Below are 59,410 nucleotides of genomic sequence, written 5' to 3' on the forward strand. Positions count from 1 at the left end.
CAAAATTAATTTGCTTCTGCAACACAATAACTGCCTGTTAAAAGTTTTTGAAAACTCAAACTCCAGGTTGAGTGCATGATTTCCAGCTTTTGTTTATTGTCTCATTGATTGTCAAGGAGAAAACAATCATCTTTTCTGTGATGGTTATGGCCAGATTAGAGTGAATCTCTTGGTAATGGTTTACGGTACAATGATTTGTTTGACAGGAAAATCTTGCACCCTTCACAGCATGTCGCTTCCATTTTACACTTGACTTAATTTCGACGCACACAACAAAAGTACAAAATTTATTGCTGTAAAAAAGAAAAGAAAGGCGTTTTCAAGGGTAACTAATACTCTTTATCCTGCACTCTCCTTCACATTGACCAGCATTCAAAAGCAAACACGCTATTAGTTCATCATCGGAAAGACAAGTCATATGAGTTGACAACCGGTAGATAGGGCAGCAGAAATTCACCAAACCGGTGACCCGGCGTACTAATTTAAACTGTAATTACGACTTGGGGAACCACTCGAAGGCTTTTGAGTGTTGACAAATAATGTTTAGGAATATTACCAGTCCATCAACGTGGCATTAAACGTCCCTTTTAAGGATCAGAATAGTCCAGTCAAGTGATGCAGTGCAGTCCTACGTCGCAGAGGGCACTGTTCTCAATTCACGGCAGCTAAATGTCTCTGGTTTCCTCTTTGCCTCTACGAACTTCCTGTCCTTCATACGATCTTTACAAAATTGGGGAGGTTTCACGTGTACAGAATGAAAACAATATTTTGATGTCAGAAGACAAATAAAAGGGAGACATTTAAACAGACTACAGATTTTAAGAGATGGCACGGAGAGTTCTGTAAGTCAGAGATATATTTGCCACATATACCCTACATATGAGAATCCGTTGTGTACAGGTTATTTCATAGCTAGCCACCTAGCTAGCTACCCAATGAAAATCCTACTGGAATCGCGGCGAGTGGCTATCTTGCAAATGAGTATAATTTCGAAGTATAGTTGCTAAACAGGTTGATAGTTACTGTACAACTACCTCGCTCTAAATGGGCAAACTGTGGCAGTATTGATGTTACGAATGCAATATAGCGAGAGAGTACTGTAGCCGGGTGAGCTACTTTTAGCCATCTGGGAAACATTATTATTATTACTTAACTGTCGTTATTAATTTCTAGCAAATGTTTATCCAGAGCATCTCAAAAGACTGCGATGGTGTCTGAAACGGCATTTCTGCTAAAGCAGCCACTTCGCTAGCTGAATACTCACTAATAGTTGTAGAAGCTTAGAGCACAGCTGTTATTAATACCTGAAGTTATAGTGTCTATATGGTGTCAGGCATCCATAAGAGAATATTAAAGTGCCTAGCGTTGGCTAGCATTTACGCTGAATGAATTACAATGAATGCTGAATTACGCTGAACTGAGAAACTGTACCTGTTAGGTAGCTACATTATATGAGACACGATCACATACTTCATTACACACTTCCAACACTAGTTTTCCTAGCAAGAATGTACTCCTCCTCTTGCATATGATGAAGTTTTCTGTTCTCTTGCGTCCCCTAGATTCATCTAGTGCACGCTGTGTTTGTCTTATTAGCTGGATAACTAGCCTAATTGTTAGAATTCTTCTTTTGTTGAAGAAGCTAAGTTTTCCAGCAAGAAAGCGTTTTTGACCTGCAGTCATGTCTTCAGATAAATAATCGATTGTAGTTAGGGGTACAGCTTCTAAATATGTATGGTAGTAGTTCAATATTTGGAATAATAGAGTTTTTTTTTTTTTTTTTTACAAAATGTAAAACATTTATTGGAAAATGCACAGCCATGGCATTTTTATATTTAGGAGTAAATAAATGTCAAGAATTTATTAAAAAAAAAAAAATATATATATATATATATATATATATATATATATATATATATATATACGTACATGAAACCAGACCACACTCCTTGTAAACTGTACTTTTTATGCATTATGTTTGCCCTGTTTCAGATATCCTCTCTATCAGTTGGGTAACCCCCAGCTGAGAATATTCCGTCCAAACTTCTTCATGACCCTAGTGCGACCTGGCAGAGAACTGCAGCCAGACACAGTGCAGTTTCGCATCCCCCTGGAGTAAGTACCTGAATACCCTTGTGTTCTGGGCTAGCTGTGTCCTGACCCACTGTTTCTGGCAGTGGCCTGGCTTGCTTGCAGTCCTCCATTGGCAGCTGTTCAGTTGCAATTGATATGCATCCAGTGCACTTTTAAACAAGCATATTTTGTTTTCGGTTTAGTTTTTCTTAGAAAATGCAGTGGAACATGAATTCATTTCAAGGTGAACTCAAGGTTGTTTGTTCTGTCCACTTGCTGCTACACGCTGACCAAAATTGTTTTGGTTTTACATGGCAACTTTGCAGTTGCCTTGAATCCCCCTTCCATTTGCATAATCTCACATTTCCAGTAGGGATCCACCGATTGTAAAATTCTGGGCCAATACCGATACTGATGTTTAAAATAACAATTTGGCCGATAGCCGATGCCGATACCAATGTTTTTTTTTTTTGTTATTTATTCCCCCTTTTGTACCAGGGAAACAAAGAAGTCTTCATTATATAAAAATAACTGAACTGTTTTAAAGTCTTTCAGCTATTCATCATGCTATCTTTGAATGAGCACAAATTCAATCATACAAATTTATGAAACAACCTTTAATATATGAGGCTTTATTAGTGTGATAGCTAGCTAGCTCTTAGTAATATGAGAGCTGAGCAAAGTGAGTGAAAGCCAAATTAGCTAGCAAGCTATCTAGCTTTCAGTGTTATTTTTATTATAGCTAGCTAGCTATGTGTTTGTTTGGAGAGTGATATTTGTATTTGTCAGTGGAATGTGATAGTAAATAGCTAGTAATGTTTATTGTTTTGTTTGTATTGTAGCTAGCTAGATTTTCTTCTGTAATGTGGTATTTGTACTTTTCAGCTGAATGTGCAAGTAACTAGCTAGCTAGCTAATTTGGCTTTCACACACTAGCTATCAAGCCAATACAGCTTCATCATGTCTCTTATGAAAACATAGTTAATTTTAACATTTGTACTGCAAGCCAAGGTATTGACTTCTGATCTTAAGTACCGTTTGCTAGCTAGCTAGCAACTTAATGTTAGTTAGCTAACTAGCTAGCCAGGTCATTCATTCATTACGTTTACATTTATTCATTTAGCAGACGCTTTTATCCAAAGCGACTTACATAGGTTACAGTTCTTTACAATGTTATCCATTTATACAGCTGGATATTTACTGAGGCAATTGTGGGTTAAGTACCTTGCCCAAGGGTACAGCAGCAGTGTCCCAGCGGGGATCGAACCAGCAACCTTTTCAGTTACGAGTCCTGCTCCTTAACCACTATGCTACACTGCCGCCCGCCCATTAGTGGATATAACTTTAAATCCAGCAACTGTATCTCTTTTGAATTCTTTTAGGGGTCTTTGCTAAATCTGGCCATTTTTGTTTTATTTCTTCAAAAGGTAGTTACAGACACACGTAAAGCTTTTGGTCCACTTTGCCATAGATGCTAACTGAAGAGTTACCCTGCTCCCACCCTGAGCGTGACGAAAGAGCAAAATGGCCGCCATATGAATAAAGCTAATTATAGTACCACCTATTGGATCTTCTCTGAATCTGCAGCTAGGTAGGCTACTGTTGTCTGAGTCAGACCGCAAATAACCAACACAACATTTAGCCAGCGCAAAATTAATGCGACACAACAGATAAACATCGGCCACTGCCATCGGTGAATGTCATCTTATTTGCCGATAGGCCGATGGCAGTCAACAAGACGGCCGATACTGATGTACAGCCGATACATTGATGCATTCCTAATTTCCAGTGTGCCGTGTGGCACATTCACTAATGAAATGCTGTAGAAGTGGAATATAGTGGAAAAAAATTGTATCTGTGGAAAAACACTATCATTTTACAAACACTTAATGAGAGAGATAACACATGAGCTGTGCTTGTTAGTCTTTTAGCATTTTGTTTCAAGCACAACATGAATGTTCCAATTAGAGTGTTTTTTAAGTTTGTAAAATTAACATCATTTCATTCTTTCCCAGTAAAACAAATCCAGCATTATTCCAAGTTAAGATGGAATAAATAATGGTCATTAAAATCACTTAAGTTTGCTATTCTGCAAAGGCCACGTTTGCTTTTCATATTTTTGTCCTGCAGTATTCTGTAGGTCTACTTCTTGACCACTAGGTGGGAGGCAAAGTCCAAAAAACATAATATGTCAGGCACAAAGGGAGTGTATTTGCACGGTGTGCTTCTGTCAGTTGATAAAATATAAAAAGTATAGTATGTCTGGCTTTGCTCAATTATTACTTAAAACAAAGGGTTAAATGTATTGAAAAAACTATAAATTATTTTATGACATGGCCCTCAGTGTTTCATGATGCGCAATTTGGGTTTTTATTGATTTCCTAAACCAACTACCTGTGTCTTAAGATCAAGAACTACTTTGGAGTTAAACTGTCTTGGAAAAACAAGCAAACATTCACCTGTGTCTGCCAGTCTGTATGGGGCTGATTTCATAATCTACTCATTCAAGATCTTTTCTCCTCGCCTTGGCTTCCTCCACCCCCTGCTCTTGCCAGGAGCCTAGCCTGATTGTGCTAGTGTGCTTTTCCCAGTGGCTTTGATGGCCATGGGTGGTTCGAGTTCCAGCACCGGTTCTGCAGTGGCCCCCTGGACTGCATAAGGGTGTTTACACCTTCCTCTTTGGCTCCTTTCCTACTCCTTTCCTCACATTTTTTTGACTGTCTTGACACTCGTCACTTGTCAGAAAAAAAATGAAGCCAGAATTGTTGTAGTGACGCAAATGTTTGAAACGAAACAGGCTGTTGAGCTTTTAATGAGGGCTTTAATTGATAAAAATTTTCACATGGGAAGTGTACCAGGTTGGCTGTTTTTCAAAGCACACCCTTTCAGCATTCCTCAGAAAAGTCATCGGTTGAGCTCGGTATCTTTTACCAAGTGCTTTAAACTGCACAGGTCAATATTCTTGCTGTCTTATTGGCATAACTGTTGAGAGTATGTTTTCATCTATGGTAGTTATTAATTTGTGCAGCTGATCCTTTGTGGTCTTAAGCACCCCCTTTTACTCCACACCGTCATCAGGTTTCATGATTTAGACTTGCCTTCCAATTTCACATACTCTAGGTGCCATAGTTGTTTGTAAAAGTGTTCTGGAGGTGTTTTCCTGCTGATATTTCACTGTGTCAGGATGGATTCATGCTTGGCCCTCGCACGCATCAATGAATCCAGTTAATTACACGCACCCCCCTGGAATCCTGTCCTGGAATTCCTTCAGTCCGGCACTGTTCGAAATCTGCTTGGCTCTATATGTTAGCGCAGTCAAAGGAAGGACTCGCTGTACTTTTTAAGGTTGGGGGGGATTTGTAAAATGTCACAGGTCTTAACTCTCAAAGGGCCGTCCGGGGTCTGCGGGCCCCAGCGTTCTGAGTTTTGCATGAAAGAGAAATTGTATTTGAGCAAGGCGACCCCGTCAGCCGAAAGCGAATAGTTTTCCAGAACACAGAGTCGCGCTTCCGCTGCTCGCCGTTTCCACGCTCGTCACGCGGCTCGCTTAATTGTGGCTGTATGAAAGCAGCTGTTCTTATAGCGAGGGATCATGTTGGGGGCATTTCCAAACCCTCTTCATTGCAGATGTTCCTTCCACTGGGTGCTGTGCATGTATCTGAGCTGGGGGTAGGGGGGTCTTCTAAGCCCACGGCCTGTGATTGATTCTTAGTTTATTTTGTCTTCTCATTATGGTATTTTGTCCGGCAAAATTCACTAGGAACCGGAGTGGGACGGGCAGTGGAGCAAAATGCCTTCCGTATCATTAGAGTGGAAAAACTGACTGTGATGACAGACTTTAACAATTTCACCTCCCTTACTTTCCCTCTGTTTTTCCCCTCTTTCCAAGAATGGCGCTTTTGTTTGGGCCAGTGTAATCCTCCATCATGACACCCCCCCACCAGCTCCTTTACCCCAGTAAATGAATTTTCAGATAGATGGGCCCGCAAGAAAAACTAATCACAGCTGTGTCCTGTGTTCTTGCCTCAGTAATTCTTATGGGGCGCCTCTCTGATCTGTTAGCTGTTGTTTTTCTTTGGCTGAAGTGGCTCAGCGCAGTCTGTGTATGTTTCCTCTTGTTCTGATCGAAGAGGTGTTGTGAATGGGTCACACACCAAACGCTGTGATGCACAGACATGCCTTTGGCCTTTTTTCACCTTCCATCTGAAATAAGAATCTTCTCCCTTTTCAAGTTCCAGGGCCTGTGAATCTCATTGCTTCAGTGGGCAAGCACTGAAGCTTTTCATCTGTGTGTGTGTGTGTGTGTGTGTGTGTGCATGCATACACATAGGTTTGTGTTGTCTCTATGTCTGTGTGTGTGCGTATGTTGTGCATTTGTGTGATGTCTGTCTGTGTGCATGCACACGTGGGTTTGTGGTGTGTGTGTGTGTGTGTGTGTGTGTGTGTGTGTGTGTGTGTGTGTGGTATGTATCTGCATAGGTGCGCGGGGTGAGAGCGATGGGGATTAGAACTGAAAGACCAGAGAACAAGAGAGCAGGGTTTTGGCATTAAAAGGCAGAAAGAGAAGAATAGGTGAGCGCTGCTGTGTGTCAGGCCAGCACAGTACACGCCTGGGGCTGTACAGCCTGATCCTGTCCTCTGGGGCGGACGCTTTCTGTACCTGTTACTTTCAGGCTCGGGGGGGGGGGTGAAAGGGTGTCCTCAAAGGCCCCCCCCCCAGCAGTTGTGCGGGGAAAATGTGCCAGTGCAGGTGCAGCTGTGTTGCTCAATCCACTTTTCACTTGCACGGGCGAGGATGGGCCACGAAGGACTGAATCCCTCGGGACCTGGCAGGGTATCACAGCCTCTCTCCAGCAAGAATAACGCGAAGGCGTGTCCACCAGAATCTAAAACCCTCCCTGTCGGCGATGGCTCGGCAACGCCCTTGTGGCCCAATCATGATTTGCGTTATTTTTCAACAAATAACTCCCAAGATGTGTGAGCAAGAAGAAAAATGCTATGCAATACATTCTAATTGGTATGAAGTTTTCATTGATTTCAGTTGTCTTCACCACACAAAAAAGTTTTGTATTGTATCATTTTCAGTTAATTTAGAATTTCAGATTTATTTTTATTTGTTTCTTGATTTTTTAAAATGTTTTTTTCCCTTTTATACTACCCTGTTTTGGAATTGCTAACTGACTATAGTGCTATAGTCAGCTCCTTTCACCACAACTACCTTTACACTCACACAAGAGGTGGTGATGGAAGATAAATGCAAACCTCTGATACATCCACAACCAACAGCGAACTGCATGGAGAGGGCACACATTGGGTGATATGTGCTACTGCACTGACATCATCCCAGCAGCTCACATGGCCCATATGAATGCTTGAACTATAAACTTCAATGCCTCAAATGCTTGAGTTGCAAACTCAACCACGGTGTGTCTGTAGTGAGGAGCATACGCTTGAGTGAAGAGAGGCCCTGTGTGCTAGAGGTAGTTTCTCAGTGCCGTGTGCTGAGAACATTTCTGCTACTTGGCACTCAAGTCCTCTCCGCTAGCAGATTATCTGTATCAAAGGAGACTGTGAAATCTACATAGCTGGACTTGACATGCGTTCCTCCCTGTTTTTCACACATTGACAGCATATTTGCGCAAGTCAGACAAGTGGTTGTTTTCAAGGCTTGTCGTCTTTTCTGCACAGTCCCATGCCTCACTGTGAACCATTGCTTTAAGTCATACACAGAAAGAGTATTATTTCACTTGAGGATGAGCGTGATTATGGCTTCCTGCTGTTTTATGAGTTAAAAACTGGATTTGAGCTCTAGATTTGCGCCCTGGCTGTTGGTGTGTCGAGGGATCGGCTAGTTGAAGCCAACTGGTATGAGCCAGTCTCTTTGTAGTAAGATACCAGGCGTTGCAGAACTAAACCTCAACGTTGCATGATTGATCAATTATAATTCTGAGCAGGGGGTTTCTAGGGTGGGGTTATCGAGTCAGCCAAAACAAAGAGCTTTTCTTGGATAGAAAGGCGAAAAATGGAAGGGAAAGCGCAGAAGGCAGAATTGGTTTTGGTCTCCAGAGTCAGCGTTTCCACTCCAATGACACCGAAGGCATTTCTCTCTGTGGCCCGTCCTTCTCGAATTTGCGCTTTCTAGGAATCGTTCATTGGACTTTCTCCCTCACTAAACAAAAATGCAGACATGTGCGGTGGCCAGGGCCCGCTCCGCTCCATCTGAGAGTAGGCCTCTGCTTCAGGCAAAGGGGGATGTTGATGACATGGAGTGTGGAGCAACGTCTGTTTAGTCTCTAAGGAGACAGATTTAAAAAAAAAAAAAAAAAAGAACCCCGAGCTTTTGATGAATTTTGTTCCCCGAATTAAGTGAATCCAGGAAATTTTGCCATTTTTAAATTCCTCGCCGTTCTTTCCAGGAAATTTTTCTCTCGGTTCGTTCTCTGTTTCCACTCATCGGAAAGTGTCTGTTGCATGTTAAGGCACCTACAGTCTCTGAATTGGAAAAGGTTGCTTTGCTGAAATGTCAGTGCTGTACAACTGATGTGCTGTTTAACACTGTTTTTGTGCAGAAGGTCAGCTGGTGCACAAGTGACCAGTGTAGGCCTCTATGTTCACTTCTGTGTATGTTCAGGATACTGTATATTCACTCCACTGAGCTCCAGTTCTAACATGCCACTTAACCTCTACTGGAACCGCCTCCTCAGAATATGCTGGAAAGCTAGAGAGTGCGCTTTTTGCTGAAATTTCTGTGACCTTTACCCAGCATTGCAGATCTGTAGATTTCATGCCTGCACGGCCCGATGCAGATGATGCAAAACGATATTTGTAGTCTTGCATAACTGCCCTCTACAGGGGGCGGCTATAGAAAGGCTTTTTCCAGATTAAGAACGACCATACCTTTTTGACAGTTCTCTCAATTTTCTCCCCGTGCCCCCCCCCCCTTTTATTCTACACAGAATGACGAAATGCGATGTGAAGAACTACCTTGAGAAGATCTACAGTGTACCAGTAGCTACAGTAAGGACAAGAATTCAGTATGGTAAGTACTATTTTTTGCCCTTTGGTAACAACCAATGTCAGGGAACAGTAGGGCTTTCCGAATAAATGAATGAGTATGAATAAATACTTTATTAAAATGTCTTGTGTCCATCACGCCCTACTTATTTTGTCTTATAATTTGTGCATATTAATAGAGAAACTGCATGTTCTCCTAAGTGAGTGTTCTTAGTAATGACTCCCCACCAATGCCGCAGAAGGAGTTTAGTTTCTTAATAAGCAAAAACTGAAAATAGTGTGAGTGGGTGAGTGCTGTTCGACCAGCGTATGCTCACACTCTCTGTATCCTGACAAAGGCAAAGGCTTCTACATAAGACCATGTTGCAAGTCCGAGGCCTTGTGGTAATTGATAAAAAACAGAAGTGAGACTTGGTTTCCTCACTACAAGCCATTATCTGCAAACTTGCTGCGTTTGCGCTCCTAACCATGAGCTGTCCCGGGATGCCCTTTCCTGAAGGATCTCTCATCCAAAAAACATAAGTGGGCCAAACAGTTTTTTACAGTCTAATTTTTACAGTCAACACAGTTTAGTTTGAGACGATAACAAGCCAGAGTGTTATATCATTAACTAAACAATGCTTATGCCTTTTATGAGGGAGGAAACATGTGAAAGGTATTTAGAGCACTCTTTAGGAGGGAACATTGCAGGCTGCAGAGCGTAGAGACCCAGCGCAGGTAGGGAGTGTGTTGGAGGGGAAGCTCTTCATGGGGCATTAACCACTGATTTGTTGAGTTTAAACCATAAGGTGTCGTGATGAATGGTGTCTGTGATGCCTGGTTTATGCTCAGAGTACTATACTGTATTCGTTAACAGCAATTACGAGTGCTGTGTTTATAAAAAAAAGAAAGAAAATGTTGGGAAGAAGCGATTCCGTGGTGCGTCAAAGTGGGTATCCCTGTGTGTCACATGCTCCACACCACTGGGAGTGGAAAGTGAGTGGAGGAATAAGCTCAAATGACACTGCCGCACAGAAGGGTCCCATTCTCGCCAACACCACCTCCCCCCCCCCCCCCCCCAACAGCAGACACAGGGGTGTTTTGGAGGAAGTTTCCATAGCTACCTCTTTGCCCTGGGATTTGTAATTCCATAGTCACTTTTCCTCAAATGCCTTCAGATTTGGAGGGCTTCGTTTCTGAGGGACAGTGGGGCCAGTGAACAAAAACAGGCTTTCACCTCCTGCTGGAGGTGCCCAGGTGTCCCTGAGCAGAGAGCGGGCACTGGCTCCTTTCCAGACCCCCCCCCCCCCCAAAACCTAGAAAGGCCAAGTCTCACTCACAGAAATAACAGCCATAAGGCATGGGGTGGGAGATACCTGCCAGCAAAGAAAGTTTTCCCTGTACCGTAACCCAGGCCCGAGGTCTCCATGGAGAAAACGAGACGTGCTTTGCTTACTTTACGACAAGAGTTTCCCCGGTTGTTCTATGGTGATGATTATTTTAGCTACGTATGTAGAGTCAAATGAGTCAATCGCCGGGAATGTTTCCGATTCGTTTTATTGTGTGCGCAGCCGAATCGAATAGGTCAACAGTTTGAAGCGGCGGATAGAAGCACTGCCAGCAACATGGTTGGTTGACGTGTTTACTTGTTTTTCCGTTGTTTGTTTGTTTGCATTTGGACACCGTTCAGATAGCTTGTTTGATTTGCACAACACCGCGCTGCGAGCCTCGAGAGGCCTCACTCTCCTGGATCTAGCGCTGTTGTTCTGCAGGCCTCCGAGCAATGATGTCATCCACAGCTGTTAAAAGGTTAACGTGCGCAGTCCAGAGAAAATTCATCTGAAAAGCAGAACCTCTTTCTCATTCCCCTTAACGAGAGGCAATGTCTTCACCAACTGTTAATTTCCTTCATAAGTTCCCTTCCTGTAGGTATTTTATTAGCTACATTAACAGCTCTGCTGAAAGTGGTACTTTCCCCCTTCCCTCTTTCACTTTATCATGTTTTCCTTTCTTTTCACTGCTTTTCCCTTTTGAACTCTACTTCTTCTTCACTGTCGATTGAAGTTGAACCTTTATTTCCTTTGTAACCATTATACAAACGTCATTTACAGATAGTCTCTTCCACAAAACTGTGTATAGTGTAGACGCCTACACAAACCTAGTCACAATTATGAAAAATGCCATTACCACTCGCAAACAAATTTAGCAAGCTCAGCTACACTAATTTAATTACAACAGTATTATTGAATAACAGTCCCATTGCCATAAAAGGCCGAATGTGCATCAGTGCAGGTTTATTGAATTTTTTTGTGTTCTGGATTCAAGCATTTCACAGAATACTCCTCTATTTCTGCTAACAGTCAGCACTATTTGTCCCTGACAGGCACCAATAAGAAGAGAAATCACCTGAACCAGCGGGTGAAGAGGCCAGATTACAAAGTGGCGTACGTTCAGATGGTAAGCACCCTGTTACCCCACGCACTGTGAAACGTTCTTATCCCCCTTCCCGCCATGCACACACACACACACACACACACACACAGACTTTCAACAGGGCAAAGAAAGCGTTTCCCACAGTGACTAAAGGCTAACAATACAAGGCGGGGGAGCAGACCGTCTGAATAACCTCTAACAATGTCTCCATTTCACATTCACACGAGGGAGGTTTTATTGAGTTTGGGTTATTAAACAAAACAAAACCCCCAAAACGATGCTGCATGGCCGTTTGAGCCCAGAGCTTTGGTCTTTAGCTCTTCCAGGGCTGGCAGCAGCTTATGTTCCTTTGAAGGGCCCCAGGGCGCAGGTAGCCTTTGATGCAAAGCCCTTACCTTATTGTCGTTTATTCCCCAGGTCCCAGCCCGGTTTGTTTATCTTCTGTCTCTCCCACACACTCTCTCTGCCCTTCTGAGAAAGCGGTCTGGTTTTCAGTGTGGGCCGGGGCAATAAGTCGTATTTAATTACCAGACTTATTACAGGAAGTATAGCATAGAGTGCGTGTGTGTGTGTGTGGGGGGGTGTATGTGTGTGTGCGGGGGGGGATGTGTGTGTGGGGTGTGTGTGTGTGGGTGGGTGGGTGTGTGTATATGGGGGTGTGTGTTTGTGTGTGTGTGTGGGGGGGGGCGCTGTGCATTGGAGTCACCTCTGCAGTGTGTGTGTGTGGGTGTGTGTGTGTGGGGGGCGCTGTGCATTGGAGTCACCTCTGCAGTGTGTGTGTGTGTGTTCACACCTGCGTATGAGGTCAGTACGCCACCATGTCTGTCACCCAGGTTTCTAAATTGGCTTTGAAATGCTTTAAAAAAAAAGCAGTGATTAAATCTTTGTTCAAACATTTGGCATCCCTTTAGATGCCATCAGCAGAGCCTGCTCGTTTCCTGATGTTTTGAAGTTTTTTGAGATAAATAAACAGCCTTTTTAGACTGTTTATACATCTTTTAAACTGTCAGCCCTGAAAAGGATGAATAATTGAAAACGTTTAAACATGACAATTTGAAATATGATACATAATTGAAAAACTTCCTTTTTTTTTCCTGAATGTCGGGGACTTCCTATGTTCCTATGTGACCTCTGCAGTCTGTCCCTGGTTGGAGAGGAGCACGCGAGGATACTCAGCACAGCATGTGGCATTTTATGTACCACAGTCCTGTATTTCCTCCCATCCACACGCATGTACAGGCAAACCACATACAAACTTACATGTAAACCACATACATATGTGCAAACACACTCGCATACAAGAATAAACACACACAAAGATCAGACGCACGCGCATATGCACATACTCGCACAGAACCACACGCCAACGACACACACATACAGCAAGCATTAACCTCTACGTTAATAGCCCATAGGAGTCATTTTAAGAAATCCAGTTATTATTTTATTAAGCATAATAGTAAATATCACTTAACACTTTCAATTTGAAAGCTTTTGAACCTTGTTCATTCCAATGTAAAGGTAAGTAAGTAAAAAAAAAAAAAAAAAAAAAAAAAAAAAACAGCATGAAGGCCAAAATGCTAGAACTCTGGTCAAATACGTTGATATGAAATCGAATTTCCGGCCTTTTCTCGGGCAGGCCTGGAGAGGGGAAAAAAAACACAACCCAGAAAAGCCCTCCTTTCTTTTCGGTGTTGGGTAAAAAACAAGATTGTTCTTAATTGACACCACATGTGGAGGAGTGTTCTGCGGTCTGATACCCCCAGTACCCCCCCCCCCCCCCAGGCTCCTTCCATCAGCTAATATTCCAGTGGTAATGTGGAGGGGTTCTCTCTGTTCTTTTTTCCCCTCTTTACAAACTCCAGGCTGGCTGTGTGGGGCAGGCTGCGCTCTTTTCACACACACGCAGGATCCCGCCGTGTGGAAGTGTGTGGAGGGGAGGGGAGGTGACTGAGGGCACTGTGGAGGCGTGCCAGAACGGGGAGGTCTGGAGATGGGGAAACCAAATAAAAGGACTTTGTCAAGAGTCTTAAACTGCTTTAACCTGGCGGCGAGCGGAGTGCCGGATTGGGCCGGCCTATTGTGCTGCTCATTTCGGCCGCTCGTCATCTGTAGCTGGTCCTTCCTACTGGCTTGGGGGCACAGCTCCGTGCCCAGTTACGGCAGGGAGGTTAGGAGAACGACCCCGTCTGAACGAGTGAGGCAGGTCTTTGCAGACCAGAGCCCTGTAGTAGGTGCTGGATTGTGTTCAGATTCACGTTGTTGATGTCAGCAGTAACAGCACAAATGGGGGGTTAAATGCTGGCTACTATTCCTCATGTCCCCTGCTGTTCATGAAAACCAATACAACACATTGCCAGTACATTCAGACCACCAACTAATGTGCATCTTCAAAATCGAAATGTAAAAACGTATTAGTGTAAAATACCTATATTTGAGGCATTATAGTGCCATCTAAGGGCTGGAGGACTGAAATGCAGGTTTATTTTGGGGAAAAAAAAACAGAGGCTTGACTAGAACTACTGTATGTTCAGAGTGTTACCATTATTGCTGTCAGTGCTCATCAGTGCTTGGCAGTTCTTGGGAATTTTTAGTTTGTTTCAGTGTTTCCAGAATCAGGCATGTTTTGGTGATGTCTGTGCCAGGCTGACTCCAAAACCAATGTTTTCTGCCTGGATTCAAGAGTGTGTTGAGCACCATTAGCAAAGACCAAAACTCAGTAAAACAAGATGGCTTTGTTATTTTTCTCTCCTAATAGTTTTCTTTCTTGTCCCCCAGTGCCCTTAGACTCTCTGGCATCTCCAGTCTGGGCAGCTGTGATTGGGGAAGCCAAGTTCCCTTTCTAGCTAACGCTAGATGGCATCATTTTGCTGTGCTGTTGGAGCTGCTGCTTGTTTCTGCTTTGGATTTCCCATGCAGAGTGTCCAGCATATTTCACAGTGTCTCTGTCCTGTCCAGACCAGGAAGAGTTTCTGCCCCTCCTTCCTCCAAACCAAAGGTGTTTACCAAATTCTTTGGAACACTGGGTGCTGAATCAGTAGATTCTGTCAAAGTGGAAATCCTGCTTATCTGCATGGAATTTTAGGATATTTTAATATTTGGATAATGGGATATTTTTCTTTTCTACATTCACTTTGTCATGCGGCCGTGACTTTTTCATGCAGTGGTCCAAGTGTTTGTTGTGTCACTCAAAATTCTGAGAAGTCATTAAGCTCTGTCTCTGTTATCTTGTCAGCGTTAAACATAGTTTAGACATTGGTCCCTCAAGTGGCCATGATATTCTTATTATATCTTATTATATTATGATATGAATTTGAAGTGATATGGAGAAAAGAAGACATTTATTCCAGTTTAAATTAAGTTGTATCTATGTGCATCATTACTACAAGGTCATTCTATAATTGCACATGCTCTTGCTGTCAAATCTAGGAAAACATTTAACTTTTTTTATTAAGGCTTTGTTGCCTTTAATATCTCAGCTGACCTTTTTTGATATTTTCATGCCTAGACATGCCCTGTTTTTCATAGAGTCTCACACCGGTTTATCTGTGGGCTCAGTTGTTGGGGTCCAATATCAACAGGAGCCAAAAAAGAGAGACGCGATCCAACATGCCCGAGCAAGCGGACAGGTCTATCTGTCGTCAGGCAGACACGCCTGGAGCAAGTGACTCAGTGTCTTAAAAAAGTGACAGGACTGATTTTTGATACAGCCTGTAATTCTAGCCACCAGCTCTCTCCCACAGGCTAGCTACTTGACTCGAAGGTTTGTCTTTAACACGTTGGGGTTTGCTGATGTCCTGCTCTCTGCAACACCACTGAAGAAGAAATAAATGTGGAAAATTGCTTGTTTTTTCCTCCTTTTGTTAGCTGAGAGACTGGCCCATGGCTGGCCCCAGTGAAGTAACATAAAACTCTTAAATTGAATTTTTTTTTTCCCCCCATGACAACACGACTTTTCCCTGGCAGGGCGGTTCATGAGAGCCATTCCGGGAACAAAGAGTCAGCCTCTCCGTTTTCTCCCTCCCCGCGCGGCTCTGATGCGAGGAGCAGCGTTTTTCAGTGGCGAGAGTGCCCTGCATGAATCATGTCTTGGATTGTTGTGGGCAGGTGGTTTTTGACTGGCGGGTCACACATTAACATACAGAGGAAATGTGGTATTGCGGCGGGCTGGCCCAGACCAAGAGGGCCAGGGAGGCACGCGGCTGGTTTGGGGTTACGGCAAGCCGGATTTTCTGTTATCTGCAGAGCTCCTCTCTGCAGGACCACTTTTGTCATGTGTGCTTTGAGAAGCCGAGGAATGTGGCAGAGAAATGAGTCCTGAATTCCCTTTTTCCCTTACAAACAGTCAGGCGGCACAGAATGGTCATGGACGGGTACGAACAGAGCTGCTGCCCACCCAAACGTTTTGAGGTGGGATATTCATTTTCTCTGCAGGCTGCAGCCTTCAAATGTTCCTCTGTCTCCCCTCGAAACTGCCTCTCCAGGCAGCCGTCAGTTTTGGAGATGCACATTTATGTGCTCAGGCACATACACGCATGCGCGCGCATACACACACACACACACACACACAGTCGTAAGCCAAGTTATTTTGCAGGTCACGGCGGTAGAAAGCTAGAACCAAGAATCGTTAATTCTAAGTTTAATAGGGATGGGAAAGGGGTCACTCAATGAGGAAAGAGAGGATGCAGTTGGCTTGCGGTCTGAAGACCACAAAAGACACAATTGTGTTATAATTTCAACTTGTGTTTTGCCTCCCTTGACAGTCTGTCAACTCAAAAGATGCATGTAATGTGCACATATGTTCTTTTTTAACAGAGTGATTTATTTTGGCCTAGAAGATCATCAATCTTAAGTCGTTAAGACTCTTGCAGAAGTCCTTATTTTTTATCCTCATTTGATTAAGTCTAATTTCTGGTATGGCGCATGTTAACGACCAAGAGATAAGAAGTGTTTGATTGTGGCCAAATATCTGTGGCTTTGGTGTATCAGCAGATAGCAGAGGCTTGGATCCTCAGGAAGAAGGGTCATGGCCCACCCAGTTCAACTGCCAGGAGGAGCTATTTACAAGTGTGTCGCCTTTTACGTCTGGCAGCGGCCTCGTTAACGGGCGGCAGTGTCACACGGACTGAGTCAGCCGTTTGGGACAGGAGAACGGGCGGGAAATGTAACCGGTTTATTCATTTTCCCCCATGCAGAATATTCACAGGGGCATTGTGTTCTGTCTGCTCCGGCTGTCAAACGTAGCATTACGGCAAAATGGAGCTAAACAGCTCTTTAAGGAAAGCCTTTGCCAGGGGCTGATCCTTCCACCCTGTGGTTTCACGGGTGAAGATTCAGTTGTCAGAGAGGAATGTGCCCTTCATCCTAATGTTTTAATCTACAGCTGCCATTTCCCTCTAATCCTTCGCCAGGCTGCCCTTAAAACTGTCAGACTCTTTCTGCTTTGCTTTGAACACGTCCCTCCCAATCTGGAGCGCTCTTCCTTTTTTTTTTTCCAATCAGAGGAGGACAGGTCATGCTGGATGGGAATTAAACAAATAAACAAAAAAGGCCTGAAGTCACTTTCTGGCAGCTGTCTGACTGGTGCACCCTCCCCGCAACACTTCAAGCAGCCCAGATAAGGAAACGAGGATGTGGCCGATGTTGTTTTTGCTCTGCAGATTATGAGTACAGCAAGCGCCCCACTGACTGTTTCGTTCAGGTCCAAAGGTCAACCTGGCGGTTTCAGTTTGAATGAAAGCGGGCTGGAGTGGTAATTCGTTTATACGTCTGGAATTTCTGTGTCAGGCGATCATAGCCAGTGGAGACGCTGCATGCTGTTTGCCGATGTCATTGTTTTTGCTGAGGTTGGAGTTTTTTGAAAGTCAGTTGTTTTGTTGATGTGGGTGTTTGATGTAAAAATTCTTTGTCAGTAACAACCTGATTTATTTTCAAACACATTACAAAGTCATAGGTGCTTATATACAGTGGCCATTTTATTCATACCTTGATAAATTGTAAGGAAAAATATAAAACCCTTGAAGAGGCCCTGGTAGAAAAACCCTGGTAGAAATCTTGCCTTTAGAAACTTTCAAGCCTGCAGGATATCCAAATTAGGATCATCATACAGGACAATAGTAATTGTTTTCCTCAATATCCTGTTCAGGAATTGGATTCAGATGAAATCCTCCTTAGAAGCGGAATACTGGTAAAGGTGAGGTTTAGGACAAAAAGGCCTTCATGCACTATGCTATTTTAGCATAATAGACCAAGTAATAATAGTACAAGATCTTTGAATATCAGGATTTTCATAAGATCCTTTAGGAACCTTGGACCTCATTTATTAGTCATGCGTAGAATGACGCTTCCAGCTGTCCTGAATTTTGTCCAGGTGTAGAGTTTCTTAGGAACCAATCAGAATACACGCTAATTGTTGATGAATCCAAATAAGTAAATAACTCTGCCCTCTATAGTATACATACTTCCGCAGCTAGCTATATTACTTACAGAGGGAAGCCGGCCTAACTTTAGCTGAACATTATGAACTGAGTAATTTGTTACGGTTGTCTGTCTGCAGGCTAGCTCTCCTTGGGTCTTTTGTCTGGCCAGCTCGTTCTGAGAAACAGTTTGTAATTCAAGGCTGAGTACACTTGTGTCCTATGTAATCGAGTAAAGCCTCAGTGCAGCTGAGGGTGGTGTTGCCCGGAGCTAGCTGACATGAGCTTACATCTCCTCTCCTCCCTCTCAACATCACTTTTGGCATTACTCAAGGTGGCTGCCAGTACCCGCACGTGCTGCGCGACAGGTTTATCCATCAGTAGCTTCTAACCAGGCTTTCTCTCCACCTTTAAGAATCAGCTGCATATAATAAGGGTCACATCTCCCTGATCAGATGTGATCCTGATATTCAGAGTGCAGTGTATTTGTTGTGCAGATGGAGCACATTATTTACTGTGTCATGCACCATTGAACCATATTTAAAACACATTTTTCATTCAGATTGGACTCAAATTCAATGCAGAATAGCCAGACCTCATATGTCATGAAGTGACTCTCAAGAAATAAAATTTCCCTTCTACTCTGCAGTGTTTTCAACCACTGGCAAATGTGTATACACAAGGGCCAGGCTGTGTTGATTTAACATTTCTATGCAGCCACTGTGTTGATAAAACTCACAATATGCATGTAAATGTATGTACATTTTGTATGTACATTGCACACAAATTTTCATACTTAACTTTGAAGAGAGCCTAGTAAAAATTCAGTAGAATCCTCAATAAGATTGAGAAATAATATTTTGCACATCAATTACAAGAAGCTTCATACAGTAATTAGTAAGTCTTGCACAATCCTTTACAAGGCATGTGTAAGAAAATGTAATTCAAAGGTGTCGTATAGGAACTCATACAAGATGGCGGCAGTGTAACATGGTGGTAAGGAGCACGATTCATAACCGAAAGGTTGCTGGTTTGATTCCCCACTGGGGCACTGGGGTAACATGTAAAAAATTGTAACCTATGTAAGTCACTGTGGATAAAAGCATCTGCTAAATGCCATTAATATAATGTAAATTAAGCTCTTACAAGATAATTTAGGAAATTGAATAAGAAAACTACGTGATACCAGCAGCACCTTAAGATCTTGTGAAGTTATAAGATATTAAAGTGATATTTCATAAAGATCCAACACAGTGAGCAAGAAATCCTTCTCAGGATTTTTACCAGAGAAGAAGTCCAAATGCTCAGTTTTTTTTTCCTCAAATAAATGGTAATATGAATTAAAATCAAATCACAAATCAACAGCATGTTTTAAAATAATTACATGCTTTTTGTAAGATGGGATGATCAAGTTCACGTCTTTATTATTCCCATCTCTGCGGTCAGTGTAGCCTCCTTTGACTGTAACACTGAGAGGACACTCTTGTGGTCTTCTTTGAGCTTCAGGGTGTTTGATGCAGGAAAAAAAAATCCATGAATAGCTTGCATGTACACCATCCAAACAGCTAATGAGTGAAAGTCCCACATCAATACATCAGTAGTAGTTTAGGAAAGCTGTTTAAGTGTAATTCAAAAAATCCACAATGGGAGAAAGTCCAATATGGCGGACCTCCGATGTTTATATCGCCAGAAATCTTCATTGAGATCTGAGAAGTGTACGTACCACATTTTATGAGCATGTCATACCGGTGGATTGGACAGTTTTGAAAGATTCCAAAAATTTGTAACAAAATATAATATGGCAGCATTAAATTTACTGTAAGCATGCATCCCATAGACCCCTGCCGTTCTGGAATTTCAGGAGTTTTGTGGTTTTGATAAACTGTATAGTTTTTATAGCCATTTTCTTGTTTCGAAAGTGGCAGAAAAAGTTATTTGAACAAAACCATAAGGTTCCAGCACCCTTGGTGCATGGCCTCTTAATTAAAAAGAACTATCATATCTGTAATGTTGGACCTACAAAATGGCATTTTTTTTTAAATGTTTACCTCTTAATAAAGTTACATGAATAATTCAAATCTGTTGTATGTATTTAGACTCATTGTAAAGTAAACACATGGGTTGTGACACTGATTCTCTGATATCAGTAGATCAGAAATGTGACATTTTGCACCAGTACATTTTAAAATTGCAAGAACATCTTATCCCCTTAAATTGCCTTAGAGGTCTGCTCTTGTTTCACTCTTAATCATTGCAAACTTATTTTTTGAAGTCAATTCTTAGAACAACAACAAGAAAAAACAGCCTCTGATATTATTCATAATTATTACTCTATAATCAGGATGAGTTAATCCAGAGTTCTCTAACAAACTGTAATATTGGCATCATACACATTCTTTGCCTGTTGGATACACATTTGTCCAAACAACATTCTTTGCTGTACAATAACATTTTTTTCCACTTCTGTTGTTTTTGAAGGGGAACTGTTTTTTCAGTGTTTGTCACAAGTATCCCAGGGGAGAGGTTCATTCCTCAACTAAACGGCTCCATATTTTTCTACTAACTCTTTCAGAAGTATGAGTCCGCCACTTGCGTAAGCTCCAACCACTGAACAGCACTTGGAACCAAGAGAGATTTTGAATTTGTATTTAATAAGCAAAAAGAGAGAGGAGGGTTGGGATTTTCCCAATAATAACATTCGCTTTCCAGAATTGCCTCTTTCCCCCCCCTCGTATTGAGAAATATCATCATGTTTAATGAGACATGCCAGTGCGTAAGAAAGTTGTCAGGCATCCCCAGGAAAAGATTGGCCATTCTCTTAGAAGTGCTCTCCTGTAATGAATGGTTATTGGCAGCCAACCTCTGTATGCTTTGTACAATCCTACAGTTAAGTTTTCAGACTTACTTAAACAAGGATGTCACCCGCTTTGAAAATGTTAACTTACTACGTCTCGGTGGGACGTTCCTTGGAATGTCATGTGTGCAGCTCAAGTAAAATGTTAATGTTCCTTTCCACCGTTCTGCCGAATTGCAGCAAGTTCCACTACAGCTTTGGACAGAGCTTGTACACATTTCATACGAATGTGTGTGCGAGCCCAGAGCCCACTGCCAACAAAGGGAGAATTGTCTAACGTGCGGGGATTTTGGGGATGCTTGCTTTTGTGAATCGTCTCATTTTCAGCCAGCGCTAATTTTCCCCTCCTTTTTCCACTGGGTGTCCAGACTCTTGTGTGTAGCTGTAGATTGTCGTGCAGAAAGGTCTCCCGCAGGTCTGAATGTTCACTTTACGGGAACTTTGTTTTTCTGGGCGCAGAGTTTATTTCGGTGAGGGCGCACGCAACGCTGGCCGTTCCCGTTCGACTTCATTACCAAAACCTGCCTTAATAATTTCAGTGCTTGGTTCAGGCACTTGGCTCATCTCTTGTCGTTAGAGTGTGGTGTTTTTCATACCTAGGACCTGGAGTAAAAGCAACCACAGCAAGCCACTGTGGGTCCGGTGTTGTTTTAGGAGCTTCTGTTGACAGTAAGGAACAGGCCCTGTGCAAGAGCCCCTGCTTTAAGAGTTCTGGGACGAGTCTGTCTGGGAAGCGCTGCTTCTCGTTAGCCCCAGCTCACTGCGATACCTATCTGTTTTGCTGTGTTTTGTCTCTCGAACAAAACTAATAAGCTCGGCGAAAGAAAAACAACGACGTGTGTGTCTGCCTGTTTGCGTGGGTATGGGTGCAGCTCAGGCCAACTTGGATCGCGTTTTGGAATGAACTCTGCCTGCCCTCTCCCCATGGGAATGAACCCTGGAGAATGCAGAGTGGGGCTCTCTGCATTTTGTGAAACCAGGCAATTACTCTCATTATGGGATGTCTGATTACGGAAGAGGGCCTGAGTCCTCAGGGGTTGGACAGCTAATGTAAGTGTCCCCATGAGGTCAGGCTGTTCTTTTGGGTGTACTCCCCAACTCTGACCACATGTTTCAGACGTCTAATTTCTTTATTCCTGCCTGCTAACTGGAATAACACCCGAATAGCTCGTGCGCAGCTCTGATGAGTTCCGATGTTGGTGACATTGTTCAGGTAAGGGTCAGGACTAGTAATGAATTGGACTTTGTGCTTCAGTGTACACGTGATCAGAAGAAAGAGCTGGAGAGGAGGTGGTGCATTGTTTGTGTGTTAGCCGATTGTAGCGACTTCATGAAGGTGATGTTAGATAGGCAGACCAATACTGTGAGTCGTGAATCAGTAGGTATTTCGGTATGTTAAAAAGGGGCATTATGGGCCATATGTAAAAGGACAGGATCCAAAGTTAGTTGTGCGGCATATAATCTAACCCTAAAATGAATTAAACAAACGGGATGACAAAGTATAATGCAAATTTGGCAATTGAGGGAAACCAGTAATGTTTGGAAAACAAATGTGGAGAAGTGCGGACAAATTTGGAGAAGATCAGTTTTTATCTTATGTTCAGTTGGAAATCTTCAGCATGCCTTCATGTCACAGTGGTTCCAAGAACTTTTTTCCCTGCAGAGTTCCATAGAAACGTCCTATCCGTACAATTGTGAATACAGTTGTTTTCTCTAGGTTTACATTTTACATGCATGAGCCAGTATTTTCATGTGTTTTAAAATTCTGCTGAGGAACATTCATGTGTGACAGAATTTATGAATTGCAGCAATGCTGTCTTGTCTGTGGGACTTGTACTTTTAAAAGAACTGCTGTATGTATAAGTAGGTGGCTTGCATCCTAGCTTGAGACCACAATGATACACACAAGCAGATGTCTTTTGTTGTTTTCTTTTCATCAACATTAAAGTCATAAAGCAAACACTTCCCACATACTGAATACAGAGTGGGGATTAAAAAAAAAAAAAAAAAACCTTTGATAGCCTCAACAAGGGTACGTTCAAATGCATCACAATACTAGTTTATTGTAAAGCATAATTGTTACCTCATATCTTGGGGATTTTAATACCGCCAACACTGCACAGAGCAGGAAGTTGTTGGATGTTTACAAAAAAGAAAGTGACAAAGTGACAACGTACTCAGACCCTCCTAATCAGTATTTTGCGCATCTGCTTTTGACCTTGATACTGAGACAGCACTCACTGTTGTCTTTCATGAGGTTCAGGCACTTTTCAGAAGGGTTTTCTTTGACTGCTCCTGGCACAATTTCTCTAGCTTCTTAAGATTTCATGGTTTTGCCTGTGAACTGCCTTCTTGAATTCTAACCACAAGTGTCCCAATGGATTGAGGTCTGGAGATTGCGATGGCCAATCCAGGACATTGATTTTATGTTTCTGTAACCATGTCTTTGTACACTTGGATGTGTGCCTTGGATCTCTTTGGAATGTCCAGTTTCACACAGCTTCTTATTTTTATTTATCTGTGTATTTTTTTGGAAAAAAATGTCATGGTTTATGTTTGAATCAATCTTTGAATTGATTCTAAGAAGGGCACCAGGATTCACTGTAAAACAATCCCAACTCAAAACTGGGATTGTTTTACAGTGAAAAAACTGTACAGATGATGGTAATCTTCTCAGCGTGAGTTTTTTTTTTTTTTTTATTGTTTTGGCACCACATATACCGCTGATGAGTATATCTTATGAGCTTAATATTTTTTTTTTAGTCTGACTTGGTCCCGAGCATTGTTGGAGTTTGACGAATATGTGCTGTTTCTTGTAGTTTTGTAGCTTCTGAAGAGGCTTACACCTTTCAGCTCCACCGTGAACGTCAGATTCATACAACTTACATGGAATGGCAGGTTTTGAGACCCATAGCGATTTACTGTTGGGTTTCAGTCTTTCCTCACAACACGTTTTCATTAAATCTTCAGATGTACTCTTCCTGGCAAGGTGGCGATCATCCCAGTAACATTGACCTTTTTGACAGTGGACACTAGAGTGGAAACTTGAAGGTTCAGCTTACTGTGATTTTATTTTTGTATCCATTGCTTGTGGAGGTCAATGGTGACCTTTTGCCTGAAAAGTTTAGTCTCCCCTCTGACTTTAACCTTGATTATGTTGAATGCTGGTGATGGGTTGCTTCTATGCCTGTCCACATTTAATAACCAGCAATAGCGCAGGTTTTAGATGTGTATGTTTACATTGAGACAGCTGAAATGTGGTGCAGGATATCATATATGGAATTTTAAGTTTGGATTGTTTTAAAGAATTGTTAATAATTAGTGTACTTGATCATTTTTGAAAAAATATGTTGATATTTGTAAAACATGTTGTTGGTTACTGCTGTGTTGGTAGTATTAATTTTTTTTGTCAAACCATACAAATGAAAAAAGTGAACACTTGCATTTCTTGTTAGTTTATGAAGGGTGTGAATACATGTAGAATCCACTGTGTACTATTCAGTAAATTTATGCTGAAAGTAGAGATTTTACAGCCCATTTATATTGACTGTCTCAGATTTTGCTTTGTGTGTTAGGTGGAAGTTAATATTAATGACATTTACATGTTCACAAAAGGGTACATATATAATTTTTTTTAGTTGCTGTTTCACACACATTTTTTTTAGTAGACGTGTTCTGTTTTTTACATAAAAATACAACAATGAGAAACTTTTAACATGGATCTTCTGAATGTCTAGTGTGTTGAATTATACAGCATGCATCATCCTGGACATTATGCTTGACATTGTTAATCTAGATACTTGTCACATTACTTTTACGTTTTTTTCACGTTACGTACATTTTAAAATTGTAATGAATATGTTAATTAATTTGTCTCCGTTAAGGCTAAAGGCTAAATGGCTAAATATGATATCATGCAGTAAAGAAGACATACTATTAGCATGAATGAAAACATTCCAGGTATTTTTGTAGCAGTTAGCCCAGCTTTATGCAACATGCATAGCCATTGTGGAAGGGGCATATATTTGTATGCCGAGCAAGTTCTGCCCTGGCCTCAGGCCAGCGGAGCTTGATGGCAGAGTTGGGTGCTTGCCAACACTGGGTGAGCACGCTCACTATGACGTCTGAGCTCAGTGCTTTCAGGTGCGCACTCCTGTTGTCAAAAGGACATCAAAGTGTCTCTCAGGTGGGTCAAGTGCAGTCTGTGAAGGCATCTCAGGTTGCGTCAGTGCCTGACAATCCATTGTCTGTCTTTCACTGTATTTGAATTCCCAGGGGAAATGTTGTACATGAAAGGGCTCATCAGTTTGCTTTTTGCTCAGTGGCACAGTGGTTGCCATAAATGAGCATAAAGAAACAAGTGATTTAGACTGTGTGTAGAGTATACACACACCCACAGCTTTGAAACACTGCAGTGTCCTCATTCTTTTGTACCCAATATGGTACTGTGACAGACTATGTTCACCTTCTCTTTAGTGAATTCAGCTGGACCAGGGGTGTCGTGACATGGACATGAAACACCGAGTAATGTCTTCAGCTTTTTAATCAGTGGACTCTACAAGTTTCTGTCAGAGGCCAAAGTTAGTACCTCTGATTCTTACACAGATTGGTTACCAAGCCCATTCACAGGTACCACAGACACTGGCCAAGCAAGGCTCATGTTCCTGAATTAGCAAGTTGAAGAATCAATGCGTGTCAGTGGCCTAAGATGATGTCCATAGTTTCATTGGCTTGCAATGCTAACTGCCAAGACAAAAACAGACATCTTTCAGCCTGAAGAGTCTATTAAGAATTAACAAAACTTAAGTCACTTTCTCAACTTCACTTTTGCACTGGCAAAAGCTCTGTAGCTCAGAAAACACGTAAGTGTAGACATGTGTGACATGTAGCAGGTGTGACATGCTGCCATGCATTTTTCCCTTTACAGTTGACTGCATTTGCAAACTAATACATAGGAGCAGTGGTGCAGTGGCATTTAAATGCATGTTGATCTGTGGTTAAACAAGATGGAAGAAGCATTCATGATTTGTGTCAAATCAAATGATTTGTGTTTTTGTGAAACGCATGGATGGCAAAGGACTGCTGTTTCAAAGAGCATGCTGGATAGTACAGTCTCTACTTGGTTCAATGCAAAGCCACAGTTTTGTATTGTAGACCTGTCTAAATGAAAGAATACTCCCAAGTATGGACCCAAACTAATTTTCATGATGCTGGGGTGCAGCCATGTGTTGCTGCCATTTTTACTCCATCTTCCAGTGGGAGGTGTGGGCAGTATGGTCCCAGTAATAAGATGACAGGAATGGGGTGTTAGATACTCAGGGTTAAGAAATTTACTGGATGTTCCATCTTAAAAAATACTCACTTTAGCCCACCATCCTCCAAACATTAAATGCAGATTATTGCAGTCTGTATTTGGGCTTTTCCTGAATGTTGACCTCCAGTTTTGATTTGTATATGAATCAGCCATGTGCTATCTGAGTTTTGGAAATTTGATTGTAAGCTTTTAAGCTACGCGGGAGCCTTTTGTGTTGTTGCGCCGGAAAAGAGGGGCCAGGCTAATTCGCGTTTTGTCCAAATTTGGCTGCAGGCTCAGCAGCAGACGTTCGAATTCCCCGACATCTTCCCCAAGAAGGACGCTAAACCGGAGGAGGGATCGATGGAGGAGCTGGAGCAGAAGTTCATGGAGGACGAGCGTCAGAGGCAGAAACCCGACCCCAGGCGAGGTGGGGTGCCGGAGTGGTTCGGCCTCTGAGGAGATTTGCCTGTCTGAGGAGGGCTTAAGACCCGCGCACATGCTCCTGCTGCGCTCCGGCAGACCGAGACGCTTCCTCGCAGCCCCGGAGATGCGCGAAAGCGAGGCCGCCGATGCGAGGCGGGGTCACCGCGCTCTCCCAGGCAGGAAAGGGCCACACCTCCGTCACCCGAAACGACCCTCAAAGGAAGCACTGCTGTCTGCCCGGCCGCACATCAGCATTTTTTTTTTCTTTGTCGCAGTCAGTGGCCGAATTCCAAGCCAAAATTTAATTTAAAACCCCTTTTTTCCACTTTCTGCACTGTACAGTACATGTCTGAGAGACCAGTGGCAGCTCAGGTCATGCGAAGCCGCAAACACACTCAATTTGTCCTTTCTTCCCTCCCAAGAATTAGATTTAACTGTAAGAGGTAATAAGCTGCCTCTTTCAACGCGGATGAAAAAATAATTAGAATGTGTAACATACAGAGAGAACATTGAAATAGTACCTTTACATTAATACAGCTGTTTGATTCCCTCCTTTTGGCTTTAAAATTTAAGTATGTAATGCCTAAAGGAGTCTCACTCCGTTAAACTGAAAGCTCTTTACATCCTGGTTGTACCTTTGCAATGTCACATTTCTGATTGGTAGTTTTTCATGAGAGATAAACTGAAAACAGGGATAAAACACCCCAAATGAAAATTTCCATCTAGAAGTTTTATTAAACCTAGAAGTACAAGGTTTTTCTGTGTACATCAGCAGCAGAATTAAAGGTAAAATTTAAATAAAATTCTTGTGATTGTACTGCATTGTCTTTTCTTCAACATTGTGTGTGAATCACAGCAAATAGACATTTTTCTGATAAATTTTGTATTAAACACTTGTGAACGCTGACGGAAATCCTCATCTGGGGGTTGAGTTCATATAGTTTCAACAGTAATGATAATGATTGTCTTTGTACCCTTCAGTTGACTGTTTTTTTTAAAAATATAGAATAAAGGTTCTGGCTTCAAGCTGCTACTTGAGTATATTGTGTCACAACGTGTGCTAAATGCAGAGGGATTTGACATTCTTTTTTTAACTTAAATGATATTTTTGTTGTGTAACTTAGGTTATATTTCTGCTTTTGGTACTCTGCAAAGGCATAACACAGTTAATTAATTAATCATTGCCATTATTTGTTCACTATTACATGTTTGCAGAGTGCCAAAATTGCAAATATAACATAAGCTCTGAGTTTACACATGCATAAACTACAGACAGTTTTTGAGTATAATCTTTTGCATGCTTTTATGAGCATGTATAAACCGTGCAAGACAAGATAATATTGGAAAAGCACAACATTCTGCGGTTGTTTTTGGATGATAATATCAAGGATTGTGGTGTATGGTCCTCCTCCAACAGCCCTGGACACCAACTTCATAAGACGAGCCCGGCGAACGCCACAGAGAATGTCAATATTGATACTGCCGTCCATTGTGTTGTGCCAGGAAACGCAAACCCCTGCATTGCTATAAACGGATTTGATTTAAAACAAATCTGGGTTGTAAGACAGCAGCTGAACGAAGGGAAAGGACCAAAAAATCTGCTTGGTTTTCTCACAGCCTGAAGACACCCCACATGAAAGTTGGGAAATATTGCGCGGTGTTTGCAAAGCAACAGGCCCCCCCACCACTACCCCCACTCCTTCCTCAGACCCAATAAAAACCTTGGAGCATAATGCTTTTTGCTCGGCTTTGGCTGAACAGCTGGCACCGATTTCCTTGTTTGTTCACACAATGTTCCTGACGCTTGTTAAAGATGCTGGCCTTTTCGTTTGCGGGTGATAAGGAACCTGGGGTCCCGGTCCCACAGTGCCTATATAAATTGGGACGAGTCTGCCCACAGGGCAGATAGGTTGAGTTAATGTTCTTTTCTACATCAAAGACATAAATCTAAAACATACATGAATGGGGGGGAGGGGGGGATTTGACTCCATGCAAGGAGCACCAGTGACTTTGTGCTGAGTGAGCTCTCAAGAAAGAGACGTGGGATGAAATGAGAACGATCTGCTATTGTGCTCTTGCGAAATGCACAAGTCATGTTTCCATCCTCGCGGGAGGCCAATGGACAAGAAGTGAATGTTTTAAAGTTCAGAGCACTTCTTCCCATTGACGACTGTTCAGGCTTGTGGTGAACGTATGGGCATGGCCTTAGTATGAACTAGTAGAAGTATGCTCTTTTGTGTAACAGAAGAGCTGCATACACTATACCAATGGCAAGACATGCTCTACCAAACTGGATCCACATACCTTGAATATCTGTCTAATATGACACTACTTAATGTATTTCCTTAGCAGACATAATTGTCTAAGTTGTATCATGAAATCTACACTTTTATACACTGTTACCCATAAGGGTGAATGTTTGCAGCAACTGAGGTCACATATTGTCACCTGTTTTATGTCTAAATAAGGTCTTGATAGCAATGAAGGCATTATGAAAAACAAAATTAGGTTCTAAGACATCATTTACATCTTAGTCAAAGACAATTATCAGGGTTTATTTGAGGAAAAAATGGATTTAAAAAAATAAAATGCAAAAAAATTCAAGACAATTCAAAGAGAACTCTTAGGCCAATGTCAACGAACAAGCTCTCTTTCCAACAGAAATGCATGTGTTGGAGTGTAGGAGCGAGGACGTTCTCCTGTCGGCTCAAATGCATGTTCTGTGTTGTTTTTTCATGGATGACCATCCTCATTGTATGGAGGTGGAGGGCAGGTGGATTTGCAGCCAAATGGCCACAAGAAACAAGCTCTTCATTACAGAGGTCATTGCAGTGAAGGCAGGGAAGATTGTGCAACTTCAGCCCAGTGGCCAACTGCACACTGTAGAATATCCACCACCTGATGGGCCCACTGAAGGCATCACAAGGCATTCCAGTAGAATAACAAAATTGAGAATTCACACAACTGCATTTGCAAGGGGGCGAAAGCAGACTTGGGGATTCTCAGTGAGTTTGAAAAGCGCTGATCTTGACGATCTGAATGAGGTAGTAACAGATCACACGCTTCTGCATTCATGATGTTTTACCAGACTAATAATTAAACAGGAGAATGCATTTGTAGTGACAGGACACTCGTCAAAACATTCAGAAACATATTAAACTTCACACTAATAAGTACAGAGAGAAATATAGAAACAACATTTAAATTGCATTCAGACACAGTCTATGTGAGTCAGAGGGCTAAACAAGTGGCAGTAAAAATCCATAAACCCAAGTGCATAAGCAGTATCAGTTATTTGTCAGCCTGTAGGCTCTATTGTAGCTTTGACCACAGTGGTCTCTGAACAGTGTAACAAACTTCAATACAGCATGACTGTATTAATATGTGAAGCACATGCACTGAAGTCATTTGCAGGTGTTCTGACTTGCAAAGCATCTGGTTTTAATAGGACAGATGAGATAATGCTAAGGCAGAGCAGGAGGCAGCTGTGTGGAATATTATCAGAGAAAGTTCCAGATGTCTTCAAACTAGCACTACATCTCTGTTCACTATGAATAAAATGGTCCCATGTAGAATCTCCAAAGGTTCTATACCATGCTGCCATGTCCCTGAATGATTTATGGAAAACCATTTTTAAGGTTTTCAAATTTTTATGGTTCACAAATTACTTTTTTGTGTCAGTCACACCACTTGCCCGATCCATCAGACAAGCATGCCATGATTGTAATTGTAATGCAGTAAAAATGTAGGCCTCCTGTATAATCTACAATTTCTTAGAGCAGGACTGTGAAGCCAGTATGGGTGGCTTGGAGCCAGAGAAAGCTATTTCTATGTCTTTGCCACACCAGCTACTGTCCATTAATTAACTCCGATGTCCCAGAGGACCAGTTTAGCAGGACCTTGGACAGTGCTGACCCTACTCACAGGCAGCACAGCAGCTGCAGCTCACTTCTAATCACCACAGGTGCTACTTTTTTGACTCATCGTGGGCTGTCATTAGGTATAACTGGAATGGAGCTCATGCACACAGTGCCCACCGTATTCCTTGATACATCTTATTAAACAGGAATGAAAAATGTGATGAAACAGATAAACGTATGATATTGAAAAAATAGATTTTTTTTTATCTTTTCATTTTCTATGTCAGACTACTGCTGGTGCTCTGCTTGGCTACAGCTTCTCCCTAGCACTTGTCCTGTATTACCTTTTTATATTTAATTTGTAGCTCGTCTGTTCTCTGTTCGCCGAAGAAATGCTGCATAGCATACAGTAGCTAAGCTCGACCCCTGGAAGTTTCTAAATCAATCACTGCTCCAGTGATCAAGATATCTGTGTGACTAACCCATGTATACCAGCCCCTGGCTATGCTCTGTCTGCCTGGTGATGACTATCTTGCAGCCTCTTGCCCAACACTGGCCTACGCTCTGCCTCGCTGCCTGCTCTGCTGCTCCTGGCCCTGTGTGCTGCCTCTCATGGCTGCTGCCCGCTCGCACGCCATGACCGCTGTTGAATTTGGTCTCCCGCCCGGGAAACTACCTGTCTGCCTCCTCATCCACCCGCCAGCTGTACCGCTTCACCCCCGAGCCATTCTCCTCCCCTTGGCTCTTGCTCAGCGATTCAGTCTCTGCTCTCTTGCTGAGTTGATGGACCATCGCAAGTCCGCTCATTGAGTTTTCCTATTCTGGCTGGGTTTGTCTGCTGAGCTCGTTGCTGGAATCTACGTTTCCGTGATGTAAATGACATGTTGCCATTTACTGGATTCTCTGCGATGCTCCTATTCACTGTTTTTAGTGGATTGTGGCTTCTCTGGTTTAACACACCCCCTCCCTGTTTAGTGATTACTTAAAAAGTAAAAGTACTTAAAAAATAAACTAAGTAAAAACTTATCCCCTCGAACTTTTGCAGCCAAATAACAGTTTTTGCCTCGCCTCTGTTGCTTTTAACCTCTCAGACGCTCACCATCCTCTACCCTGCCAATATGTCCACCGTGATTCAAGATGAAATTGGACAGTGCACTCTACTGCTGGCAGTGCCATTAACTCGGTGTGGTCTAACTGGCGCCCCACTACCCTTACAGTTTTGCCATGCTGTTAACTTTGGCTGATTGCATTCTCCGCAACCTGCTAGTTTCAACACAGGCATCACATAATGCCTCTCTCTGCTAAACAGTCTCTGAATGAAAAAGCTCTCTTGCCACATGAATAAATCATGGAAAGCTTTCTCATCAAACCTTCTGATATTTACTGAACCATGAAAACAACCAGGAGAATTCTTTGTGATGAACTATGTAGCTCCTTCTGGTTATCGTTACTTACAAACCTTGCCCTGCCAGTTGTAGTGGTAGCGTGGCTGTAACATAACATGAAAATTAAGGTACGTTAATTAAACCTGCCAATTGGTAACACTTTTGAATGTTGTTTTTAATGAAGTTGATCATTGATTACCATCTTTATTTATCATTCCCTTAAACATAACCACATATTTTTTGTCAGGATTGTTTGAAACACTTTCTATTGTCTGGATTCATGGTTCATGCTCAAACCTATGTATAGCATCCGCATATGTGTAGAGACACTCGTAATGGTGCTAGATCCTCCTATCCCTTTAATGTTATCAATAGCTGAAATGAGAATCCGAGAGCCCACAGTCAGTTCTCCACAGTCAGTAAGCTACTTAAGCCCCTAAATGACACTATGTTGCCCAGCTCCACTGATGTCTGCAAATATTTAATCCTGTTTTTCCAAAACACATCCTCCAACGCAAACATGCCACTGTCTGCCAAATGTACCCTGTTACCGATGCTGCTCTATCCTGTCCCCTTGTCTCCACTGACATACCTACCTCAACTGACTCCGAGAATAGGCTCTTTGCCATTTACATTTACATTTATTCATTTAGCAGATGCTTTTATCCAAAGCGACTTACATAGGTTACAGTTCTTTACAATGTTATCCATTTATACAGCTGGATATTTACTGAGGCAATTGTGGGTTAAGTACCTTGCCCAAGGGTACAGCAGCAGTGTCCCAGCGGGGATCGAACCGGCAACCTTTTCGGTTACAAGTCCTGCTCCTTAACCACTATGCTACACTGCCGCCATTTCTCTGGTTAAGTCTACTCACATCACCAACCTCATCAGTTCATCTAGAGTGACTATCTGCTCTCAACTGGGCTGCTGTCCTGTTCTTTGCACCTACATAGTTGTCATATATCCCTTCCCTTTGTGCATAAGACTGCTACTACTGTTACTCCCATGCTGCATAATTACACCCCCCCCCATCTCCAACCTCTCCTCAATGCCTCACAACTCCAGAACTCTAAGAGACTCTTCAGTCTGGCTTCCGCCCTAAGCACAGCACTGAAACTGCTCATGTTACAGTAGTGAATGACCCCTTAATGTTTTTTGATGCTGGTTCTCTTAACATCCCAATTCTGTTTGAAGTGGAGTGTTCAATGCAGTAAATCATGAATTTTGAGTAGGCTGTTGAGTCTAGCACTTCACTTAGTTGCTTCAAATCCAGCAGGATCTGTATTACATCTGCTTCAACAGCCATGTCTCTGACTTATCTGATGTCACGCAGGGTGTCCCCCAGGGTTCTCTGCTGGGCCCTTTACTCTTTACTATTTGCATATTTCCACATGGGCACATTCTATGTAATTTTGGTCCACTGTTTCCACTGTTAGACAAACGACGGAGATATATATCAGTACTAAATCTTTCCATGTTGAACCACATTGTCATATTGAAACCTATTTACTAAAAATAAGGTCCTGGTTACAACACAACTTCTTTAATTCAACAGTGACAATTCTGAGATCCTGGTCTTAAGATCTAAGTCTTTCCTCAATAAGACTGGCTTTAATATGGTCAGTGATGGCATTACTCCCCCTTTTCCCTGGTCTGCAACCTTGGTGTCAGCTTCAATTCACCCTATCATTTGATTCACACGTCAAGAACATGTCAAAATCTGTATTTTCCATCCAGAAAACACTGCATGTCATACATGTGATGCAGTGCACACTGAATGCAGCATATGCAAGTGTTGTAGACCTGTTTGATGCATCTCTGTGTAAGATTGCCTACTGCACTCATACTCGTGGAGGTCTTTTGAAAATTTTCCCAGGAGTTAAGATGGGACAATAGGCAAATAAATAGGATGAGGAAATCAAATCATTGCTTTAATTGACTTTGGTATGCCATTTTAATGTGCCCACTGCAGACTCTCTCTTGTGTGCCAGGCCATGCCTGCTGTGCATGGTGTCATTCCCATTCATTTCCCTTTTAATCAAGTGCTGTGCAGCACGGCAAATGTGCTGCTACTGCAGCTGACGTGTTCTGGCCTCAGGCTCTAAAAGGCACATAGACTTTACAGTGGGTGCGCGTCCCTTGGTCTCTCTAATTGCCCTTTGCATCTGGTGGCAGAATCACCAAATTGGAACCGCTGCCAGCTGTAATGCTTGAGGGCTGACGCCCGTGCCCGTGCCACAGGGATCGGCCATGGAGTCAGTCATGCAGTCACCAAACAAACTCCTACAAGGGATTTTGAAAATGAGAAAAAGATGCAAAGGCAAACAAGCAGGGCTGCTATGCACGATTGTGCTGCTGCTCCTCCAACTTTTCACGCCAAAGGTCTTGCACAATCAATAAAGGGGAAACACTTCAAGCAGTTTATTGCTTGGACTAGTGTTTGTTAGCCTCACACTCAGTGGTTTCCGTGCAATGGGGAAGAATTTCCCCTCCCCCTCTATTGTTGTTTATTCAACAAAGTATTAGGCCTCTTGTGTGGTCTTTGTCTTGAGCAGCTTTTCAAAAAACAAATTTTGTGTGTTAAACAAGCTAATTCTGGTGTAAAGAGGAAAAGTGTTATTTTTATGAACAAACAACAGTCTGGCCATTTTTTAAAAAAAAATTTAAAACATTTTTTTTTGGTCTAGTCCAATAGAATAACTACTGAAATGTATGGTTAATTGACCAAAGTGCTTAACCAGAAGATGTATTTATTAATTATTCTTGTTTTACAGGAAAATACACAGTTCTCATGTAACTGCTACTTGAGGATCTATAGCATTTTTGACCAACCTGACCTGGCTTTTTAGAGAATTTTCAGTTTCAGTCTAGTTTTTAATTTTTCAGTCAGTCAGTTCTCTGTGAAGCTGCATAAACATCTCTCTAGTTTGTATGAGAAAAATCGCAATAAAATGCGAATTACCTTAAGCACCTATTGCATTGGAATAAAGAACTCACACATCCTTATTGCTATTGTGTTCCCCTCTCTTGCACATACTACAATGCAGAGGAGAATTAAACTGGTTAAATCCAGTGCTGGGCCTAAGGCTCAGAGCAGGAGGAAACATGGAGGTTAATTGAATAAGAGGATTGTGAGGAAGAAGGCCAGGTTAGACTGAGCCCAGTGGGAGCTACAACATTTTAAAATGCTTCAAGATTACGTTTGGCATTTTTTAAACGTCTGAGAATGTTGTGGTTTCCAATATAATGAATATCTGACGCCCCCTTGGCCAGCTCAGCCCGAGACTGGAAGGAGTGCTGTACACAGATTTGCACCAAATGCACTCTGATTGTGCACAAAGCTGCAAAAACAGAACAGACGCGAGCTGTGTGCTTACATTTGCCTGGGCTTACATTCAGGCCGCATCAATGAGGACTGAAGCAAGGAGGTCAAAAATATTGTATGTGCTTGCACAGAGATATATCTGGATAAGGAAGAAAATGTTTAGGAAGGTGGTTACGTGTGTTTCCCCATGACCAGTAACTATGGTGGCTAGTGTAAGAGGTGAAGGCCCACTTCTATAGAGGTACACTGTTGTTTCAAATTCGTTAACTCCTTGCACATACTTTCGTTGGACTAATCACTTTGTTATAATAAAATATTATAAGAAAAAATATATAATAACTGATAATTACATTAAATTGTAGTTAAGGTTTTCAGCGGAGGTTTGTCGTGAATGATAATTTAAAGAGATTTAGGAGCAGGGTACACCAAACATTGATTGTTCATACAGTATCATACAAACACACTGAAATATAGTTCCACCAAAAACTGAAAGCTTTGTTCAACTGTATAACAATTTTTCTCCAAGATTTTTCATGGTAATACCTGTACACTGTAGATTGTAGGTTGTGGAATGAGGTGGAACCAATATGGCCTCACTCCAATGAAGAACCTGGAAATTACTCAAAATTCATCACAGTATGGAGAAGGTTGATCCAGATAATGCTATTCAGCAACCTCAGGACTGGTGGTGGGAGAGCCGATCGCTTGATTGCTTCAAAAGTGACCCCAGGACCTCTGTGTTTCTGATGGGCGGGGTAACAAGGGTTTTCTTTGTCAAGGGGGAACAGCTGTGTCTTGGCAGAGGGCTCTTTTTACAGGGCCAGCACTTCATTAAACACAATGTGATATAACTTTACTGACTGCAGTTTTAGTGAATCACTGACACTAATAAAGGTCCGTAGGAGTGGAGAGAGGAGTAGTAGTAGTTTTTGTTTCCCTTAATAAAATGGTGTCTTTTCATCCTCTTTGTTGTCGTCTGGCATGTGTATAATTACCTACAGTTTTTGCTGAAGACACAATTAATCATAAGCAAAAGGAGCGGGAAGGAGGTTTGCGTTGTGGGCCGGAGCCGTGAAAGAGGGAGCCGCACATGCCCACAGCACTTTAATGAACCTCCCGTTGGGAGGCGATAGGCTTCCAAATGGTTTCCTGTGACGTTGATTGTGTGTTTGATTTGCGCTTTGAGGGGTTAGCGCTATTCTCGGGGGAGGAGGATCTAGCACGCCTTCATTTCCGCTCACCCAGCAGCCCACATGAATTTGGCAGGGGAGAGCAGTGGGGAAAGCTGTGGAAGCAGTTGTAAAGGCCGACTGTTTTTTCCCCCCACCCTGAAAGACCCCCTTCTTCTGCTCTGGCAGAAGTAATTCCAAAGGTTCTGTGTGACTTAAAGGATTGCTCTAAATCAGGGGTGTCCATACTCATGGCCTCCGGGCCAAACAAGGCCCGCTGCCAGCTTTAATCAGGCCGCCAGCAACAATTAAATAAAAATCACCGAATGTAGCCCTCTGTAATATGTATAAAAGATTTTGTCATACAAAAAGCAATGGGCCATTCTATGTGGTAGGGCTAAGAGTTTAAAATAAAATTTAATGCCTGCCTCACTAGAGACACTAGGGAGCAGTGTCTGTGGTTCTGTCGCTCAGGCTTACCCATGGGTCAAGGGCCATGAGTATGTGCTGATAACTCGTCACGGGTCTATTCTGATTTTTGCTTTATTTTGACTTGACAAGATGACAAAGCCCTAGGGTTATAAACATCCCACAATGTAGGGTAGAGAGAACAGGGGTACTGCTTGTTTTTATTTAACTAGGTCAACAGTCTATGGAAGGGTTGGCACCTACACTAAATCATGATCAGTAATTTATGTATAAATAACAAAGTGTAAGCAATCATATGGATTTCTCCACAAAGAAATGCTGTATTAAGTAATCACAACATGTAACAACCCATTCCAAACTGAAAAGGTTAACTAGGAAATCATGGCTCAGACAAAACTATAGACCACCTCTAGGGACACATTGTACCGAATTTAACATGGCAATAGAAGACAGCAGTAACACTTCACACTTGATTGCTTTTCAATGATATGATACTAGTTTGCCATTGATCCTAATGAAAAAAACATGAACAAGAAAAGTTAAAAACAGCCAGGGAAAGGCATTATCCCAGCTATTTCTTGTCAACTAAAATACACATAATAGAAATCTGGAAATCTCGGAATCTGTTATGCATGAAGCCCCAAAGTCCTTCTGACTGTGGAATGGGGCTTTAGCATAGGCACGAGTTGCTACAACAAGACCAGAAGCTCTTCCGAATAGAGTAACGATCTACACAACTCGTCCAAATCATTTGACACCACGCACTACAGGAACCTCTTCCTCCGCTTTACTTGGTGCACTCTGTCTGCCCATCACTGGCCTGAACAGGAATTAAATCAACGCCTAAAAGACTGGGCATTAGTGTGGAACCACGCACATAGGATTCATGTAACATCTGGAGGAATGGAAAAAATAGTACAACATGCTTTTGTTTTGGGAGATTCCCTGTGGAATCTATGTCAACGTCAGCATTATATTTTTTTTCAGTCCTGGTTTGTATTTTGTACAAATGCAAGAAACGTGCTAAAAACTTGTATTTACAAGCTACTGCTGTATCAGGGATATGGCTGAATGACGTCAGTGGAGAATGACCATAGGGCAGTTATGCTCAACTTGTGTAAATCCAACAACAACAACAGCAACAAAAACACTGACATTTTTGTGTAACAAGCTTGGTAGGTGGTATCGGGTCTACATCGATTTTTAATGCTTTCAAATGCCATTAAGCATTCAAAACATAAACTGCTTATATGAGCTGGTAAGCATGGAAGCACATCTGTTTTGGAAGGTAGAAGAGTAGTAATCATTAGTATCTTCATATCCTCATTTGTAACTTCTGGTTTACCATAGACAAATGGCATAGTATAACCAGGTACACGTATAACCAGGTATGTTCTTGTACTGATAAAACTACATGTGAAAACCTATCCTTATGATCCTTAAGAATATGCCCACTTTTTACATTGTATGCGAGGCAGAAACAACAATATCATTGCAGAGTATAATAATAGGATGTGGCTAGGGATGTTCTCGGTTTGTTGCTGTATGAAAACATTGATCTTGTTTAAAAACCAATAATTCAAAAAACATCTTGGAAGATAAAAGGCAGTTGAGCTATGACAGCTCAAAACAAAATCTGTTCGATTACAAAAAGATCACACACGCATAACATTCCAAAAAAGTTATTCACTTGCAATTAGAACATTACATTCCCGCCCCTTTAAACAACAACATAAATGGTTTACTCCCATTTGGAAGCAGATGTCCTTTTAATGATGATATTTTATGTTTTTCTTAAAGGGTGAAGAAGTCTGTTTATGAATTGTTTTGACTTGTCATGCAGTTGTTCAGTGAGTATTGATGTTAAAATAAAAATCTACTTGCACTTCTGTAGCTATAACAAGAAATGAAAACCATGTGGACATGAAGCAAGCCAATAGACGCATCTTTTGCAATTCCAGCCACTTCATGCCATAGAGCAATAAAACGGAGCAAAGGCATGTCAAAGCCACAGTGTTGCATCATAGCCAAGAGATTCCACTCATTCTACAGCAAAACAACACTTGAAAAGGCTCTTACCTGCCCTTAGGTCCAAAAGGCATTGGGGCAGATTTTTCAGCTTACTTTTATAGGTGTGGATGTTGGTAAGGAAGGGCTTATAACCTAAAGGTTGCTGGTTCTGTTCCCGGGTGGGGTGCTGCTGCTGTACCCTTGGGCAAGGTACTTAATCTGAAGTGCCTCAGTAAACATCCAGCTGCATAAATGGGTAACGTAAAAATTATAAGTTGTTAAATTGTTTAACACACCAAACGTTTTATGGGAATGGAAAGCCACTGATGAAAAAAAAAGCAGATAACCACTACAGTTTCCCATAACATTTTACCTAGCATTAAATATGAAAAGAACAAAACACACTTCTGATGGAGTCGGAATCACAAATATCAGTAAGAAATGTGCCGTGTGTCTGACAGCAACGTCAGTCACCAGAAAAAAAAAACAAAAAAAACTTGACCGTTCCCTCTGAACCGAGGGAAAAAAGGTTGTGCGCTTATGAAAAGAATGACCTATTCTCCAATTTCTGTTTAATAGCACTCCTCCTGTTGCATTGGAGGGGGAAAAAGTGATGTCAAGGGACCGACTGCATGGCAAATAACTGAAAAGGATGTATTATGAGGCTGCCCACCAAACATGACACCAGCCAGGAGAAATTAAACAGGGCCCATTCAGTGAACTATTGGAAAAAAAAAATCCTGATGTATATCGATGCAGGTATTGTTTCATTCATATTTATATTTTCTCTTATGTCATATTAAAGTCAGTCTGGATTGGCAGAGCTGAATGGGTTGATGTAAGCTTGGATGTGAAAGAAGAACTTGTGTTCGAGGGCTTGTGGGGACGGCTGTGTTCTTTTTAGCGTGAAATTAGATTATTTCTGATATTTCTACAGCAGCAAATCCAAGATGCAATGTATAACATTCCAGAGCTTTTACTGAAACTGTATGGGATTTGAAACTCCCTTCTCAGACAGTTTAGAGTCCTAATGGGGCTTTGAAAGACCACTGAAATCTTGCCCATTTGGAACAGAATATATGGCAAATATAGATTATGATCTGCATAGTCATGACTAATGCATATTCATTCTGCTTCTTTGGAAGATTTGAAATTAGCATACTGTCAAGCTCACAACAGCTTGTCTTACGTTCTCTCTATACCTGATGGTTCTGCTCAGTTAACATACATGCCACTAAAGGTAACAATCACCTATCAGAAGCTGATACCTCTTTACCTGATTACAGGTGTGATATTTATCATGGGTGATCTCTAAAGCTGTCTTAAGTGATAAGATAACTAAATCTGAAAAAAGGCTGAGGAACTCTCTCAGTCACATGCACACACACGCACACACACACACACAAACATATATAGGAAGCAGTAATTTAGTATGATGATGATTTATCCAAACAAAATTTTGAAACACGGTTTTATGTTTTCGGTTCAGGTTCATGCAGGTAAGATGCAGGTAAGGTAATGATTTATGCTAAGAATGAATGGCCTTGCACAGTCTCAATAACAAAAAATGTTTCAGGACAGAATTTTTTTTCTGTGGTAATGCATGTAGTTCCATATTTGAGAGCTATGTTTTTTGGCAGCTACCACTTTCAAACAGCCATCTTGGATTTTCTTAGAGCATTTTAGTGCAAATAAGTGTTTTGAAACAGCCATTACTCTCACTCCAGACCAGAAAAAGGGTATTCCTACAATATACGTGCCTCTGCACACATCCTCCAAACCCATGTCTGCCTTATGGGCAGGGGATTTTCGAACTGTATCCAGATGTGGCTTTCAAACCCTCCAGTACCACCACTAGTTCAAACACTATTCACTTTCCAAAACTGTGAAAAAACCTTTTCACCCTAGTCAGTGCTGACAGAAAAGAATAGCAGCAAATGATGCATCACTATTTGGTTTGTTTGTGGCAGCAGTTAGGGTGGTGCATTAGTTTAAGACATGGTGCCAAGGTAAGGCCCATGAAAGGCACAATTCTTTAATCACTAGAGAAGGACAGAGAAGGACACTTCCTTTCCACCAGTGTCACATCTCTCATCAGCAAACTCCTGTCCTGGTCACCCATCAGCCTCAAGCATTCAAACAGCTGAGACAGTTCACTGTTCAGCCACAGCACTTTCAAAACCGCCCACTGACAGAGGCACTTTTTACACTTTTCATGTTATCATATGAGAGGTAAGTTTCCACTACATTGTATTGCGTGTATGGATACAGTTTATGTTTGCTCTCCTTGCCACCTGTGACTTGTTTATCATTGGAATGATACACAAGTCATTTGCATGACTGTTCTTACTAAGACATGGAACGTGATAATGATGCAGCTGTGTCCACCACCATGTGTACCAGAGAAATCTGTTGCCAGCGCAACTGTTGTGGCACTGCTCCTAGGAAGTGTGGAAAAGTCAAATGTTAGGCCTTGTCGGCTGAAATTGCACTGAAAGGCAAGGATGTGCATGGTTACGATGTGGCTGGAAAACTAGCAACAGTGCAAATAACCAACTGCTCACTGGAGAGTTCTCTGTATAGGCTATTGTCTGCAGCCTTGTAGCGCTCATTTATGGTTATGCAGTATACATTGTGTATGTGGGAGGATTTTGAGGGGCTCATTGTTTGGAAAGTTGCCACTAGGACACAAAACAGAGCCTCTTCATTGACAGTCTGACTTTATCCATACAAGGAAGTGACTTTTCTTTGACATTGACAACAAAGTCAGTTGCTGGTTGAATTTCAGTAACTTCTGGGCTTTATGTTGTTTTTTCGCCTCCATGTCCCTGTTTGAATTCAAATGTGACAGAGACCATAGAACCTTGCATGGACTTTGCTACATTTTTGGCTTTGTGTTACATTCTGGAGACTACATTGACTGAGGTGATGAAGTTTGCGTTCAATCTACAAAAATGACAGAATCAATTAGAGAAGTAGGCTGTGTATCACGGGTGGCCAAAATGCAGCTCATGGGTCTTATGTGCCCCCTGTGATGTGTGGCCCCAGAAGTGATTGTGAATGGAAAGAAGTTGTCTGTTACTAATTGGGTTACTGTTGTGACTACAAATTTTATTATCACGTTCCATAAGAAATGTAATAGACTATTAGTGTAGACAACCAAGAGGGCCCTCTTGAGAGAAGAGTTTTCAGATTATCCGTGTCCCATGCAACCATTAAATATTTGCACAAAAAAACAGCTGGATGACACCTCTTTCATCACTTCATACCATCTGATGCAATGGCTGCATGCTCTTTTCGTTAGATTACAGTTGATATGGAATGTGTGGGAGGGCTTGAGGCTTGTGTACCAAGTTCATTTTAAATAGAGACCCACATTAAACAGCACTACCTTCCAGTTACACTCAGATAAAATCAGACATAAATAAAATAAAAGTAGGTACTCAAATAGCTTCAGAATGTCGTTGATCATGGAAGGGACATGCAGTGTTACAGTACAGTAAAGTGAATGTCTGAGAGCCTCACCTCAGTGCTTACAAAAAACTTGTATCTAGCTGTTCCTCTGATGTGGTTCAGATCACTGCTGGGTGCCACTCTTGTGCCACTCTTGTTTTTTTTTTCACGCAGCTGCTAAAATCCAATCCCCCAGGCCCCCCAACTGCCAAGTCAGAAGACATGAGGTGAAGGACAGAATCCAGTAGCATCCTCTTTGGTCTGAAGCTACTATTAAATGTTAAGGTCTTAGGTTGCATTTTTTGACTATTTTTTTCCATTGGATGTTGAGATAAAGCTCTCAAATGTACCTTTTGCCTTACAAATTAGCAGGAAAGTCTTGCATATTTAAGCTGTAGGAACTATAATTGCTGCAGTCTTATGATTTTCTTAACAATGGAATCTACCATTGAATGTGGGTCAACATGAGGTCGTCAGTGCTTATCCTGTCCAGAAGAGACACTGGCTAAAACTTTTCCCATTTTCACTGATTTCCAGCTCATATTAAAAGGATTTCCTATTAAAAGAAATCTTTCAACCTGCTGACCAAAGGCCCACCTTTGGTCCACCTGCATCCGCTCTGGCTGTGCAAATACCAGGATATCAGCTTTCACTCAGCACCTTTTTTTGTTTTTTTTGGGGAGAAAATATATTTTTGTCCTTGAAGGTAAAAACCACAAAACAAAACACAAGGCATTCTGATGGATTTCATTAGATTGAGGTGGGTAGGTTCTTGTGAGTCCAGCTCTTCCCGATCCCTGAGGCCATAAGTTAGAAAAAGGAAAAAAAATACATCAGGGCTGGAAAGTACTGAGGTTTGACTGTTTAGGAGTGAGTTTTTGTGTGGTGGAGTGGGATCTCGGGCAAAATTTAGACAGTGACTATTGCAAACACCCAGTGATTGAGGCACAGTATTATTTCTGGTCTGGGTTTCCCCTGCGGCAGAACACAAAAAAATGAATGAGCTGTGGGTGACGAAAAAGTAACCAGTCTGCAACTCCCGCTTGCTCTTTTAGGCTCTGAGACCACATCATGCCATCTAGAAGCTAGCAGTTTAGCAATGATGAGACTTCTAGTGGAAGTATGTGGCCAAAGAGACGAGAAAAACATCTAAATGTTAAAGATGGCAGATGGAGGAATCATGGACAGAGCTACCATCACTGACTTGTTTGAAAAAGTCAAAAGATGCAGTATGCTACAGCTCACTACAGCTAATCAGCATAATTGGTCCAAATCAATGAGTAATAAATAACATGTGTGGGGTTCAGGAAACCTCACTCTGCCTTCACTAGTAACAGGCATATGTTATGCTAACATCTAGCATCAAACTCAGTCAGCTGTTTGCTAAAATGGAGGGGACAATCAATGTGACTGTATGCGTAAAACCAACAGAACACCCCTTCATCAATTACTGTGATTACTCCCCTTTCACCTGCCACAGTATTTGCTGTTTTCCTATGGTGTACTTCATTTCCAAGATCAATGTAAGACAAGAGATCTGAGTATAAAGTGAAGAGATCTAAGGACCTATTCCCAAACATCTACGTTAATCCTAATGATTAATGATTGGATTAAAGAATGTGTTAAATTTTACTGAATCACCTCCTTTCCAAGAAAAGACTGTAAAACAAAACAAAAAAAAAACAACCACTTGTCTTAATTCAGATTAAGAAGGGGATACATTTTTAGCAGCTAAATCAGTTTTTTCACTGAACAGAAATTCTGTTTCAGTATAGGTGAAGCTAGAAGACCTACCAGTAATGTCAACTACATCTGCTCACTTTAAGTCACTTAAAAATAACCAATGGAATATTTTACTGTTTACCGTTCTTGCCAAAAGCAGTACTTCTCTGCAATGAATCAAAATTAGAACATAAGAAATCCAATGGCTCAATTGCTGTATTGTGAGAAGTGTGTGTATGTGCACGGTGTGTTTGACTTGAAGCACCTGTGTGTTAGTGATCACCCACCTGAGAGAAGCAGTCATTTCCTACAAGGAACATTCCAAAGGCATAATTGTTTTCGAGAAAAGAAGTTTTGTTATTTTATCACAGCCCTCCAGCTTGACTGGCTCATTCAGTCCACATCACAACAAAGGCGTGTACGTAATGACAGAGAGAGAGACTTGTGCCTGAACTTTCTAAGAATTGTGGTGCTTGTGGACATTGATCATCCCCAGACAACACACATAGGACACTTTCAGGAAAAAACACATCCTTCTTGAGTTAGACTGAGGTGAAGGAAAGATTTTTAAAGAAAACACATGCTTGATGAATGACTGCTGAGTATCTTAGAAAAATACTAGATCTGTAATTAAGTTTGCAGCACAGCCTTTGTAGCACATTTCTTTTACCATGTTTGTTTTCAGTCATTTCTATAGTTAATATAGTGCGTTAAAGACACTGCTTCTCCTTGTCAAGTGTCCTTGTCTGTGTCACTGTCTTTATCTATCTTTGTCTACTATTCAAAAATGAGAGTAATTCATTTTAAAAAATAATTTTAAAAAGCAATCCTCCAGTGTTCATTTTGTTCATCTCATGCAAATTCAGTTGATATGACTGGTTACAGGGTAGCTGTAATTACATCCACCCTGAGCGATACTGAAATGTTAATTTGTCCCCGTGACCTGCCAGACTGTTGAGCTTCAATCAGATGGATTTTATGTATAACAAGCGTATGTGGTAGGGGTAGATGGAGGTATGCTTTTTTGATAAGAGTCCACAGCTGTTGTGTGGTTGTTCTAGCCAGTTGCCAGATCATCAGAATGGAATCACCTTGTGTTTCCTCATGCCCACCTTTTCACTCTGACAATCTCAATATTCCTGACAGCCATCCAACTGATCTAATCAACCCATACAGACTGCAGTGTCAATGGAATTTTTTTTTTTTGGAAGGGGTGGTGTATAAGAATGCTGTGGTAGTAATGTCTTGTTTTTCTGTTTGCCTTTTTCCACATCTAGTGTCCTTATTGCACCCCGCACGAAAATATGGCCTTGCCTAAACTTTTGAATCACTGAATGAGCAGCTGTTCTGCATTATCTTCCCTTCTGGTTCATTGAGGCGTAATTATATTCTGACTTCATTTGAACCTGAGCCTGACCCCTTGACCCTCGACCCCTTTTCGGACACGCTCAGCTCTTACAGTGAGAGTTTAGAACGCAGCGCCGACACCCTGCTGGAATCGCCGAATGCAAATTATGGTTTCGTGGAAAAATCAGAAGGGACCTTTCGGAAACAGCCCCCTGACTGCCACTGACATCCCCCCGCCACCGCACCCCACCCGCCCCCTCCCCAACTCCACATCCTTCACTGCTCTAATTGGAAACGGTTGCTAATCAGTGGCAAAGCTTTTTGTTTTTTCCCTGGAGTGATGTCATGTATTTTCCAGTTACCCTGCAGAGTCTCTTTCCTTCAATTAACAAAAGGGTTTCCCCGCGTCAAACCCACACGGTCATTTCCCTCTTAAACAACAGACTATTAAAGGGAATTTCTCTCAAATCCATTTACCAGATGACTGTTTTTTTGTTTTGTTTTGTTTAATTTATTTATTTATTTATTGTCAGCGGAGAACGCCGCAGTTTCTGACTCATACTCAACTGGGTGTGATGGTGCATTATTAACAAAAAAAAAAGAATCCAGAATTTCACATTTGAATTTGATAGTAACTCTGGCATGTTGTTAATTCCCATAGCACCCATTGCGCTAAATATTTCCATAAATCCATATGCGGTTTTTCTTACTCTTTGAAAGCCAGCGGACATGACACAAAGTAAGAGACATCTCTTTCTTCCAGTGACTAACAAAGCATTCCTTAGATATGGAAAGTATCATGAACAAAGGAGACAACACTAATGCAAACCAACACTTGACACACTGGAAAAGATTGTGATCAAACAATGACTCCACTAAGGCATTGCAGCATAAACAGATGTGATTCTTATGAGCAGAGTACGCTGTATTACAATGGAATAAGTGTGTTTGATGACACCCAGAAAATCTGAAGATAGATCTGCATTTTTATCAAGAGTGAAATATCCGGAAATCTACCACACAGTCTAGGTTATGTCCCACATAACCTGCTTTTGGATGACTGGGCCTACACCCATAAACCACCGATAATCACTTGTTTAAGGGAAAAAGATAATAAATTAAAAGAGTGATGCCTTGCATTCAGGTTTTTAGGTTAAAATGCTATGCTTAGAAAATGAAGAGTTGGAGATAACCTGTGTATTCAATAAGGGCACTAAGGAAATATAAGTAAATGAATAAAATTGCTCACTATTGTCCCTTCAGATATTTCCTCCATTAATGTCGATGTGGAGGGAGACTGGACCATTTTTTCCATGCAGTCTGTCTTTTTCCAAATACATAAATACTGTACGCCAGAACTTATTAAAACATTGGGTTATATGTATGATTTTTTGGGGTTATAAATGCTCATGACATCCCATGTCAAAAGACAAAGTACTCAACAACATTGTGTTTAGTGCCTTTTATGAAAGAGGGAACTTCAGCTGCCACAAAAGTGTTAACAATAATGTTGGGAAAGACAAAAGTACTTAAATTATTTAAGTATTATGTATATGTGTATGCAGTTGGAATTTATGCAAATGGTGTTACTGTAACACAAAAATGTCACTGGCAAACATAAGCAATTGTAAGAGGTCAGATATTTAGTATGGTGTAATATTGTATATAAAGTTAGTCCCTACAATCTTTCCACTACGTTTGCTTGCTACTAATGTCTGAAACAGCCAAAAGCCATGATTTCATCATGTTCAGTCTTCAGTTTAAGTATCACAGTTACATTATCTGAATAAGTGATAGTAAAACACTTTATTTGGTAGTAGACTTTGGATATAATCTGTCTGTGATTAAGAGGTTGGTGATGCCTCCATCAGAAGTAGGACATTCCTTATATGTTCAGTCCAAGACATATAAGGATTCATAAATACATTAAACAAACTTAATACAACACCAACATTATTGGGGGAAGGGTGAAGGCTCACTTTCACAATTTTGTCTTTTGTTATTTCAGTTGTTATATCTTTCAGTTGTTGGTGATCCTCATTACACATAAACAGTCACCATATAGTGAGGAGGGAGGGCCAAGGGAAGGGGTGGGATTAAACAACATGCTGTAAACATTCGTTCCTGTGGTTGACACAATTGGCAGTATTTATCTTACCATCACAGTTTGCCATTAGACATATTGAATCCCTCTGTCTACTCCACTGATCTTGTTCCAAGTTCCTTGCACAATTAATCAGCCTTTCTTAGACACAGCTGTTCTGTAAGGGATCAAACTGGTAGTTTATACTTATGCAACATGTAGGGCAGTTTTGTCAAAAAAAAGGGAAAACAAGGGTTGTTGGGAGTATGACATAGTTTCTGTGTTGTGTAACACATGGGGCTGCACCAGGTCACAAAGGGCACGACTTTACCTTTGTAAGTGATGGATGGGAACTTTAACTGGCCGCAGCATAATTCCCCTTAGACAGACGAGGTACGTCCCTGCTTTCTCTGCATTCCACTTGCATAGTTAGAACAGATAAGTAGTTGTCCAGGCAACCCAGCTGAGGTCCAGACCGTTGATGTCTCCACAGATCACAGTGTATTCCGGTAATACGTACAAGGGGGAGATTCCATCCATTCTTCTGCTGTGTGTGTTCCAGCTGTGGAATTCTGGTATCGTTTTGTGACTGTAACAGGTGTAGGGCTACTGCGGGCCTCGAACTGTGGTGCTCTGAATACCACGGTCCCCATCTCAGGCAACTGATTGCACTCTAGAGGGTGACGTTACATTGTCCTCTCACATTCTCTCTTGTGCTACTCAACTCCACTAATTTCTCTCTCCCTAAACACCCACAGAAACCTCAACCAACTGATAGGCATCGGCATACTTATCTGAGTCACAGCACTAATGCAAGGTCGGGAGAAAATGCAAGTCGGCTGCAGCTCTCAAAACTCATTTTTCGCAGGTCTAATGTGCAGTCCTGGCTAGATGGCTTGGGCAGCTCAATAGGAGTTCAAGGATGGAGATAGACGGGAAGGGGGGGGGGGGGGGGGGGTGGCTTAGTAGATCTAGGTTACCACTCCAAATCAAAGGGGTTTGCACAATCCCAAATTTAATTGTGCTAAAAAACCCACAAACAATGCATCAAAAAAGAGGGAGAGAAATTCTTTTTGCCTCATTAGTTTCAAGTGAAACCAGATTGAAGGAAAGCCTGAAAGCGAGGGGGGAGAGAGGGGAAACCAGTAGGGACAGGAAACATTTGGCATAACCCAAAAACGAATCATTTTTCAACGCAAAAAAAAAGACACACAACAACATAAAACAATGTTGGCAAGACATTTACAATGTCTGCCAGTAAGAATACCACATTGAAAACCACAGCGATGCCTGACAAATAATGATACAAAGGTGTGCGGAAAGCGACGTGTGAGTCACTGGACTGGGAAAGCCGCACAAACTGACTGGGATGAATACAAGTCCCATTGTCCTTCGCCAGTCAGCCTCAAGACCTTCTTTTTCATTCTGCAATTGGAGAAAAAAATGTTTTATGAAACCCAGAAGACTAATGTCAAAATAGTCACTTCCTAGGCAGCGGAGTTTAGCTGTAACTGTTTCCACACGGCCACAGCTGGAAGAATAAAGGCCTTTCTTGTGCCCTCAGCCATGCAAACATTAACCAGACGGCAAGAGTTTGTAACTAAGTATCCAAAAGGACACTGTTTTTATAGCCCCACAGTGTATCCTTTATCCTGTATTTATCTTTCACGACAAAGGAAATTAAGAGATCTGCTTTCTGTTGTTGTTTCTTTGGATGCGTTTATGTGCCGCAAAATCCTGTTTTTACAAGTTATTTGTTTAGCATGTATATCTATACCGAAATGTCTGTTTGCATATTTAGTAATGGCTTCATGAAAAAAGCATTTAGCCCTCCATCAAGGTTTTCGGGGAAATACATTAATGTCATGAGGATATCATCTTTTGTACTCATATTAGTGTTCATACATACACACATTTAGCTTTGTCTAAGACAAATTTGACTCTAGCCTTCTTGGCTCATTCTTCTGTCAGCTTCTTTAGAGGATTTCCTCTTGAAAGCTACACTATTTTCTTTCTCTTTAACTCCAACAATCAGGGTTTTAGATTCCAGTTCATGCTCCAAATATTCACATCGAGTCATCAGACATTGTTTACGACCACTCATAATGTACTTCAAAATATTTCCCTTACACCAACATGATAAGGGATTTTGAGCTCACACTATGTGACAAATTAATTGGTTGCATGTGTGTGGAAGATTGAGTGAGCAACTAAAGAGAAACACAGAAGGGTTAGACAAGTGCTATGTCCGCAGTTGACATCAGGTGCTAAAAGGATGTGATTTAGATTGTTGATAGTCAGGAGGGGTCTGCACTCTAAACTCGGAAGGCCCACGGCTTCTCTCATAAACATGGTGAACACCCACTCTTTCAACGGTGTGTTAAAGTGGTACTGTTAAACAGAATTAGCTGAAGAAGAATGTTGTGCTTTAACTGTTTTTTTCACAATTACAACTTCTGGTCTATTCCTGAGAGGACTAACTCTGCTCAGTACCAGTTTAACTAACACACAGCTAATGCCGAAATCTGTAGTTCACTCTCCATGTTCATTGCAATCTGCCGTTAGCATCTCTCAGTAATGAGCTGGATCCCTCACATCATAAAATTGGTTGCAGTAGCTGTTCTCATTCACACAAAAGCTTTTTCTACATATTTGCATTTTTGTCAGTTATCCAGAGTGACTTACAACTTGGACTGCCTTTATAATGCTACCAGACATCCCCCGTCTAAGCCAGCCAGTCAATGAAGGAGGTTGTCTTATGTTTGTGCTTTGGCCAGTTGGAAGACGTCCGTTGTGACTTTATTTCTACTTTATTTGTGTCCATTGTGTTCGTATTTTTGGTGACTCAGAAGGAATGGTATTTTCTTACCGTTCTTCATGCTTTTGGTGTTTGGTTAGTAAGCTTGTTAGCAAGGTGAAGGGTGCTGATTATGGTTTTTGTGAAGTTCAGTCCCCAGCTCTGAGTGCCATTTCATGAAGGTGACGTGCTCAGAATTTGCTCAGTGTTCCTTAAATAAGGCCCATTAGAGTTATGTCTGCGGATATGTCATTTTAATTTGCTTCAAGGACAGGGTTGGGGTGTAGATATTGGGAGCAGGACTGCAAGGATGAATCCCATAGGCATGCTGTTCTTCATATGCCTGCCAGATATGTTCTTGCCCATGCAGAGGGTGATGAATAGAGGCAGGAGGTTCAGACAAGAGGTGAACCATATCACTGCTCAGGATTTTGTGAATGGGTTTCAAGAAGAAGCTTGAGTACCAGTCACTAAGAACTGAGAGGCTATTAGTCTGTTGCCTGTAGGCTGTTAGTTTGTAGTTTTCTGTGTTTTTGAGATGGTATAAACTTAAGCTTGCCCTATGATTTGGGGTATTTTGAAATGTTTAGGCAGTGGAAGATGAAGAGCAGAAACCAGGAAAGAATTAGGCCGATGAGATGGATGACAAATTCAAAATGGAGGCTGTCAGGACTGGGGAACTTCAGCCTTCCAGGAAGTGATTGCATCCTTCAATTCCTTGAATCCATGATGAGAGGGGAGAAGTTGTTTAGAGTTCTGAGAAGACGGGTTTCAGGCTTTGTTCTGTTTAGGTCTTACTTTATAGGAGTTGATGTAGTGTTTGAGATTTTCACAAGCTTTCAAACGCTTTTCAAATAGCTTTAATGGTTTTAATCCACTTATCTTTTCTGTCAAGTCGGTCTGCTCTGGGCTGCTCTAGCAGCGTCATGGATTTCTTTGGGAACAGAAGCAGACTCGTCCATCCTCCATCTTGCCAAAAAGATCATGATCACTGCAGCCACACAGTCCACCCAAACAAGCAACTTCTTCAGTCTTGAAAGCCTCTCATCACTTAACCTGTGCTTTAAAAAGGGTCTTCTCCAAGTTACTGGGCATTTTGCAGCCCGGAAAAAAGGGTCTAAGCACCACAAACAAAAAGATTTCATCTGAAATCCCTTTAAAAACAATTCAGCTTTGACCTGGAAAGACTTCACTGAGCCTACCTCTAAATATTATAAATAGGTTTTTTCAGTCACAGCTTACAATAGATGGGCCTTACATGTGGTAACACCTGGGAATATGACACCCTATTACAAAAAGCAAGCCTGTGAGGATGAAATCTTAAACATAGACTTTCTTCTTCCTTTAGTTAGTGTGTGAATACCTATTTGTGGGTTTCAAATGATCACAAACTTTGCAATAATTAAGCTTTTTCAAATCAATTGAACCACACCAAGTTTGGATGCATGGGAATGTGTGCCTTGCTGTGCAGGCATTGGATAACTGAATAAGTGCTTAATTGATTGGCCACACCCACCAGGACATATAAATGAGTCGTGACCTTAGCAAAAGGGGAGTATGGATAGAGCTGCTGTGTGGTTTTAGAAGGCCAGTTCTTTAAGTTAGATGTCTTCAGTTCGCTTTGCTTTGCTTAACCCTGATTCAGGATTTCCCCTCCTGTTTTTTTTTTTTTTTTCATAAGGATGGGTACAATAGATCTACAGATTATATTTATATTTATATTATATTTATATTTTTTTTATATATATATATATATATATATATATATATATATATATATATATATATATATATATATATATATATATATATATATATATATATGCAGTCTTCTGTATTTATTGAGAGGGGGCTGTTGGGCTTGCTAGCTAACTTTACCTACCTTAGTACTCCTGTATGGTGTAGTAGATTATTTAAAGCTTTCAAAATATAACCATGACAGGGCTAGTGACCAGGAAAAATTGTAAAGGATGGAGCCAGCAACAGTTCCAAAACAAAGTGACAGTTGATATAAGCACTAACTGACAATTTCACATGACTGGTTGGAGTTTAAACCAAGCGGTGAAAGGAATGTGCTTTCTATAGATCTCTTATTGTCAAGAGAATTGATAAAATGGTATACAGCAACACAAATATGTTGCCACTAAGCAATGTCCAGGCTCAAAATAGCATTGGACTTGCTGATGGGATGCTCTCTTAGTCGTAATCTTTTTCAAGATAAGGTCTTGAATTTTGTCCAATCAACTGTTGTCTCTGTCTTAGTCTCACTAATCAGTTCCTCTGTCCAAGACAAAATGTTTATCGAGCGCCTGTGCATGCAGATTAACCAAACGAAACATTTAAAACACAACCGTTACCTGGAGAAGCTCATTAGCATGGGCATCGATTGTTTTCCATGTTTAAGGGTTAAGTTGTTTAACACATTAAATCAAATTATAATGTCAATGTCTTGCCAATGTTGTATTACAAAATTATTTTATACTGTACAGCAGAAGATTGTGATGACTGTGAACAGCCCTGCTAACATGAGGGGTTAACGTGTCCCATAAAGACCATTGCACACTGCGTGGAGGTCCAGCTTGCTTCAATTAAATGTCATAAGAAGCTGGTTTTGATTAAAATCCTGGCAAACCGAAGGTGATTCCTTTCTAAATGAAAAACACCAGAGATGCTAAATGCAAAACACTGGTAACAAAGAATAAATGAAAAGTTCTCTTTCACTCACCCTGCTTCCAAAGGAGTTTCCTTCCTTACGGTTTACGTGCCAAACGTGTGAAATTTCCATACAATGAATGGAGTTTGTCTTGGGTGAGACAGAGGAAGCCACGAGTTTGATTAAATTAATTCAATTTTACCATATTTTTCCCTTAATGTGCTGACATTTTTTTTCAGCCAGACACTTTAATATGGTTTGTTTTCACATTTGCACAGAAATGTGATTCACAGCATTAGGCGTTGTTTATAATTCTGCTGATTGCTGTCGCAGTTAGCATGAGATGCAGTGGCCTTTACAGCATCTGTGTTTTTTTATTATTTTGGATGACAGTATGTGCTATTTCATGGCCTTGACTTCTCAAGGGTTCAAATTCCATGAACTGTAATCATAGTAAAATTTCACTGACTGAACCAATTAAGTTTCTGTACACATTAGCAGTAATTGTGTCATTCATGATATGGTATTGCTGGAGCTGCTCTGTATGAATGCAGATGATCTATGATGGTGTGATGCTTCCTTTATAATTTTGTCCTGAGGAGCTCTATTATCATGTCATTAGCATCTTTGATCTTGATTGAGCTTGAGTGATTCATTCTCTTATCAGTGAGAACAATCCGCTTGGGAGGATGCTGTGGAACACTGACTGTGTTTTTTCAAAGGGAAGGGAAATCTGAGAGATGCAATCAAAGAATGCCGCTCCGGCATATGGGACTGGAATCCCCCCCCCCCCCCCCAATATAAAAAAGGCTCCGCTGTATCAAAGTTTCCAACCACCCACTTATCAAAAATGCGAGCAGGATCTATCCAAGGGTGGCTTGAGTGTCGGCCATTTTTTTTTTTGACCTACCAAATTGTGCTGATGCAACTTACATGGTTCTGAACTGTTCATCTGAAGATGTCAGGTAATCTGCTCCAAGACGCAAAAGCTGCCGTTCTGGGCCTGTTGATCCGTGAAAAAATAAGCTATAGTAAATCACATTGATGAGGCCAGAAAAGACTACAATTTTGACTGGGACCAAATGGAAATCCATCATCTGAGTACTAACAATGCGGTTCTGCACACACAGGAAACCTTGCATAAGCAGATAATTCTGTGAGAGGTGCTGTCAGAGATAGGGCCTCTATTCAAACAATCACAATGTACTAACACAGCAAAGGTGCTGAGATGCTTTGATGTTCTTACTGTTGATTGTACTGTCAGTCCCCTATATCCATGTACAAAAAAAAACAGTTTCAGTGATTGTTGCTGTTATGGGTGCTTACAGTTGTATATACAATTGGATTTATCTTCCTGAAGCAGCCTTCTCCCATTGTGTCATTTCCTCAGTCAGAGACATACTTTTTATCTTCACAGAAAGGTATGGTATAAATTTGTGGGTTGCAATAGACAATCTTGTTTTGCCACTCAATAACTCTTTTCAGCACTAAAAGAGAAAGCAAATGAATGCATAAACAAAGAATAAAAAACAAAATCGAATTTAACCAAACAATTATCTAACCAAATATTGGGAGGAAACACTTGCCTGCTCAAAGTAAAAGCACATGGCTGAATCTGGTCCTTATATACACTTATTTTGGCACAGTGTGATGTGTAGCCACTGTGATTTACAGCTTGTTTTAATTGTGGCAATTAATTATGTCCATTGGGAATATCATATTTGTCTTGTCTTTTCTCGCTGCTATTGTTTTGGAGGTAAGGGCACACTTCATTACTGTTGAATTAAGTCACTGATTGTCCTTTTTTCCACCCCCGAAATGTTTTCGTTCATTTGCCTCCAGACAAAATCAGGAAGTGCCATTGTCACATGCGGACAGGAACTTTGTCTGCAGATGACCAGAAAAAACAATGAGCCGAAGAGGAATCGCTTCCCTTTGCAGAGGCTGTGTGCCGGGTGGACCAGCGGGGTTGTTGGGTGCAGAGTCAGGGGTGGGGGGGGTGGCACAGCGCATGAGTTGGGGATTGTTGTCAGTGCGCTGGCGTACACACAAAAAGATGACACTGAAGCTCACAACAGGATATAAAAAGAGAACGAAGAGGAAATCTGAATGCTAAAAAGAGCAGGGGGGAGAAAAACTGACACCGATGGTTATGAAAGATTGACATTCTCCGACTGTGGAAACAGACTGCATCTCAGTTGCAAGCCAGCAATAACTTGAGTCAAAACATGTTTCCATGATAGATTGTTTCCCAGTCTGGGGGTTTGTTTTTCTCTCGTTCTCCCTTTATTGGCTGTTTGCTTGTAGGCAAATATCCCTAATGGCTCCAAATTCCAAATATATTCGCCCTGAAATGAATACCAAGAATATCATGTATATAGGTAAAGTTAACAATTTCTGAATATATTATAATTATATTTTTATAATTATATATAATGATATTATAATAAGTTATATTTCCTATGTGGCATTCATATGAATAAACAAGAAGGCTGTAGAGTCAGAGGTAGAAATATAGGGTATGGCGCTGCAATCCATGAGTCAAATTATTGCAGAAGGGATGCGAAATTTGCTTAGCTGTGAGTGTGACACGGTGAAATTTCTGTTCCACACATTTGTAGAGATTTGCTTGTCACTTACATCGGGGTCAAGAAAACAGACCTATATGGCCTGCTGCATTAGAGCAATAATGGGATGAATACTTTTGAGACCGAATGCAGTTACAAACAAAACCCCCAAGACACCCAAGTCATAGTGTGTGTACTTTATGTAAATTGTTAGCTATATAGCATTGCCACCCCAAGAGTGCTCCTCTAATTAATTAACTGGAATTTTAATAGTATCACTTCCAAATGTGGACAGTGTTCTAAATATGAAGATAAACCATGAAGATGACTGTAAATTAGATTAAGGGCTGCTGTGGGAAAAACAGGTATTTCCCTACACTAACCCAATAAGCATGAAAGAAATTGTAAATATAAATAACCAAATAAAAAACATAAAAAAAAATAAAAAATAAAAACTGGTCTTATGTGTTCAAATCAAGAATCCATAAATTCCAAGGTACTCTCATTTAGTATTTGGTGTGTGAAGTATTTTGTGGGGTTTCAATTTAATAACATTGGTGTAACTGATAGTTCAAGTGATATACAAATTCAAATACACTACTTTAAATTTTGTTGAGAAACAGCTAAACATCTGAACAACAACCGTTGTTCTGAGTTGCAAGTTGCATAACTGCTATACAAAACAAAACAAAAAAAAAACTATTTCCATCCTTGAGAGTGGCAATATGTTTCCCCTCGTGTAAACAATGCATTATTTAGTTACAAATCAGGAAATGGCAAGATATATGACTCTTGCCACATTTCCAGACCAATAATAAAATTCAAGAACTAGAACTGGAGTCTGCTGCAACTTGCACAACATACGCTGCCAAACCCATGCTTCCTATCTCACCACCTCCAGTTAAACAAAATGAGTCTATGACGGTCTGAATCGAAAACTAGTGGAGAGGAATCTTCCATATGGAGCGCAGACATTAAATGAATGATGCATATAAAAGATATAACGATGAGTCGGGGACTGATTTCTGATGGGAACTTGCAAACCCTGAGTAGATTGGGCATTCTGATGAAGGGTTTTTTTTTAACCCCATAAGAGGATCTCCTTCTTATCCCTCTGTATGTTGCTGACTATACAAATATGCCCTGTGGTTGGAAAACAGCTTGGTGACCAGAAATCTATAATGCAGGTGTTTGGTTTGCTAAGGTACTGTGAAAATGAATCAACTAGCAAAGGTGATCATAAAGTCTTACATGTTTCACTGCCCTCAAAGTAAACTATTTTGACATTCCTGCTGAAGTGCAATGATTCACAGTGTGTATATAAATAATTAAAAACAACATATATACATATTTTACCATGTAATCTTAGCCCTTCTATCACTTACAGTAAGAGCTGAAAGTATCAATCTAAAAAGCTGCCTTGTACTCTCCTTTTTACTATAATGGATGCTCTCATTGTAATTCACTGAGCTCTATGCATGGCTGCCCAGGAATATCCAAGGAAATTTATTATCAGAGTCTAGTATGCAGATTGCTTTTAAGAGCTTCCCTTTATATCCTGTTCAAATAAGTGACAGATGTTCCCTCTAAATATACAGACAATACAGAAATAAAGAACTGATGTTCCAAGGGCCGTTCAACTCTGGGAAACTCAACACAAGCATGCGTCTGAAACATTTAAAGCCATTTCAGTGTGGCCCAGTTCAAGAACTTGACTGCAATTAAATTGTGAGTGCCTACAAGGTCATGTGGAAAGGAAGTTGTTACAAACTCTGTAAAGAGAAGGCAGGGTGCTCAAAGATGTTGGAGTTGCATTTCGCATTGAAGCACTTGGAAAACAGCATTATTTCACCATTATGTAACATTTTGAAAGAGTTACCAAAGCAACACAATACAGATGATAATGCCGAACGCTGCCAAATACTTGTTCTTTGGTTATTTACGGCCTTTATAATTATTGCTGAACTACAAAAAAAGAACAAAATTTTCCTCAAAACTCAGCAGGTGGCAATGCATGAGAACAACACCCTTTTCCTCTTTGACAAACAGCAGCTTTTGGGTTGGGTGCTATAACAAACACAACTTAACATCCCCACGCAAGTAGATGGAGCTCAGCCACAGTAATTATAAGGTCAATGTTTGTCCACATCCTCTGTTGCAACTGGCACACGCAACAGCGAGGGGGAAAAACAAAAACATCAAATAAAAAAACAAAGTGCATTAAACATCCAGGACCTTAAAGTCACCCTGCCATATCATCACGCAATAGACGCTGGCCAAGTTTGCCTTTCATCAAACAGTCATACATGGTATTGATTCCTGGAATTCTCACAAATGGTAGCACGCTCTCGGATATTAAGGGGGGGAAGGGTTCTGAAATGGGGTCAGGCCTTGGTGGTAGTGGTGGTGGGGGAGGTTCTTGCTGAACTGTAATTGTAATAAATCAAATGCATCTTTCATGGTGATAAATTCATTGCATTACATTTGACAAATCAATATGCTGAGTAAGAAGTAATGACCTGAAAGGTCTTGTTTCACAAACTCTACAATAGACATATGTATTATATGCACAGTTGGATATTAGAGAAACCGAACGATTACACTGCTTTGTTGTCAGTGTTTACCAGTGTTGTGCATGAACGCATTAAACGAGCGTGTTCATTGAACATTTTTTCTGTGAACGGTGAACTTTGAACATATCTGTTTGCAACTAAAGAACATGAACTTGAGCTCGTTCAGCTTTGCGTGAGATTCCGAATCCTTGGGTGTGTTAAAGTTACTGCTTGATGAATAAACACAGACGGTGTTATTTCATACTTGAGACATTTTTATTAGTGCAACTCATCAGATAGACGGCTCGCAACCAACTGCCCATATTCTGCGTAACAATCACTGCGCATGCAGACATACACATAAAATAGTCCCTGGAGCAGCTCATTTTAAAAATGGGAAAAATGAACTGGGACTGTGAACTTCTTCAAAATTCAAAATTGTGAACTATGAACATGAACTTGTTCATTTTAATCTGTGTGAACTGAACTTTGAGCTAGCTCTTGTGAAGTGTGAACTTGCACAACACTGGTGTTTACAAGGTCAGGGAGGTACTGAGGTGTAAATAACAATCCTTTTGTTTTTTGCTGTTAACGCTCCATTGTGAGGTGATTAACTATGGTGTTCATTAGTTCCAACAAAGACACTATCTCAAACTAATTGCTTTTTAACCATTCTTTTTCCATAATATTATTTAACACCACAATACCATATCCTATATACCATTTTGGAATATATATCATGGAAATTCTAGTGTGTGTTGCTTTAGAACCTAATCTGTATGGAAATCTGTATGTCTATAAGGTAAAATATCTGCATGACTGAGATGAAAGAGCCAGTCATGGTTGAGATGAACAGAGCCAATCAGATGCTACAGATATATTAGAGGCTGCATTGATTGATTCAGACAGAATCCTCTTGTGTTTGGCAGCATCATTAACAGACTCACTGAAGCCATGTCTCACTCGATATGCATAATTCACAGTGCGAAATTAATTTTTCAGATTAATGTCAATTAGTGCTGACCAGGAACAACCCTCGAAAGGGGGAAAACAGAGCAGCAGGACAAAATGCGCAAATCTAAACATGTCAGTTTGCCAGATTAAAAATTGCTCAATCACTTGTAATCACGGGTGCATACAAGGACATTCACATGCTTCACTTGGGTTGCATCATATTAACATGTAGCTTTACAAATGATGCAAAGTCTCCATATATTTTTATGTTTTTCCTTTTATAAAACCCTGTATATTTGGAATTGCCGGATGACTCACTGTGATAATCTCTGCATTTGTGCAGAAGTGGTGAAGCAAGATGAATGTATTCTTCTGATACACTTGCACAAGGCTTATTTCCATTTTTGCAGTACAATTCGCACAGCACACTGCAGTGAAGTGGGCGCTCAATGGAGGATTGGTGCAGCCGCACTGATGCCTTCTGAGTAACTGTAACCTGAATCAAAGTGTGTCTGACAGTACTGAGATGGGGAATACCTATTGGAAAGAAATGATTCGGTCATTGACAGCAAACGACATGGCCAGTTTTGTACCCCAGCCACATGGCTCAGCC

At 41.2% G+C, this 59,410-nt stretch overlaps 1 protein-coding gene across 1 annotated transcript; it reads left to right on the plus strand.

The window, feature by feature from the left end:
* The first annotated feature begins 702 nt into the window (after window positions 1-702).
* mrpl23 (mitochondrial ribosomal protein L23) lies at window positions 703-27,305 on the plus strand. The gene is made up of 5 exons (XM_036544518.1): window positions 703-842; window positions 1,993-2,115; window positions 9,030-9,112; window positions 11,450-11,523; window positions 26,357-27,305. Exons 1-5 carry the CDS (start codon window positions 826-828, stop codon window positions 26,519-26,521), a joined length of 462 nt encoding a protein of 153 aa, XP_036400411.1. The 5' UTR covers window positions 703-825; the 3' UTR covers window positions 26,522-27,305.
* Window positions 27,306-59,410: the final 32,105 nt, after the last annotated feature.

The sequence above is a fragment of the Megalops cyprinoides genome, chromosome 13 (assembly GCF_013368585.1).
Source record: "Megalops cyprinoides isolate fMegCyp1 chromosome 13, fMegCyp1.pri, whole genome shotgun sequence".
In the NCBI taxonomy this organism is placed as follows: domain Eukaryota; kingdom Metazoa; phylum Chordata; class Actinopteri; order Elopiformes; family Megalopidae; genus Megalops; species Megalops cyprinoides.

Excerpts from the sequence above, each read along its gene's own strand:
- mrpl23 (XM_036544518.1), top strand. Across the intron at positions 2,116-9,029 it reads CAGTTTCGCATCCCCCTGGA|AATGACGAAATGCGATGTGA; the intron begins GTAAGTACCTGA and ends TATTCTACACAG. Across the intron at positions 9,113-11,449 it reads AAGGACAAGAATTCAGTATG|GCACCAATAAGAAGAGAAAT; the intron begins GTAAGTACTATT and ends TGTCCCTGACAG.